The sequence below is a fragment of the Coturnix japonica genome, chromosome 12 (genome assembly GCF_054131305.1).
Source record: "Coturnix japonica strain WE chromosome 12, WE-NBRP24, whole genome shotgun sequence".
NCBI lineage: Eukaryota > Metazoa > Chordata > Aves > Galliformes > Phasianidae > Coturnix > Coturnix japonica.
This window is the reverse complement of record NC_140674.1, coordinates 2,569,033-2,641,121: the sequence shown is the minus strand read 5'-3', so window position 1 is coordinate 2,641,121 and position 72,089 is coordinate 2,569,033. Positions and strand designations below refer to the sequence as shown.

Genomic DNA, 72,089 nt, shown 5'->3' with positions numbered 1-72,089 from the left:
TCGTTGTGGCATCTTATTCTTGCCATCTGAGTGCAGATTTTGCAGAAACTGAACACAGTCCATATTTTGCTAGAAATATTAAACTTATCTCTTTCTTTTGAATGTATTTTTCTGGGAAAAGGAGTGGGGGAGATGCTCAAGTTGTTGTGTAAACCTAATTGAATGGTGTAGAAAGCTCCTTAACAGTGCATCAGTATTACATTAACAGCATTTATTTCATATTTATGTCATTAAAGTGTTGCATTATATTGTAGTTGGTTTAACATGGGTTTTTTGGTTTTGTTAAACTGTTGTGTGAGTGCTAATTGACTAACAGCATTACACACCTTCAAGATATCTTGGCTATTGACTTTAAAAATAAAATGCTTATTTGCAATGTTCTGATCATTTGTAGACCTCTATTTCATATGGAGTTCATGGCGGAAAGGGATTCATCAATAATTCAGGAACCATCCAGTTGGTATGGAAAGTGCAAAGATAGCTATGGAAAGAATATTACTAGAGGGGCCAATAAAAGAGCAGGAACGTCCTGGAAGTATAATCATGTGTATTCTGAAAAGCAGTCAGCACTCAATTTCATATGCAGTGGATGTCATCTTTGCAAATGAAACACTGGAAACTTCCTTAGCAATGAATATAAAAAATATGAAGAATGGCTGTGCAGAAAAAGGAAATTAAAAAGTAACTTTTATACATAGGTGTGACTGTAAGTGTGGAATATCTTTTAATTCTTTTGGGACAGGAAGCCTGATGTGTCATTTATTGGTGGAAGACTGTGCCCTTAGGATTCATTCACTTCAGCCTTCAAAGAGTTATAGGTTATACGGTAAATTATTTTTTCTTGCAAGTTGCAGACAGGCTGCATGAAGACTTGCTCTCTTGGGATTACTGTGGCTGGGGATAGGGAGGAGAAGAAAAGAATGGCTTTTATTTGCAGCTGGCATAGTGCAGTAATGGACCCGAAGTATATCACACCGGAATAGATTTTCAGGGAATTTGCAATGAGGTATAGTGCAGCAAAAAGAAACTGCAGTAGAAGCACAATAGAGTACTCCATCTTATGTTTTCAGGTGTGACCCAAGAGATGATTTTCACAGCACTTTAATGGATGCTTTCTCCATAGCAGGTAATTCAAGGCAGAGAATAGATGTGGAGTTTGCTCCAACCAAACCACTAGTTGAGTGAAATGGAATAGTTTATGTTACGGTGCCACAAACTTATTTTCCCCTGTTCTCTAACCCTATCTCATGCAGCAGATTCTATGATTGTGCTGTGAATGGTGGTTTATGTAATGGCTATGTATCGGGAAGCTCTACTTTTGACAGATGGAGCAGCCCTGCCTCTGTGTTTAGATTGGGGGACAAGAGGCTGGAGAGCATCCCTGTGGAAAGGAGTCAGGGGTTTCTACCTGGTGTAAGTTGAATTGGAGCCAGCAGCGTGCCCTGGAGCCAAAAGGGCCAACCATATCCTGGGGGGCACCAGGCCCTATTTTAATAGTCACTGCTATAGGGCAAGGGAAGGGGTTGTCCTCTCTGCTCTGTGCTGCACAGCCTCACCTCTAGCACTGGGTGCTGTTTGGGTGTCACAATATAGAAAGGACATAAAGCTATTACAGAGGACCCAAGAGAGAGCAACAAAGGTGATGGACAGCCTAGAAGCGAGGTGTGTGAGGAGCGGCTGAGGTCATGAAGGACAAATAGTGTTTAAGGAGCTTTGAGATTGTGACTGCCTGCTCATTTGACAGCAATGACAATTATCTCGTGTAACCTGGCTTGTAGCCTAGTATTACCTTTTATAAGTGCATAGCACAGGCAAGCATTAATTTTAGTACTTGTATTCATGGTAAAATGGATGATGAGAGCTTTCTGGCTTATATATCAGGCATACTAGAGATGGGAAGAAGGAGAAAGACATTAGAACATGGCTACTTCTTAGAAACTGCTTTCTGACAGGGATTGTTAACATCAGAAAGATGAGGTAACTGGCTATTTTTAGATGCCTATAACTTTTAGAGGCAATTTGAAGCAGTAGATATCACCTAGGGCATGTTTTTGTGCTGCCAGAACAGCACCTTGAGATAAGCAGGACTTGTCTCAGTTTAGAATCCTTAATTTCCTTCAGGACAGAGACTGCATAAATTCAGACTTGCACATTACAACCCATGTGTCAAACAGCTTGTGAGATGCTCTCTGAGAAGGAGAACCACCTGGCCATTTAGTTGAGTGGTAAGAAGGGAAGAACTGGCATCAGCTGTACCAACAGCAAGGAGATGCATTCACAGGTGTTCATTCGCTTTCTCTCACCTGCTGGGCCAATAAGAGAAGAAATAAAGGTTAGAACTAACAGAGGAATTAGACTGTGTGAGGAAGTATGTTTAATTTAAAATTAAAAATGATGGGGAGGGAGGGCATCGAGTTAATTGTTAAACTCTGGCTTCTTACTGCCGCTGTGATATCCTAAAACCAGTGTGAAAATGGATTAAGTGGCTGGTAGGAAAGGCTGTATCCCTCTGCTCAGACACTCATTCTCAAGATGTGTGAACATGTGCTTGCTGTAGGTGAGAAATGTGGGGAATAAAATTGTTCCAGATAGTATGGCATCCTCACTGAGCAATGTGACACAGATTGCAGAGGCAGCACTACTAGGTTTCCACCTGGACTGTCACCATTCCATGGGGCCAGATGGGCTGTGAGTGGTCTGGAGCACAAGTCTTATGGGGAGTAGCTGGGGGAACTGGGATGGTTCAGTCTGGAGAGGAGGAGGCTCAGAGGAGACCTCATTGCTCTCTACAACTGCATGAAAGGAGGTTGTGGTGAGATGGGGGTTGGCTTCTCCTGCGTAAGTAACGATGAGAAGGAATGGTCTCAAGGGGAGGTTCAGGCTGGATAATAGGAAAAATTTCTCCTCAGAAAGAGTGGTCAGGCACTGAAGCAGAGTGCCCAGAGAAGTGGTGTGTCACTGCCCATGGAGGTGTGTAAAGGTGTGTAAGGGAAGGATAGATGTAGTTCTCATGGTTGAACTTGTGAAGCTCTTACCTTGTGGCACACAAGGTGCGAATCACTAAGTGTACGTCCCACAGAGTTAGAGTCGGATTAGGGTTTTCAGGCTGCTCCTTTAAATTTTGATCACATCTGCTTTATTTGGGACTAATTTAAATGATCAAAGCAGCACAGATCGATTTTAACAGTAAAGCTATGATTTTGGTATAAACTAGACTTATTCTATAAGAGTTCAGCATCGTAGGACTGATCTGGCTTTGATCACTATGTGACCCAGTCAGATTCCTTTATTCAGGCACCAGAATGAATCTGGCTTGATTGACTTTCTTATATTTAGAGGAGTTTACTTCTAGAAACAAAAGAGTTTATTACTCCTGAGGCAAGCAAACTATTCAAAGCTGTTGAGACATGCTGAATAAGGAAACCATGAGAGCTCTTCATACGTTATTGCTGTCGCTATAGTCCAGATTACATTTTATAAGCCAGAAGCACGTTGCTTTCTCTCCTTAAACTTTTAGGTCTCTTGTCTGAGATAGAATTAAATACATATATATCATCCAGAAATCCCAGCAAAGCAAATCCAGCTCCTGGAAGCCTTTGTATATGGAGCCATAACCAACAGCCTGTGACCCTGAAATATGCACTTCCAAAAAGGTAACTAATGCTTCATTTTCCCAGACCAGCGCAGAGCTTTACATGTCATGTTGTTATCCATTCGTTTCTGTTTCCTTTTTCCTTGGTCAAGGCTTTGTTGGTTTGTTTTTTTTCCCCCTTTCAATATAAATAAAAGAACCAGCAGCAACAAAATGCTGCTAAATGGAAAACACTGGAAAATAATGGCAGGAGTCACAGGATTTGTTTCTGCGGCTATGAGTCACCTTATAACAACCCCAACAGAACTTGAGAGTTAAATATGCTTGAACAGCACTTGGCACTTGTTATATTAATGATAATTGATTCTCAAACACACACAAATCTATACTATGGTACAAGCCTGTGACATCCCAAAATACTTTGCTTGAATTTCAATACTTGAAATACTCTGGGGTCTAAATCAAAATGTAATTATTTTGTTCCTCATAATTCAGCAATCCTGAAGATAATGCTGGCTTGTCTGAGAACCTAATGGCTGTGCAACCATTTGTGTGATGAGCCAGAAAGGTTGTAACAGCCATAGGAAAAGATGGAGACTCCTTGGGCTTGGAGGCTACTAGTTCTGTGCAGGGCAGTGATACCTGCAGTGATGCCTTGGCTTCCTCTGGCTGGGCTGACTTCTAGCCACAGAGCAGGTGTCCCTGGCTTCTGCCAGCAGCTTGTAAGCTGCAGAACTATATTGCTTGCCATGGCCATTGGCATCATATGGCACTGCTAATGACACCAGGTTCTGTCTGGGATGAGGATGGATGATCTGCAGTCAGATCAGCTCTCTGCTTCTCAGGGTCTGTTGGAAATAATTGCATGCACAGGTGAATGTTACCAAGGGTGTGAGAGTGACGCTTGCAAGGTCTGAAGCCTACTTGCTACCTTAATTTGGTTGCCTGTGTCTGCAAATGCTGCTTCTTTGCAGAGGACTGCTGGGCTCACTTCCTTCCAGCCTTGTTCCTCTGTGCTGTATTTATTGCATGCTGTTCACATCTTGTTCTGAGTAGAGAAGTATTGATTTCCTTATGGCCATTCTGTGGTGCTCATTTGGAGAGGAGAGTTTCATAGTGCTAATTGATCCTCTGCTCATCTGTTAGGTGACAGGATGGTGGGTGTCCTCATTCTCCAGATGAAGAGCTGGAATTCAGATGAAGCCAATCCCTAGAAAGCTCACATCTGTTTCCCTAATTTGATGTGGCATTGCTCTGGCTCCCCCAGCTCTGATGCTCACTGCCTGCAGTCCCTGAGCCTGGCTGCAGCTGTGAGCACTTGGGGTTTTGCCTTTGAGACCCTGAGGTCCTGGAATCACAAAAATGAGCAAGGAGATCAGTGTCAATGTGGTTATTGTTGATATGCCTTTATTATTATTGTTGTTGTTGTTGTTGTTGTTGTTATTTATTTATTTTATTATTATTATTATTATTATTATTATTATTATTATTATTATTATTATTATTATTATTATTATTATTATTATTATTATTATTATTATTATTATGGTGACCTGGATTTGCATAGCCTTTTTCTTGCTATGGTGATGATTATTATGCAAGTTTTTCCATGGACTAGAGTAATCCCAGATATGTATACAGACTGGGAGAAGAACACCTTGAGAGCAGCCCTGCTTAGAAGCACTTGGACATCCTCGATGATGGAAAAACTGAACACAAGCCAGCAGTGTGTGCTTGTGGCCCAGAAGGCAAATGGTATCCTGGGCTCCATCAGAAGAGAGGACAGGGAGGGCGTTGTCCTTCTGCTCTGCCCTTGTGAGGCCCCACCTGCAGTACTGCGTCCAGTACCTTTTAAAGGTTTACAAGGTTCTTTTCCATTGACCATCCTGCTGTAAGGCCACAATAGGGAAGAACAGTGAACATAGAGAGTCAAGAAGGAAAAGGAAGAAGAAACCTCGTATTGTGGTCTTTTTCAGCTTTTCTTTCTGTTTCCAGTATATCTGCTCTAAATACTGAGTGGGTTTTTTGTGGTGTTTTGTGCCATTTTGTTTTGTTTTCCTGAAGCCCAGGAGGAAAAGCCCTATGCTTTTTCAGTTGAGATGATCTCCCTGTATGGCACTAGGATTTGAAAGCACTGTCCTTCCATTACCAGCTGGTAGTGAAATGCAAAACAGAGCTCTAGGCAAACTCGTTTCACTTTGCTCTTTTTTTTCCACAGGCGATACTGATGCTGTCAGTAGCAGGAAGGAAGCTGCCATATTATGTTCTCTTCATTTTGTCACTCATGGTAGGATTTATCCTGTAGCTTTAGCAATCTGAACTTGGGTTTCCAGTCACAGTTGTCACTAATGCTCCCTGTATGGGTCCCAACAAGCAGAGAACAGTGTTCAAGAGCTGATTTTCATTTGCTGGAGCAGATGTTTAGATAAAAACCTGGGACAGGGAAAGTTCCAGCTGGATATTAGGAACAGGTGGTCAGGTACTGCAGCAGCCTAACCAGGGAAGTGGTCATGGCACTAAGTTTGCCAGAGCAAAGATCTTTGTTTGAGTAAAGATCTCAGACATGTGGTCTCGCTTGTGGGTAGTCCTGTGTGGAGCCAAGAGTTTAACTCAGTGATCCTTATGGGTCCCATCCAACTTGGGATAGTCTGTAGTTCTCTGAGTTGAAAACACCCTTGGCAAAGATGTCTTTCCCCACTGACTACAGAGGAAGCTGAAACAATAGCATCAGCTTTCTTACAAAAACTTATAACGTGCCTAATTTTAGATGCTTTTTCTTACATTTGGCGACTTACAGGTTGTTCTCAGTGCATCAAGACTCCCTCTGAAACAGCCCTGGTGATGTTCATTAGCACCTCAGGTTACAGAAAGTCAGAATACGAAATGTATTTTCATGCTTTTCTCTGGATGAAGATTCTTCCTCCTTGTTTTGTACTGCAGTGAAGGTACCGCTGTTGGTTTCATCTTGTTTCTCTTCCACCTAATGCTTGACACGTGTGCTTCTGATTTGACATTCTTTTCTCAACTGCACTTTTAGCTAAGTAAAAAATGGAGAATCTCAAAGAAAAAAAAAGAAGGTAAACTTTTATTCCTGTTCTTTCCCAAACTTTGTGAAACTTCTCCAGCTTTGGAAAAGTTTGGGACAAAAGGGAAAAAAAAGCACTACCTTCTTCCATTAACTTACTGGAGCTGGTAAAGCTGTGAAAATGGTGAGGCAATAGAAGGGGATTGGGAAGGAAGATGGGGGCGAGGGGGAATGTGTCAGAACTCCAAATCTCAGTTCTCAAAAACAAGTGGAAATGTCATTCTTTATTTTTGTTCTCCTTTACTGGTTTCCCACTCTTCTCCCTGAAGTAGTTTTTCATAAGAGTTCTTACGAGGAGAAAACAGTGAGAAATGTTTTTTAACCCAGTTGTGACTACTGTCATGTTAACAACAAAACACGGCAGTGAGCGTGTTTGCATGCTGCTGCAGATAAGATGCATGCATTTTTAATGATTTTGGCAGAACTTTGGGTAACTTTCACCTTCCTCTATTGTGTCTTAAGTCCCGTTAGAGTGTGTGTATGTTTCAGAATACAATGACTTAGCAAAACAAAGAAGAAATCCGTTCTTATAAGCAGCCCAGTGGGGAATACTGCTGTGCTTGGTATTATTCATCTCCTGTTTGTGCTTTTCTGCATGTTGGGTACCTTGACAAACAGTTTCCCGGTATGGCAGAAACTGACAGCCTTGACACTTAAAAACAGTTTCTGATTCAGTCTAGCTGGTGTGTTGTGTAGAAATAACTAGAATAGCAGAGTGCATCATAATGCTGGCACTGCAGTGGGATGAGTTCTGTAGTGGAACAGTAACCAACTAGTTTGGAGCATGCACCTGTCAATGGGAACTACATTCATAGAACTGTGTACGGGCAAGCGTTGCAGGTCAAGGGTGAAGTAGCATTTTGGTTTTGTTTATAGGTTGACAGAGCTGGATTCTTGCTTTCCCAAGCACAGGTTTGATATTTGCATCTCATGGAGATGGGGAGGATCAGTTACAGCTTTTCTCTGTCAGTTGGTGGGTCTGCTTGGCCCAGGTACTGTCTAGCATCTTGTCTACAAGATGCAATGTATTCCTACAACATTTCCCCCACTTACAGTCAAATCTCAGCCTCTGTGTATTTTTATATCTCCTTTTTTAGATCCCAGGCTGATTTGCATTCAGTTTTCTTTTTTCCTTCGAGTTCCCAGACACTGAATTTTGCATTTTTTTTAAATCAAAGACATGTGTTTAGAAATTGTGGGAATTCAGTAGCTGAGAGATAGGAACAGTTGTGCTTAACATATTGCTTAAGTTTCAACAGAAGAGAACAATGGTAAGCAATAGGATTTTTAGAATCGTACAATCATAGAGTCACAAGGTTAGAAAGGACCTACAAGATCATCTAGTCCAACCACCCTCACATTACCATTTCTACCACAAGCTACTACACCATATCTCATAGCTCCTTATTTAATATAGAGCCAATGGCTTTCAGGTAATGAGAGCTTAACTCAACATATAACTGTCTTAAGTTCAGGTTTTTCAATCTAGTTTAGTTAGTGTCTACAAGGTCAGATGTAATACAAGGAAACTTCAAGTTATGATTGTATACATTGCATCTGCTGTGTGAATGACTCTGAAAAACAGCATAATCCAATTGGCAGTCAGTTGTGTTATGTCTGTCTTTGTGTTCTCTGAGTGTTTTTTTTTATTACTTTCTTTTTCTCTGTGATCAGGATAAAAATGTATTAATTTAACAAGCCGAGAGCCTAAACATCGTGTTCTTTTGCGATAGTGTGTAGACTATAAGGCTATAATCACCTCCTGTGATTGAGAATTGCTATTCCACTGTTATTCTTCTGCAGAGGGAAGAAAAATATACAGTGTCAATTTTGATTTTTCTCCATACATATTCTGTTTAAATTGCTGTCATTTAATCAGAAGGAGCTTCCTCAGCTCAGAGTCCTGAAGCAGTGTTAGAAGTGAGGCAGGAGGTCAGGGCAGAGCAGGGACCCGCAAATGCTGTCTCCTAAATTGCAAGTGAATGCTGTAATTGCTGCTGAACCATTTTGGATAATGCTGAGAATAATGGTGTCTGGGGATTTGGTTTTTTGGTTGGTTGGCTTTTAGGAGACATGAATTTTTGTGAAATATAACATTTTCATTTCATCCTAATCATCCTAATATAGAACAAGACTGTTTGGTTTTGGAAACTGTGAAAATTCCTCTGGAAGGAGTTGCTTTTATTTCTGTAAGCACACAAGAGAGGTATGAGCATTGTATGTGATGTACTACGGTTTATGGCGATGATGACAATGAGGAGGGAAAGCAGAATCTACTATAGGAAATAATCATAGAATCACGAGGTTGGAAAGGACCTACAAGATCATCTAATCCAACTGTCCTCCCTTTACCATACCTACAGAAAGCCACTAAACCATATCTCCTCGCTCCCTATAGAGCCAATATCATCATGGTTCTGCTAGAAACACCACTTTTTGCAACAATTCCCCACGCATTTGTACCAATCCCCACAATCCTTACTGAGTGCTGTGAGAATAAGCACACTTCAGTGGATTTCTGTTTACTTTGAACAGTGCGTGCTGCTGCTCTGATTCTTTTTGACATCTGCTTGCACTCATATTGATGGGATTTTATAAGCCTTCCTTATAATCAGACATTCTTCTTGTATGTGTCAGTTATATTATGCACTTCTTAATTCTTCATTGGACATCGTGTCTGGCAGAAATCTTGAAAATTTCCTGAATTGTGTCTGTAAAGTATTACAGAATCGTCCTTTTCATTTTACTGAGCAAATGGTCTGCACCCTTCCTTCTTTTGGTAGTATATTTCTATTAGATAACTGCATTTAGTTACGTCAGTTTCTGTTACTTACATCAGATTGTGTTCGGTGGCGAAGTCCTACAAGGACATACTGAAGCAACGTTACCCCCACACATAAAACATCCATTATTCCCTAGCTAGCTTGACTTTAGGACTGAAAGAGACTGCTGTGCTTTAGGAGTATGATGTTTTGCAGCACTTTATGTGTAAAGAATGTGACAGCATGTGTGCATCTATCCTAAACTCCAGAAAGAATGGAAGTCTGCTTACCATAATTGACTAAGTCAGAACAAAATAAACACTTCTGTATATCCAAAGTCAACCCTAAAAGCACAATCCTCTTTTATGAGTAAATTTAAGATCTTCTCCAGAGGAAGTTGCTGGACTGGAATCTCAGAGATTTCAGTAATTTTGTCTTCTAGACTGCATGTGGTTCAGATGATGCTGAAGGAGTCCACCTCCATTTCCACCCCTGGAATGGACAACACCTGTTGCCCGTCATTGTCTGCTGTTTCCAAGATGAGGTTTCTAGAAGCATGTGCCTCTTCCTATTACCATGTCAGTAGCAGCTTTCTCTTTAATGACATAGGGGAGATAGGTCAGTGCTAGATGACAGTGAAGAGGAGAAATTCTTGTCCTTACAAACAGGCCATATTTTGCTGAAATCTGATTCCAATCTCTGATTTTGGCTGTGCACTGAAAAGGCTTCAGAGTGATAAACCCCCACATTTGGCAATAGCAGAGCTGCCAAAGAAGCATCTTTGTCCTCAGACAAATTTTTTCTAAGTCTTGATAATACTTTCCTGCAAAGGATTGCTGTAAATATTTATGAAGTAGGAAATGGGTCATTGCTTAAAGCTCTCCTTGGGCAACAAAAATGACTGCTATCACATTCAGATATATTTAAATTCCTTCTGAACTGTTTGGACGTCTTAGAGAAAATAAAACTGAAGATCACATTATCCACCTGTGTTTTAATAATTCTTCCTCTCCTTTCATTTAAGTCCTCAGAGAAGGTTATGTTCATGGGCAGCTCCCTCATTCACCCTTTGAAAAGGAGCTGGATGGATCTTCCTTCTAGTGATTCAGAGCTTCGTTTGTGAAACAGCAGCCTAATTGCAGGGCTGAGAGCCAGCTGTTGGGTGTTGTAGAAGCAAAGGTTGAACAGTAATGTTTAAAATAAAAAATATTACTAAGCTAGCTTGATGTTTAGAGAGGAAAGGGGGGATGGCTGTTTCCTGTCTGCTTTCTTCCCCTCTGCTGCTTCCATTTCCCTCACTGACACTATCGAGTTGTGCAGCAACCTAATTTTATATCAGATCTTCCATTTCATTCCTTGCCATTATTTAGGATCTAGTTGCTGCTGTATTGTGTATGCTTAACAAATAAAAGCTTTCAGAGAACATCATTCAATTCCCACCTCCTGCTATGGGTTTTCGAAGTGTAATACATCACAGAATCAAAATGACTTTCACTAAAAGTTCATGCTGTTTAAATCACACCAAATGTTATATTGAGCTGTAGCATACATAATTCATGTATCATTAACAGCTTCTACAAGTCTTTGACTGCGTGGCATACCAATGAATCAGAATGTGTGGGTATTTTTGATACCTGCCTTTGCTTAGATTGTATTTAGAAGCAACGACATGTAATTGTACTAACTTGGAAAACCAAACAGGTATGTAATAAATTATGTTTTCTGATTGATGTGGTAAAGTAGGTCTCTTTTCCTGATGTTGAGTAAGCAAGCTTTTTTGAACAGGAAAAGCTCAGTAGATTTCCATGCCACTGTTCTTACTATTATTCATAAAAATAAATTTTCATCCCTCGTAATTTCAGAAGTGTCCTGCCATTACGTCCTTCATTACACGACTATTGAGTCAACAGTGTGGTTTGGTGAGTGCAGCATACCTGAGCAGTTTGAACCCACGGCAAGAGATGCTGGTGCAGTCAGGAAGGTGGCCTTGAAGAGGATTACTGATGTATTAGCTCATTACTTACAACTACGAGTTCTCATGCCAGCTATGGGAATTTGATGGAAGGGGAGGAGGCCAAGGTCTTGCAGAACATGTATTCTTCTGAAGCTCAATTATAAATGTTAATTATAGCTTTTACTAATTGGCAATAAACTAAGTTGGAGATTTTCTGCAAGGCATTTCCTGTTCAGAAATGTGATTACTCTATGAAGTATATTCTATCCTTAGTCATTGATATACCACTTTGTTTAAACAAAACTTAATGGGTTGCAGGTACTCATGTGTGTACTTGCATGTAAGAATAATAATGAATTGCAGTAGCTTATTGTTAACAATATATGACACTTAACTGGTTACTAGGAGGAAGATTTTTTCCCAGATACAGAATTACATTGATCAGCCCTCTGATTCTATGGGAAACAGACCTGAATGGATGACCTCTTAAAATTAAGTGATCTGGACTTTTCAATTAATACATTCTTAACTTACCTTGCACTTGGTTAGTATTAAGTTAGGAAGTAGCCAGTAAAGATTCCTAAGTGCAGCCTATAGCTATACTTAGATATTGTAGGTGAGCGTTCCCTGCTGGTTTTTATGATGCAGCTGTTTGTGACCTCCGTGTTGCACTGTGAGTGATACACAGATCTTCCTGCCGTTCTGATTTCCTGCTTTGGCAGCTATGAAATGAGCAGCCCTGATCTCAGCATTAGCTTACCAGTTGTCTTGTGTTGGTGGCACAGGGCTTATCACCTTGGCTTTCCTCTCAGTATTGTAGTGAGCTTTGTGACAGAACTAAGCTCTGAGAGTGAGCACCCACCTAACCACAGATGCAAGATATGGAGATGTGTAGAGTCAGTCTTAGTGTTGGCAATCCCCTCCTTTTTGACAAAGTTGCACAGAACCACAAAAGGATTTCCAAAGTGGAGATGATCAGTGAATTAGGAAAGGGTATCTATCTCACATGAAACAAATGTTCCGCCTGGCATGTGCAAACTAATAATTATATATCTGTGTGATCCTCTGGGTGTACAATACACCAGTGCAGCAAATCCTGAAGTGGTTCCAGTCTTGAACTCCTCGTTGATTGGCATTTGTGAAATGGCCACTCAGAAGGCAAAAACACATTTGGAACAATAATACGCTGTGAACATTTTTGGTGCTTTCTAATTCAGCAGACGCTTCTGCCAGTTGATTTCTCCCTAAAGCTTTATGCTTTTAAAAGCATCTGGATGAGCAGCACCCCGAAGCGGGAGGCACAGAGCAGCTGTGCTCTATCCTGTCTCCACAGTGCCTTTGCCCTGCTTCCCACTGAGCTGCATTCAATGAGCTACAGCCAATTATATTCAGCCCAGTGAGAAATCCGGGGAAAGGCTTCCAGCTTAGTAAAAATTGTTTTAATTACACATCAGGACCTATCAAGTGCTTTTACCAGGTATCTGTGGCATAAGATGAAAAATGGAGGCTGTTACTATGAAAAATAGTACGGTTTTAAAGTCATTAGCCATTCATGTGACAAGCAGCTGCATAAGCTCTTAATTTGTCTTCTGAAAATAAATTTGAGATTTTATTATATTATTATTATTTTTCTTCTGATTTGTCACTTTTTAAGCAGGAAAAATAAAGCAGTAAGATAAGGGCTAGTCAGATGCCGGTATGGGAAGCTGGGAGAAGTGCATGGATTGTGCCTATAAGCTGTGTTCCAAGTTGTTAGCACTTCTGGTGTGACTTCTGCCTTATCTTGCTAATAAGTGTCCCTCTCAAGCACTCAGCCATTAATTCAGCTTCTGAGGTTCTGACTTTTTGCTGCACAGTACAAGCTGTGGTTAAGCCATGCCTGCTTGAAGCTGTGATGTGGTGCAGCTGCTTTCCGCTCTGCAAAAGAAGCTCCTCTCCTGAGTAAGCAGACAGGTGCCGTGGTAATGGCTTCTTTGCTTAGTTACTGCTCAATGTGAGGTTGTCCACCTAGGTGCCTCATTTCAGAGCTGAAATGACTCTTTAACTGTGGGAAAACAGTGTGCAGACAGTACAGGTGTGTATGAATAACAAAGGTTTTTGCTTTTTTAAGTGTTATCAGCCACTGCCAGTTTAGGTGAACATGAACTAACATGGCATGTTTCTGGTGTAAAATGTCTTTAGTGTGTAGAAAAATAGAATCTATTAATAATCACTGCTAAATTTTCTACAATTTTTCCCTAATAATTATTTAATTTAGTTTTTCTTATGCCTGGACCTATGAAAAACTGTATCTTGAAGATGCAAAGCAGTTTAGTGGTGAGAGAAATGCTGATGTTTCACCTAGCATGCGAGTTCTTTCTGGTTCCTTATTTTTTCCTACAATATCTGCATGTTTGTACACTATGTTTGGGAACGAAGGGCAAAAAATCAAGTCTGTCAGGAGAGGAGTGCAGGTGTTTGGGAAGTGAATGTAAGTGTCCTGTTGGCTTTCCTCAGCTACTTTTCACAGCCCTTCAGGTTGTAGTTTGAACATCAGTGCCAACGCAATCCCCCACAGTGGTCACCTTTCATCTCACAATTGCACTCGTTGGTACCATAACTTGTTAAGGAATAGAAAAGCTATATACCGGATTGGAGCTCTGCTGCTGGCTCTTGAAGAAGCCAAGCCTGCCTGCTTGTCCCCCGGGGAAGGTTGATGGCTGCATACTGGGACTTTCCACTCACAGGTATACTTTGCTCTCTGTGCTTCTCCCCCAGAGCTGTTGTCCCTTGTACAAAGAGAAGACCTTTTCCTTGGCTCAGAGCTGGCATTATTCTATCAGTTGGGTGGTTACCTGGATTGGGAGTCGGTAAAAGCAATTGCTGCTGGGGCTTTATGTGTACATTAGAAATAGAGGTTGCAATCTGCCCTATGGGTCGTGGTGGTTGTTCCCCCAGACTTCTGCCTTTTGCCAGCTTGGTGATGGAACTTTGGGGATTTGGTGGAGCAGGTGTCAATGCACATAGACAAGGAATGGAGTTGAAGGTATAATTCAGGTACAGGCACAGTAGTGATCTGAGAAAATCTTGAATGTCACCAATGCATCCTGGTAAAGTGATAGCTATAAAATGAAAGATTTAAAGGAAGCAATCGTAATGGTTAACAGCAGTATGAAACAGCTTAAACATATTCATAAATTTCAATAACTGCTGAGCAATATACTGGATTCATCTAGGAGAGATTTAATTTGAGAAATGCTAAATAGGAGGTACAGACTGGAAACAGACATTCCTCCTGAAGATGAAGCCTTTTGGTGAGAAATTTACATTGCACTTCAGCTGAAGCGATGCTAAATGTGAGTACAATGTGTTAGAGAAGGAATGATAAAATAAATGGTGGAAAGAGGCTTTTAAATTTGCACATTAAGGAACCAAAGCTTTATTTTGTATTCTCACTTCAGATGATGATCGTGTCTGGATGTATAAATGGCCGTGCATGCTGAAATAAATGAAAATAGCATATGAAAAGAAACAATGGTAATAACTACATAGATTTTTAACAGAATAAATAATGAGTAAAGTCTTATCACAGGGAAATATAAACATATATGCTTGTGAGTGAGTATCCAGAACATACACGTTGTTGAAATACGGAATACAAATGCTTTAGATGAATTTCAAATGTGCTGTGTTTAAAATTAATTGTATTCCAGGACGGAGCCTTTCATGGCAGATAGTTTTAGCAAGATGCATCAGTGCACTAAGATTTTTTGAAATGGTGAATACTTTCTTTGTGTTGCTAATTGCAGCTGTGCAGTCTACAAGTGAAGGATATCCAGCATCTTATTTCCCATTTCAGTCATTTTATTCCTGTTGATAAACAACCTTTATCTTCTTCCCACACACCAGATAGATTTTATGTTATTTTATAAATGAGATTTTTCCATTGTGCTGCAGCATTTTCTTAGCAAGCCAGAGCTTTATTAAAAAGAAATGGAAACATAGAATTTGGAAACTTTATTCTAATTCAAGTGACTTATTTTTCAATGTCCTGGTTCTGCTTGCAGTAATGATTAAATTAATGGAGGTTGTGTGGCTTAAGTGGCAATACTAGTCATTACTGCACCCTGCTCTGATTTAAACCCCGATGCACTCTTATCTCAGCCAGAACTCCAGCCCACCTCAAATGAGCACGGGAACGACCACAGCATTGACTGCACTGCGGTTCTTTTGAGCTGGGAAGCTTGAAGAAAAGCTGAGTATCAAGCTCTGAAGTTCAAATTACTGCTTGGCAGGTATGTGGAAAAGCCCCAAACTTGCCTTCTTGATTTCACATGTTAACACAGTGTGATGGTGAGTACCTCTGGGCAATCAGGTTGGTGTGGGTCGCTGTCCATGATGAAGCAGATATGTTCTGTATGTATCCATCCCCCTGGAAGAAGCAGCACAGCTCTATAGATCGGTGTAAGATCTGGGGTCACAACTGGTAGCCTTGAAACACAAAAGGAACTTTCCCAAAGCAAGAAGTCCATGTCTTCATCATGTGCTCCCCTGTAGGAGGTGAGGGTGCATCTATTTTCTGTATCTGTGCTAAATTTCACTAGCCATTCCCACTGACTGTCCATATCTCCCTGATGCTAAGGCAGTATTTATATAAAGAGAAGACAAAAGCATGCATGCAAGTGTGTACACTTGCAGCAGAGAAACCAGGAGAATAAAGTAAAGAGAATTTTCTTTTCTGTGGCCCCCTAACTGGTGAATATCATGAGTTTTCCTCAACTGAAACAGATTCTCAGTTCTCCACGTATGATTGTTGATGGAAGGTGATAACAAAAACCTGTGTTGAGAGAGTTTGTATAAGAAGAAATACAGCTGCTGGTGGAAAGGTAATTAATCTAATAAGGAACGTGAAGCCAATGTTTCATTCTCAAGATACATTACATTTTTGCACTTCCATTTGTTTTACAAACCACTCAGAATACAAGGCGACTTCTTGAAAGTGCGCGTACTGATTTCCAATAACAGAATGAAGTATTTTATCTGACAAGTTCAGTGGCATGGCTCTGTGAATCCTCCTACATTCCCTGCCAGATACTACATCAATTTTGTTTGACTTCATGCAAATCTGCATGGGGAAGAAGGGCCCTTATCTTTTTCTGTATGCTTACATACTCTATATAACTGTGAATAAATATTCCCAAACATGATGGTGCAGATGTCTCAGCAAAGCATATGGAATTTCACATTGATTTGTGAACTCTATAAAGAATTAATGGGGCTGCTACTTTACTTTCACTTAGTTGGGGAAGTCTCTGTGATGAGACTCCCTTTGCAGGTCCCAGTAGCATCTTTGTTGTAACTTGGGCTATTCCAGTTTCCACTTTCCTCAATCCATTTCTCTCATTTGGGAAGCCACACATACTCATTCAGGATACAGCTCAGAAATTGGTTTCATCTCTGTATGTGTGATACGCTTTATTTATTTCAAAGCACAGCTCTCTAAGAAAGAAAGCAAGCCACACAATTCAGTGCATAATGTGTACACCTACAGTGCTGTAAAACGCTTCATCAAGAAGAGATGGGGAACATTGCTCTTCTCTCCTGTTTATTGTGAAATGAATTGTACTACTTTTGGCAACCTCCACATGCAGATTTGTTATCTTTATGCTCTGCTGAAAATGATTCTGCATTACATACAATTTATACGTGCTGGTGGGTACATCCCTGATAATTTCTGCTGCAGGTTAGGGCACAACCTCAGGACACCTTGATATCCAGAAACAAGTCCAATGTTTAACAAGGTCATGTGCTTCTAAGGAGCTTTTTATTGCCATGTACTTCTTGGGGACTATTTTGGTATATCATTACTCCAGTCACTGCTGGAATAGTTGCAGTAAAATATTTCACAGCACTGTTGCTTGCTTGACACAGACAGTATCTAATGGATGAAATTAAACAAGCAGAAACCTAGTTGGAGCATAGATGGCGATCAAAATTACTGACCTTGTGCTCCTTTGTAAGAAGTCATGACATCTCTATCATGTCAACCATTAGTAGACATGTCTACCATTTCTAATCATGTCTCAGTTTCCAAAGCAACCCATCTCACATAGGCAGCAACGTGATTCTATCACATGCATCACAAAGCCACTTGTGTCACAGTGGATCCACGATCTGTGCTGCCATTGGAAACATCATATGCTACGTGGCTTTTCTCTTCTGGAAGTTGGATGAGGCTGTAAGACTTTATTTTGTAGGAGGTGGGAACTGAAAACAAGCTGAAGCCATGCGGTACTGAACATAGACTAGTCTGGCAGCTGTACTCACTGGGGCCTTGGTAGTGGTGTGCATGTTGTTGGTCTGAGTGTGATGTTCTGCACAGCAGTTTTCTGGCTTCAGGGACTTGGGTTGATGTTGTTTGTATTGCAGAGAGTGGCATTAGCCATTCAGTCCTGTCTGACTGACTACTGACTTCCCAAGTGGCGATACTGCTATGCCCGCACTCAAACAGCTTGTGGTTTCTGAAGCTAGAGCCAAGCTTTTGATGTTCTTTGTCTCAGTAAGTAATAGGAGGAGTGTGTTCTGATACTGAAGTACCCACTGTGCAGGACACTGTTAAAAGGATTTAAGCTGGGTGAGATCCAGGCTGTGTACGGCCTGAAATCTGTGTGTTGGGATGTTTACTTTGCTATCCCCTATGAGTTGGCAGAGAAGAAGGGTGGCACACAGAGATGAAAGGGACGGTCTGACTCTGTTGGGTCTGGCTTCTCCCCTAGCTGCATTTCATTGTCTTTTTTTCTTCCTCTAATCACTTTTGTTCATTTTGATCATTTGTTTTCCCCTGGACCTAGTCCCCTGTGGGAATCTTTATCAGCTCAGTGAACTGCTGCACACATTTCATTAATGCATAAATGAGCAGGCTGAGAGCATCTCATTGATCAGCAGATGCCTCATTATCTGTTGTACCCTTGCTGTGATGCCCTGGGGGGGTAGGGGGACTTTCTACTGTGAGTATATATGCTATTATTTCCCTTTCCTGGTTTTCTTATTGCATGTGCACAAATAATTAAATATCACTATAAGTTAGTATTTTGGTACGATAATCTCTGTTCCTTCTTCTGTGCAGTAATAAATACATTTCACATTCTTGTCCTCATGTTTGAGGCTATGTGAAGACTTATGATTTAGTTCTGGACTCTTCACACAAACAAGCAATGTGTAATGATGAGTGTTTCACCATAACCCTGGAGAAGGTGGCATTCTCTTCTATATGCTGAGGGGTTAGAGGCACAGTGCAGAGTCTTCAGAAGACAACTGTATGCTCATTGCTTCCAGATGAAGGAGAAAGTAAAAAAATAAGAACAGTAGTCATAAAAAGACAACAACAGATAGAAATAACACATCTTTACATTTTGCCAGTTCATGGAATCATCGAATGGCTTGGGTTGAAGGAACCTCATAGTTCATTCAGTTCCAAACCCCTTCTTTGATTATGGTTGCCACCCAATAGATCAGTCTGCCCAAAACCTTATCCAGCCTGACCTCAAACACCTTCAGGGATGGGGCATCCACACTTTCTCTGTGTCATTTCCTTGTGTTTGTTGCCAGACTGAAATACTGGTTGGGAAAGACACATCCAGCTTACCCAAATTTAACCTGAAATCTTCAACTCCAGAGTACTGTTAGAAATTCAACTTACTTCCTGACTCGCTGCTTTGCATGAACTGTGGAGCTGAACGTTAATGAAAAGTCAGCCGTGGGTCTGTGCATAAGTAGCAAAATGAATGCATATGGTACTGCAGTGCATGCTTTTGCTTTGCTAATCTGGTTTGCAGTTCAGATGGTTACAAATGAGAGTTTTCAGTGTGTCAGGTTTACACTGTATAGTATTTTTCTTCTTTCAGCTTTTGTCGTCCATTACAAGGCACTAATCCACAGAGTATGCCACAAATGTGGCCGTGATATTTTTCATAGAATCATGGAAGGTTATAAAAGATCTTTAAGATCATCCAGTCCAACCATCCACCTACCACCAACACTGCCCACTAAAACATGGCCCTCAGCACTACATCTAATCTTAATCACCTCCAGAGATGGTGACTCCACCACCACCCCTGGGCAGCCTGTACCAGTGCTTAACCACTCTTTCTGAGAATAAATTCTTCCTAATACCCAAACTGAACCTTCCTTGGTGCAACTTGAGGCTGTTCCCTCTTGTCATATCTCTGCTATGTAGGAGAAAAGCCATACTCCTGCTTATTCTCAAAGCAGGAGCTAGATTGGAGGCCTTGTATTTCACGTGCTTTTCCAATACACTGTTGAAAACAAGACTATCCAATCAACTGCAACTACTATCTCATCGATACATTTTTTTACAGGAGTAAATGTATGCTTTAAGTGAAGGATTCATTTACGGTTTGAGGAAGTAGAAGTGCCTGTAATTTATAAAGCAATCATAGCTACTATATAAAATACATAATTTATGGAAGAAGACATTTCCTATCAAAGCCTGCCTTATGAAGGGGAAGAACAGAAGTCTCTTCTTAATCAGCAGATGTGCATGGAACCACAGCAAGTATTATGGTATGTTCTGATGGCTCTGTGGCATGCATAGAACTACAGATATCTTCTGCATCGATATATCTGGAGTTCCTGTGATCTATAACCATTATTTGCTGGTGCTTTTGAAGGAAGCATTCAAATGCTGACTCTGGAGTTCGGACAGTGTCTTGTCAGTCTCAAGGGCCCAGTTTGTATCTCTGTAGATACAAGTTGATGAAGAGGCCATGTTGGGTAGCAGCACTCTGTAAGGTGGTGGTTTTCTACTGGGGGGGAATTGGACTCATCCGGGTTGCAGCAGTAAATCATGCTGCTCTGCAATGTGGATGCTGGGCATGCAGCCCATCCCTTCCCACCTCACTCTTCTCATCACCAGCCACAGCCTGCTATTCATGTAATATCTCGTGGTTACACATACATCAGCTTTCTAGGAGCTGTCAAATAAGGTTTCAAAGTGCAGCAATTGTGTACGTTTCACAAGTATGTATTGATTTGTTTTGATTTCAGTTCACTCAGAGGTGATTTTTTCAATAAGCCTGCTGCTGAACAGCCTCTTCGCTTTGTATCATTTATCAATTTATACGTCACTACAATATGTATTTCTTTGACAGAGCCATGCAAATAGAAAGTCATATTTTGAAAGTTTTCCTTGTCGACTAGAATTAAGGTCAGTGAAATGTGCACACCAAAATATTATGCTTTGCTGTTAAGTGTAGTTATTAAGTGAATGATTAGTAGATAATATTCATAAGGTATATTTAAAGAACTTGTTTATCCAGGACTGCATTGAAGGGATATGAAAACTTAGAATGCAGTCCTTTCCTCAGAACTCCAGCCTAAATGGAGAAGGCAGCTGAGAGAAATGAGAAGAAACAAGGCTCAGAAAGCTTTACTTTGGCTTCTGTTTGCATTAAGGATGAGCGCAGTGCTCAGGAAGCCTGTCCCTGGGCTCTGTGTGAGCACACAGTTTCAGTAGGTGGAGAATGGTTTGATAAAAGCATATGACACAGTGGAGTCTAATCTTGAATGTTGTGCAAAGAAAAGCCTTATGACTGATGATTCCTCACATGATCTATCCAGTGTTCTCACACTTAGTTAGGTATGTTGTCATGCGGATGCCTTCTACAAGTAGATCATATTTATTCTTTTTATAGGTTCTTACCTAGCATGCTTTGCAGTAAGTTTGTGAGAGTAGCTTCAAATAAAGGTGACTCTTTTATTTTGAAGACACAGACAGACTGGCTTTAGAAATGAAAGCTCAGCTCAGGCTGATGCCAGGTGTCCAGAATGTTACCAGTTAGAGTGCTATCACAAAAAAAATACGTTTTAAATTAGTGATGTAGTCTGCTGTATCTCTTCTTCCCAGTTTTCATTTCCTGCAGAGTTATGTATCCACAAAACTCGCCCTGGTTATTTGTGGAGTTGAGTTCCAGGATTTGCAGCCATCTGACCTCAGAGTGATAGCAATGAACTTGCTTTTGTGGTTGATGCTTCTACGTATGTGCTGCTGGAGATAGCCTGGGGGTGTTCCTGGCTGAAATGACACACCAGTGTGTGCTTTGTTGCTATTTTAGCATTTCTTCCGTTGAAGTTTTCAGCACACAGGAGAAAAATATTCGGAGAATATACATAGGAATAACTCATCATTGCAATAGTTACATGCATTTGTGATGATGAGCACAGGAGTGTTTTTAAAATGTCGTTTATGTGATACAATGAATTATTAGTATTTAATGTTTTCCTATATTCTGAATAAGCTGTAAAAATCCGTGGTGAGAGAAGTATACAAAACAGAAGGGGGTTTAATCCACAGCAGGAAGGGTATAACATGCCGGACAAAAGAATGGATCAGGATGCAGTAAAACCCTGTTTTATACACCACACTGAATGATCTGTGCTGCTTTTGATCTTCATACAAGATAGGCAGTAAATACAATTCCTGACTTGGTATTATGCCTGTGTTTACAAGCATCTAGTCTGTGAGCCAGGATGTGGATTTATTCCATTCTAACTCTGTACACTGATACACTTAAGAAGAACTGAGAGTGGCTATGCGGTGGGTAGCTTACTCCATTTTGTATACAGAGCAAGTATCTAGCAAGTGTGACAAACTGCACTCATTTACAGGAGCACCTTATTTAGCTTTACTGGTCTGTCACTGACACTGGAAATGGCTGAAGCACAGCAGCCCACATATTGTGCAAACTTGCCTGTTTTGCCAAGAAGCAGTACAGGTGCCTGGAACCAGCTCCCTGCTCACTGTTGGGTGCCTGGCGCTGCAGGGTGATGGTGGGTAGCTCTGAAATCTAAGCAGGCACACAGTGACTGCCCAGCATGGCAGCTCTGAGCTGCTCTTCAGCATGCTGCTTTGAAGGCAGACCTCTAACAGAGCAGCAGCCAGTGCTGTCTATGTGGGACACTTACAGCAGGTGGCTGCTGTCTGGAGTCACACCTGTAATGACCACACATGCTCATTTTCTTGTAGGACTGGCTGTAGATCTATGATCAGTAGCTCATGCGCCTACGCTATGAAGGTCACCTTTAAGGACATCGCGTGTTTCAGGTTAACTCCTAATGAGAACAGCGGAAAAGTATCCATGGTGCCAAGTAGAGGCTCAGGGAGCTGGGATTGTTTAGTCTGAAGGAGGCTCAGGGGAGACCTTATTACACTCTACGACTTCCTGGAGAGAGGTTGTGATGCGGAGGGGCTTCTCCCACGCAACAAACAGGACCTGAGGAAATGGCTGGTAGTTGTACCAGAAGAGGTTTAGATTAGACATAAGAAAGAACTTTTTCTCTCAGAGAGTGGTCAGGTGCTGGAATGGCTGCCCAGGGAGGTGGTGGAGTCACCATCCCTGGCAGTGTTCAAGAGGTGTCTGGATGAGGGGCTATGAGATGTGGTTTAGTGGTTTGCTGTAGCTATGGTAATGGGAGGATGGTTGCATTAGATGGTCTTGTAGGTCCAACCTTGTGATTCTATGAAGAAGAGGCAAGATTTACAGAAGCACGGCTTACATCTTGGCCTTTAGAAAGTCCCCCCCCACCCCATAACTGTTAGTTAATGACTGTGTCAGTAGGAATGTAATTCCAAATGAGCAGCAAATAGTCAAGACTAAGGCAAAAGTTTGTTGCATGTAATCACTGTTTTCAGACAATCCTGCCTCTCAGGCAGAGCCTTTGCATTTATAAGTCAGGAAGGAACATTCAAAAGGTAACATTCATGTAAGTATACCAACGGATGACCTATGTGAAATTTGTACGTGTTTCTTCATTGGCGAAGAAAGATTTGGTGTCTTCTTTTCACTTGAGAATTATCTCCTGCTTCAGAGCTGCCTACTGGACATAATCATCCCTCACATGGCACACAAATTGTAGGTTGTAACCTCGTAGCCAATCCCTGTGTTGAGTGCACAGTATAACTTCAGGTAAAGAGTAAATGTAACTTGTAACTGGTGTTTTAATATGCTTGACAGAGCAGCAGGACACTCTAATTAAAGTGACACAGTGCAGCACGAATGGGACAGACTCCTATAATGAGCAGCTTAAAATGCTGATGATAAGTGCTCATCTATCGCTGTTACAGCATACCAAACAATTGGTGACAAAAACAAGCACTTGTTTTAGCAGCAGGTGCTGTGCCACTGACACAACTGAAGGAAACTTGTGATCTTGTGATTTTATGCTTGAAGGCTTCCTTCTTAGGCACTGCGAACCTGCATCTTTTCTGTGCTTTTCTCATTCAGCCATAAACATTTAAGGCCTGTTACACAACTACAAGCCTCTAAACAAAGCAAGCCTGCTTCTGCCCTTGGAATCCATACATGGCTTTTCCCTTTCTCACCCTGAGCTTGCAGTCACTCACTAGGTCATATGGTTTATCTGTCACAACCAGTGATGAGTGGGTGCTTTGAATGATGAGGTTTTTCTGTCTTTAAAAAGAATCCAAGGGACAGTTGTAGACCTCTGATGGACCTGTGGGTGAGGAGAGAGCTTTGTGAATGATGCCTATGTTCTCAGCCCTCTATTTATTAAAGAGAGTGAGCTGATCATAATTTGCACCGAAGTTTTATTCTTCCAGCTGGCATAACAAACAGAACTCTCACCTATGCTGCTCGCATATATACTAACTCTGTAGTATAAATTTTATATGTATATGTTACAGTGTTATGGTAGAGATAACTGCTCAGGATACTGCTCAGTTAGTTTGTCCTCTCAGAACTGAGCAATGATACATCTCATCTGGTTTCCTAAGCAGTACTCTTTGTAGGAGCAAGGCAAATCCACTGGAATCACTGCCCTGTAATAAGCAGTTGGCACTGTTCTACCTCTCAGGTTTGTGTTGAAAAGTGTCCTTGTTTTCATAGTAGTTTCATGGAACTGGCGCATGAGTGAAGTTCCTTCAGTTGGAAGATAGCATACAACTCCCAATGGCAATGTGAACCAGTGTAGAAGATTTCAACTGGGAGGGCAGGAGCTTATTTTGAGTGAGGTTGTGAAAGAACTGAATTCTATGTGACTGTTTGGGAGGGGGTCAGTTCTGGGAGGTGTTGCTGGTGTGCAGGCCATGGTGGGAGGTGCTGGGAGAGATGCAGAGACTGAAAGCAGCAGTAAGACTCTGACCTTTTATGCCCATCCCTCAGAAGGCTGAGGCTATGGGTCCCATCTGGGAACAAGAGGCCTCCACCTCAGTACCACAGTGCTCCATGAGAGACACCACATCCTGATGTGTGGTGCTCCTCAAGGTGCAACTAAAACTGGGCTTTTCACCTTTCTAAGGGTGAAACTTGGCTTTGGTGTATTAAAAAAATAAAAAAAAAACGTGGTTAAGATCATTAAGATCCCCCATATAATACCTGTCCTACATAATTCCCTGTCTTCAGTGAATGTATTTTCTCGTTTATGGAGCTGAAAATTAGAATAGGCTCTTGAAACATATGCTCTGTATAATACATTTTCTAGCCACGATTAGACTCTGCTCTGTCCCTCCTCTGCCCCACTTCTGCCAAAACCAGCACAGTCTCCTGGTGAGATGACATGAATTTAGCAAAGCTTTCACTTTTTTTGTTCTTTTTATAACCATTAATTACCCTCATTGTCGAAGGAGAGTTTGAATTTGTCAGGGACAACTTCCTCCTGTATTTTCTTGCTATACTTTCCTTGACCAAGTTGGGGTTTTTCAGCATTAGATATTCTTTCCCTCAGGCTGATCTATTTCCTTGTCTTTTCAAAATTACTTTGCTTTCCAAAGGCTTTTCCACAGCCTTTGAAATTTTCTCACTTACTCAAAAAGTCTATTTTGAAAATGTGGGCATGAAGAGGTGATATGTAGTATTTTGATAGCTGTTTGAACTCTGCTATATATGAGTCTCAAAATCTATCAGTTCCTCTCTGCCAGTTTTCTATACCTGTGATCATACCAGTCCTCCAGCAGCATTTTGGGGCAGGCATATTCATCTGCTATTCACTCTTAGGACATCATTACTTTTAGAATCAACTTAACAGCTCTCTAATGCATAGTGTCTTCTCGGTGTATCTTATGGTGTTAAGTACGCAGCAGGGCTAAAATACAGTTTAGGGCTAAAATGTTTTGTGATTTAAATGAATAGCTTTCATTGGGTCTATCGTTCTAAATAATCAAATTGCTTTGCACAACTTCCCCGAATTTATTTTTCACATCTCTTGCACCATCTACCACTTGCTGACCTTTCAGTGAATCACAGCGGAATAAAATACATTGATTAGCATCAGCTTATCATTGCAGCTCTCACACTCCAGTACGGTTTTTCACTGGAAATGAATTCTGTAATCCTTTTTGTTATCTGCAATCCATTTTATATGACATGGAATAGAGTTAGTTTGGTCAGAATATCATGCGGCATTCAGGTACTTGATCAAAATCTGAGATGAGTTGTTTACCATTTTTCAGCTATTTTGGTATGCGTACATTGTGTTGCTTCTTGAAATACAAATGCAATTCTTACTTAATATTTTAAATGTATAATTAAAAGGAGATGGTAAAACTGTATGTAATCTCGTGGTAGTCTTAGAGTTTACTTTGTTTCTGGTATCTTTTACAGCAAAAGAACCTGGTGAGTATCATTAACCAGAATGTTTGTAAAACTGAAAATGTCAAATTCAGATAATATTAAATTTCAATATGATTAACTGATTTTTCTGTCTATAGGAACTAAGGTCTCTGTTTTTTGGGAGGTGGAGTGTAGTTTAGATTATTCACTTCAACATACTTCCTTGAGTGATTAATAGTAACAATAACAGAGTCATGAGTATTCTGTGTCCTTCTAGGTAGCACTTCTTGCAGGCTTTGTGCCTCATCAAGTGTCAGACATATCAGATATAGAGTGCTTTTTGAACTCAGTACCTCAGGCAGCTTGTCTGTGCCACCCTTAAAAACAAAATAGTCAGAAAGACAAATGGGAGTGCATTATATTATACCTATAAAGATAGGTATTAAGCCTCTTTAACCACATCGGGTAGGTAGTCTGACATTCAGATATCCAATAACGTTCAAAATTTGAATAATATTCATAGGATGATGCATAGTCTGAAGTATCACTAAGGGCTGTTTAAGCTTCTCACCCCAACTGTACATTTGATATATCTCAGAAGATATCCAACTTGCAAATTATAAACAGAAAGAGTTTAATTTGCAATGCTTGATGCCTGTTAGTCTTTGTCACAAGAAGAGATTTCTTTGTCCTGCTTTCTCTCTGTTGTCATGAGAACAAGACAACATCATTTATATCCCCAGCATACTCAGTGGCAAAACTATAAACTTTTAATGCACTTATAATCGTATACTTTAACCTTTTTAATATTCAGTATTTCCATGGTTGGCCTTTCACCTTTTCCTTCGTGGGTTATTGAGGCAATAAACAAGGGAGAAGAGAAATAACTGGTGACTCAAGCTGCATAACACTGAAAATGTCACTGACACAGAATTTACAGCTTTCCTTTGGTATGTATGGCACACAGAACTGCTGATGTGGGTGGCTCGGCTCAGACTCAGTGAGTCTCTATGCTGTTGCAGATCAACCCCAAAACTTCATGAGCTGCAGGGATTCTCTGTCCCATTGGGGTCTTATGGCTTTACAGCACCAGTGAGTCCAGCAAACCAGGGTCTGCAGTGTGGCTGTGGAGTGGCAGATACAGGCTAACACCAACTCGCACTTAGTTTGGATATAGGCCTAACTAGCTCCTTGTCTTGGGTGAACTCAGAATGACAGGAGTATGGGTGCAGGTGTTGCAGTGACTTCAGAGCCCCCTGTGTGGTGTGTGGTTGTCTCAAGTCCCACCACATATCCCACTGTGGCTTTCTGAGACTGTACATCATTTCGCACTTGTTGCCAGATAGGACATGTTTAGTTCACCCAGCTTAGAGAAAACAACAAATCCAAAGCAGCCAGGGTTTGTGTGTTTTAATGGAGACAGCTGAGAGAAGAGCAAAGATACAGTAACCAGGACAAAAAGGTTTTAACAACATTGAGTATTTGTAAGAAAGGAAGAGATCTACTGTACTGCATTATCTTTAAATGTGAATAGCTACAGACTGACATAAATCTCCCTAATGACTGTTTGTTTTGCATGAAACATTTGACCTTTTCTGGTGAGCTACCAAATATCACAAGCATTTTTATTTTTAATGCTTTTGGTAAAAGGCATTTGATCCACTCCATTGATGTTTAATTCTTTAGAAGCGTGACAGCGCAGTCATGGAATTGGGAATTTCACCATCTGAATATGGGAGCTTGAAGAAATTTACTGTAGTTTTTGCGCTGTGAGTATTCTGAGTGTTCTGATGGTCTCTCAGCATGATGAGTAACAAACTGATCCTGAAAGATGTTTCCATTTGTTTTGGATTAGCTGAACATTAGCTAATTTTATTTGGAATGGTTCATTGTGGTTGTGTATGCCATACAATACTCCATGCCACTGGCTACACAATGTGTAAAGTATATTAGCTTGTGTTTCATAGCAAATGGCAGGTATGTAACATATTCCTGAGCTCCTGTCGGTGAGCAATGGATAGGAAAGAGCATATATATATATATTTAAAGAAAATTGTGTTACAGGTACTCAGGATGAGTTCTGTGGCCACATCATGCTTCACATAGAAGACAGCTAACGAGATACAGAAATCCCCAAATCTGAACCATCTCTAATCTGGCAAAGGATCCCCGTCCAGCTGACACTGAATGTCTGCAGAACATTACAAACAGCATCTTTAAGAAAGGATATTTAAATTTCCTTCTTCCTGGGTGTCAGCCTCATCAGAAGAAAAACGTAAGTTAACTTTCCTCTGAGCTTTTTGTTCAACTTTTACAGTCTTTTCTATTTTCTTATCTCTCTGTCAGGCTGAAATATGGAACAGTAAACTGTGCAAGAAAAACCCTGTTATTTCTCCAAATCTTTCAGCAGTGCTTGCCATTAAAGCTTTTACCATACTGAAGACCAATGATTTAATATTACTGCAGCTTTCTGTTTCCTCTAGATGTACTTCTTATGGAATAAAAGGAGTACAACAAGTGATGATGAAGCTGCCTGTCGGTACAAGCAGCTCACCTGTTAGCTGAATTTCTCTAAGTAAGGTGGCTTGCTGATCCAGTCTGCAATTGAAGTCCATTGAATGCTCGTCTAAAGCATGTGAATGCTTTGACAAGTATAGGGTCAAAAGTGGTAGAGGTTTGAGGACGTAACTTCAGAAGGCACTCCTGGGCGAGCTCCTCAGAGCCAGGCCAGCCAGAGAGATTGCAGAATGGATGAAACAGATTCTGCCTAGTCACAGCTGTGCAGATTAAAGAGACCCTGTACATACCCCATTCTATATATTCATATACACAGCCCATTCCCAGCTGAAACTAAGACACCAAAGCATTCAGCCAGTAGCCTTTTTCTGAACAATGTGATTTTGAGAACTGCACCATAAATGAAGCACAGAAGTGTCTGCCTACCTTTCTTTTAGGAAGTCAACATTTTGTGAGATACTGATTGACGTGCCTTGCTTTCAGCTGTCAGTGCCAAAGCTGACAGTGTCAAATCAGAGACAAGCTGAATCTGATTTGAAATCTATTAGGAAAGTTCTTAAGACTGATGCTCTCTGGTCTTCATGTGCCTGGCTCTGTTTGGACCCAGACTTGCTTTCTTGCTTTTTTTTCCCATCATATGTAACTAGCTAATATGCTTGGCAGAGGGAGGCTGTGTGCTGCCACAGTTTCCCCTTGGCAGACTCGTGGCACGGCAATGCTGCTAAGCCCCTTCCAGTTGCTGCCACCAGTGCACAGACAGGCCGATGCCAAGCTGTAGATCTTACTCTGTGTCTTCAGACAACTCTGCTTTTCCACACAGACAGGGTCCCAGCCCTGAGGTAGGACATCAACACTCCAGGTCAGTGGCCAAAGGAGGCAGAACACAGTGCAGTGCTCCTTGATATTTTTACTGTTGTTATCACTGTGCTGCTGTGCGAGTCAGGCACATTAAATCTCACATGTCACAGAATCACAGAATCACAGAATTACCCGGGTTGGAAGGGACCTCAAGGATCATGTAGTTCCAACCCCCCTGCCTAGCAGGGCCACCAAACATACACATTTACTAGATCAGGTTGCCCAGGGCCCCGTCCAACCTGGTCTTGAACACCTCCAAGGACGGGGCATCCACAACCTCACTGGGCAGCCTGTTCCAGGACCTAACCACCCTTCTAGTAAAGAACTTACCCCTAACATCCAACCTAAATCTTCCCTCCTTCAACTTAAAACCATTTCCCCTAGTCCTGCTATTATCAGCCCTTTCGAAGAGTTTACTCCCCTCCTGGATGTAAGTTCCCTTCAGGTACTGAAAGGCTGCAATGAGGTCACCCCGCAACCTTCTCTTCTCCAGGCTGAACAAACCCAACTCCCTCAGCCTGTCCTCATAGGGGAGGTGCTCCAGCCCCCTGATCATCTTTGTGGCCCTCCTCTGGACCCTTTCCAAAATTTCCATATCTTTTTTGTACTGAGGGCTCCACACCTGGACACAGTACTCCAGATGGGGCCTCACAAGAGCAGAGTAGAGAGGGACGATCACCTCCCTATCCCTGCTGACCACCCCTCTCCTGATGGAGCCCAGGATCCCATTTGCTTTCTGGGCTGCCAGAGCGCACTGCTGGCTCATGTTAAGTTTCTCATCTATCAGGACCCCTAGGTCTTTTTCAGCTGAGCTGCTCATGTCTGTTGATGGTGAAAATGCATGGAACTCTCAAGTGTAAACTACAAAGCACTGTGTTGGGTTGTCATATATATTTAGTAAAATGTTGGTGATTGCATAAGCTGGGAAATAGTTTTTTTGCCGCAGAAATTGCTAAATTTTGTTATTATACTGCATTTTGTTCTTGAATGGGAATATATTTACTGTCAGACTTTCTATACAGTTTGCATTGCATTTAATGGCAACCAGATCCTGCTGAAATGCCTTTCTGAACTACAGACGCAGGTTTCTTATTAACCTGGCAAAGTGCCTTCTCTGGTAGATCTTTGTGATCTGCTCTTAAAGGATTCATAAAACCTTCAAGAATTGCCTCGCTGTGCTTTGTGTTCTCAGGCTCTTAGTAGCATTTGTATATAAAGGCTAGTATTGCTTAAGTCCTTGTAGTAAGGAAATGAAAGGAGAGGCCTCCCCTGGCTGTGAGCCTTTGAAGGACTGTTGAACGTCTGTCACCTAGCCTAACAAATTCATCTGTGGAGCTGACTCCACTTGTTTTCTTTGCACATCTGCACCAAGGTGTTGTGTGACTTTCACTGCTCTGTGGCTTTCCCTGCTTGCCCACTGTCCATCTCTCTGGCCTGCCAACTTCCAGAGGCTTGAATCATCCATTCACGTAAAGTGCCAAGCACAGCAGACATTCTGTTGTGGGAATTAAGATATGTATTCCAGGGGACTTCTGTTAAATTACAGGGTAATTGTTTCTTCCAGGTGTCCTCTTTACCAAAGGCATGAAGTCACTATGAGCAGTTGCCCTGGGATGAGATGGAATATTCACAACCAGAGATAGGTTAAGATTGTGGGGTGACGTTATTGCAGGGTAACTTGCTAAGTGATATAATAGCTCATCATTTCATAATTCTGTTCACATTTTATATCATGTTAACCAACAAGGTATTGTATGAAATCTTCATCTTGTTGAAATCAGCAGTGAAAGTAGTGGCATGGCCAGGGAACGAGGTTCAAACTGTCATTGCAAACGCTTCAGAGCTTAGCTGCTTTCATGGCATGTTGTGCATTTACAGAATAAGTGCCAAGAAGAGGTACTTGGAAATGATATATGCTCCAAAAAATCTACCAAGTCTCTGTATTCTCAGTTATGCCATTAAGGTGTGAGGAGTATTCACTGTCTGAGGTTTGCATCTAGTTCCTGATGAGTACATCGGGGTTGCAAAAAGAATGAGGTCCAGTGAGAAAAAAATCAAAATGAATTTGTCAGAAATGCATGTTTGAAAATAGATGTCTCAATATACATGGTTTTGAAACAGCAGTCACGGCAGAGGAGGGGCTGAGTCGTTGGTTGGTTAGGACCTTGCAAGCAACATCAAACCTCGTGGGGTTTAACAGAGCTCTAAGTGTAAATTAAGGCAGTATGTGTTTTGGAGGGAGCATGTATGGATAATAGAAAATGTCAGCTGAGGGAGAGCCAGCCATTGGGTAGCAGCCGTAATTTGCAGCTAGAAGGGGAAATTAAAACACATGTGGTTCCACTTCTTTGTCATTTGAAGTTTTTAATAATGTTATTAATTCACTTCATATTAAGCGGTCACCAACGATGAGGTGAGTGACTAGAGATTAAATTAGTTGGCTATTCTTTCTGTCCATAAAACCTGGTTAACGCTAAGCACCAAGCCCAAAAGATATTAAAGGAACTACAGCTCCTTCATTCTGCGCAATATCACTTTAAGATAAAGTTAATCTAAGCCATGATGTGCATCTACAGGTTTTACAAGAGGCTATAAATTTCAGGAAATTAATTTCCCCATAATAGCATGTTTAAGCTGGCCTTTTTGAACTGACATTTTTTAGGTTAATTGCTACTGATTTTTTTTCTTTCTCAGAAGTCTTTGCTCACGTTCATTCTCCTGAAAGGGAGAAGGCAGTTTCTTATACCATCAAACTGAGACTACTGTCAATGACTTATATCAGGAAATACCCTCTGTTACATAGCATAAAGACATGTGGGAGTTCTGTTTTCATGCTGGTTAGTTGATTCCTGTGTCCATTAAAGAGTTGGTAGTTGGTTTGTTTTGTAGAACAGATGGACAAATCTTGTGGTAGAGTGAACCAAACACATTGGTGTTGGACAGCTTTCTAAGAGTTGCAGGTCTGGCTTAAAAATCCAAATTCAATTAAGTTAGGTTAGACTGCAGATCCCAAAGGTGCTTTTGGAAGGCCTCAGTTTGTTTTCTCTCTTGATACTTAGTCTTTGTGTGTTTTTTGAAGTTCTTATTTGCTTTCCAAAACTTGAAACAAATATTAAATCCCTTATTAAGCCAGTGGTGTCATGAAGTTGTCTCTGACTCTTCTATAAACACGCACAATTCTAATTATCAGTATAGATCGGATCTGTCACCTCAGATGCTATTTACATCTTAAGTCAAGAGCACTTCAAGTCTACTTCAGCAGCAGTTGCTTTTTGCTGATTAATGTTTACTTGCATGGTCTTGTCAGTTAGTACTTGAGACCCAGAAGGCACTGAAACACAGTTCAGTTTTTGTCATCGCAAACAATAATTCGCTGTTCTGAAGTTATTGCAGCAATTTTAAAGGAAAAAAAGCCCCACAATTTGCATTGATCAAGCAGTGACCTTATATATGCTTCCCAACAGAGTTTTTGCACATCTTAAGAATGGTGTTTCAGTGAGAGGACTGTGATCTTCCCTACCATACAGCTTTCAGTTTAGAGGCTTCACTCTGCCATTTGAAGCAAACATCTTTCCATCTTTTGAAAAGAACTGAAAAAAAGAATTTCAAGCATAGGACGTGGCTATACCAGTTTAGGCTCAGCCCACAGGATTCAAGAGCATAAGGGGAAAGACTTACACAGCTCACAGACCTTTCTTTCCTAGCAAACATCTTTCTGATTCCATTGTCATTAAAGCAAATTCTGTTTTGTACGTCCACATGGAATGGATTCACTGCAAAAGTTCCACAGGTAAAATGTTCTTCTTGTACAGTCAAATATATATGAAGGTAGAAGTTTTGTGTCCTCACTGCTCTTTCACCATTACTTCCAGTTATTTAGTGAATTGAGATATCTCGGGTGTTTTCTGGGTCAATCTGGGTCAGTCAGATCCTCTGACTGCTGATAGAGTTTGAAGCAGTATTTTATGTGGTTTGACTTTGTTGGTATTTCCTCCATCCTCCCACCAAAGGAGCTACTTTCTCTTCATTAAAACAAGGGTTTATGACCTCTCCACCCAACTCTTGGTAAAGCATGTGGTGTTTTAGTGACTAGCTGGGGTTTGCTGGTACTTCTGCATAACAAAGGGCACATTCAGCAGGAAAGACTGGACTTTTAACCCAGTGGAAGAGTGGTCTTCTGGGTCCAAAGAAAGCATAAGAAAGCATAAGAAAATGAGAATCAGGCTGGGGCAAGGCAGCAATTGTTTGTATTTCCTCTCTTATTTATTTGTTTATTTTGTCGCTAAGTAAAAAAGGAAAACAGCCGAGAGCCACAGTCAATTTCCTTTCCTACTGTCCCCACGAGGGTAGCTTGTGAGATTGGAAGAATGAAAATGAAATTACCTCCTCATGCTTTGGATGAGTTGGATACCAAGGGATGCTTGAATAAAGTTCTAATCAACAGCCAGTTTTTTGTGTGCAGTTAGGGGAGGAGGGGAAGAAAAGAGCATAAGATAATTATAAAGTCAGTCTCTGGCATGACAATTACTGTCAGAGGGAAGTCTAAGAACAGCCTACTCCTTTGAGGCACTGCAAGATGGTGCCGTCAAGGTGTACTGACTCCTGCCCTCATTTTTGTGTCTAGATATGAGCAGGTGGCAAAGAGTACATCTTGTGTGTGCTTTCAGCTTAAGAAACCTGGGAGGCTCGTGTCACCCTTTATTTTACAATGAACATCCAACCTTCCCTGCTGAATATCTGTCTCTCCTTTTTGCCCTTTCTTTGTATTTGCCTGAATATATACCTGTCAAGTTTAAGACTGCATCTGTTGTTCTTAACTGTGTAATAAAAATCTTTGCATGTTTAAAACTGGAGTGCCTAGAATGTAACACTGAGACATGACTGCCTCTATGACTGGGTATAAACCAAGTATTCAGGAGTCTGTGTTTGCTCTTAGGTGCAATCACCTTCATCTCTTGGCTTTTAAGAAACAGGGGTCACTGATGTTGTGAATAAATAAGCTGAAAGTTGCCCCTAGTTTGGATAGTGTTGTCAAAAGATGGCAGAAGTGTTGATCCAAATGGTTTAAATATCAACAAGGAAGGTGTTCCAGGCTCAGAAGTCATCAGACCTTTACAAGCAGGTTAGTGTAGTTAATTTAGGTAACCAAGCTGATGTCTTCTTGCAGTTTCTCTCAAGATTCTTCTGGAAAGTCCCACTAAAACTATCTGTTAAACATGCATGTAATAAATACCCATTCCTTCTTGCTGTCCCTGCAGTAGGATGGATACTCTCCACTTAACTGTGCCAGACCTTGAGAGATCCCGCTATGCTCTTGATCAGAAAACATAGCAAAACAAGGAATTTCAATAAAAGAAAAACAATAAAACATGCCAAGGAATAATTCTTTATTTTCTACAAAATAGCATAAAGTGAATGAGGGGTCTGGCACACATTAGGAAAAGGGTGACACTATTAATCTCTTTCAATCTGACCCACACCAGGACGCCAATCAAAGTTAATAAGCTGAGCATATATTAAAAGGACAATATATAACACATCTGCTTTAGTGGCATCTCTTCTCTTGCTTTTGACTGCACCTCTAGATAACATAGAAATGATAAATGAGGCACTTAGATTAAAAGCCACATGGGCTATCATTAACTGAATTCAAATCAGAAAGACTAGCATTGCTTGTCGTGGAAATGGACTTACGGCAAATGTGACAGTCCTCACCCAAGCATTTCAATTTACCACAGAAAGTTTATTTTAGTAAGTAAGTATTCAAACAGCATTTACAGTATCTCAGTTCCTCCCATGGCTGCCAGTCTGGAAGGCATTGATCAATGTATCTGCCTTGCTATATGCTTGGTGGCTGAGTGTCAAGCTTTTTTCAGAAGAAAGTAAACACTAGAGCCTACTTGTTGACATGGAAGCAAAACAGTCAATACTTTCTGTGGGCTTTTGGTTTTTGGGTTGTTTTATGTTGTTTTGAAGCTGGAATTCTACAGCCATAAAAATGAGGAGCATTATGTACAAAAAAGATGTCAAGCAAGTGGTCCTAAGGACTGTATTTTTTTCAAGATGGGAGCATAAAGTCTATTTCTTCTGCTGCTTTTATTTAGTCCAAGACAGGCTGAAGAAGAGAGATTCTGCCATATTTAGTTGTTGGGAGCTGATATGATGTTGGGAAAGGCAAAAATAAGTATTTACTCTTTGGAATTTATAGCCTCAATAAACACAAAACAGAAGAGGGGCTGATAAAATCTTGTAAGTCATTCTATGTTGTTTGTGAGTTGTTTTGTTTCGCTGTTTTTCTCATGCACAAGTAAGTCATGGGTTTTTTTATTAAAAAGGGGGAAAAAAGGCAATTTTCAGTTTTCTTTTTCCCCCTTTTAGTTTTCCTTCTTTAACAACTCTTCAAAGATATTTGGATTTTCAGTTGTTCAGGAAGTCCAGAGAGGCCCCAGATAGTTGTTGTCAGTGACTATTTCCTCAGGATTCGTTGCTGTACCTTTAAAGCTGAGGAGAACTTTCTGCAGGGGCCCATGTATGCCATATAAATTATGTAGCATAGCCTGAGATCCTTTATTAAACTTGAGCTGGAGATCTAAAATTAGGAATTAATGGTTCCTCAGTGTTTGGATTGTTATATATCTTTCTAAGGGCAGATGTTGTATGGCTGGATTCATCCCATGCCTTCTGCCCTCGGCCATGTTACCATAGGCCATTCTGGGGGAGATGTCTCCAAAGGAGACTGACGTTGCAGGGATACTGCCTGGGCAACATGTAGCTGAGTAGCAGATGCCATTTGTACTGCTGTGTGAGAGGAGTGTGCTATAAACAGCAGAATGGAAACACTGCAGTATCAAGCAGTGAGCTGTACCCAGTATACACTGGTTCCAGCATATCCAAATTGCATTGAGCAAGACTTCATGGTGTGAATGGGTGGAAGCTCTTCACCTTTATTGTGCTGGCATAGGGTCTGTCCTGTGAGATGTGCTGCTGGCCAATTGTTGAGGAAGGGCTGGGTTTCACTGGGGAGGCACTGAGCCTCCTGCATTTATTAGGAGACAGTCAAGGCATTGCTTCGCCTCTGAAATCACAGAGCTTTGCTGACAGGCACTCAGAGCTAAGGAAATGACAAGCTTGGGTCAGAGAGATTCAGCCTTGGGGGGTCACCAGCAGGAAAAAAACTATCTGAAGGGAGTTTTCTGGGGGCATGGCCTTAGTGTGTATTATACCCAGTGACCTTCATGAGGCATTACACCTTGAACAGCAAGCTGGTCTCGGGTACAACAAGTTAGAGACTTCTGTGCTGCATTGTAGAGTGAGCCTGTATGCAGAGTCAAGTCAGATGCATGCCTCAATTTTTAATGGCAAGAAGCATATAAGGGAATTGTTCTTTGCATTTCCAGCATTATAATATGAAAGCACAGGAAGGATCGTGGTATTTAAACACCCTTTACTGCATACCATTAACTGAGGATTAAAGGAGCTGTAAGACTGGCAGTAATGAGAGATTTCATAAAAGCCGTATGGTTTTCCTCTTCATCTTGTCAGTAAAAATAACCAAGACTTGCTAGGGCTTACTGGTGGTATCTGTTACCATGGAGACTGGGGTCCAAGTTATTTTTAGGGCACAAGAACGTGGTGTTTGTGGACCCATGTCAGACCTTTCTCCTGTAAAGCAAACATGATGTGTAGGACAGAAGTGTCTGTGCTGCAAGGAGCAGGAATGTTGATCGCACCAGAGGTCACCGGGAGCTCCATTGGGAAGCAAAGCAGAGCAGTCACTCCTGATGGAGTGCCTCAGAACATTGTAATTAGTGATGTCTGAGGAAAGGCAGCACTTAATGGAAGGAAAACTTGAAAGAAGACTATAGCTGAACAGATCATACTAAACAGCATGCAGAATTAGCTAAAAGTAATGGGAAACCATAGTCATGTCTCGGTGTGACCTTCAGAATCTGTGTGCCACATTTTAGCAGGTCTGCAGGCACCTCATAAAATTAAAGCCCCTTGAATAGGATTTTGAGCATCAACTGTTTGTATGGAGAGAACATTGTGAGCCATGTTCCCATCTTGTAACCTCTTAAGCTTGAGTACACCTGCTTGTCCAGCTGAGCTGTGTTACATGTGTCCCAGTCATATGTGATGCAATTTTTGCTGCTAGGACTTCTTTCTAACCACAGTAACCTTAACTTGAACCTACTCTCTCTTCTGGCAATAGGAAATTTTCTTCTTGACATCTAGTATCTAGCTGAAGAAATGAAGAATAATGTCAGCATTGTGCAGCTTTCAACTCTATTGGCTTCAAAGGGATATGTTCTGCTCTCAGGTATGTGTGACATTCTGCTTGGTTTTCTAGAGCAGCTTCAGCTATCTCAGCATGTGGGTTCAGCCTGGTCCAGAGGAGCAGGCATGCATTCAAATCTAACTTCTTATAATTCAGTTTTAAGCTGCCTCATCAAAAGTGACCAACTCTGATATTGCCATTTGCAAGATGATGAAATGGAACGATGTATTCTAATGAGACTGTTCATTTAAAGGGAGTGGAGTTGAGTTTCAGTTTGCAGTCACAAGTACAGTTTTTGGAAGTCTATGCAGGGAGATCAAGGAGAACATCTGTTTTTGAAAATGGTGATTTAAATTTCAAAGAAACTATTTACATTTTAATGACCCTGTTCTCTGCAAGTTCCTGAGGTCTGATACTTCTGATTTAGCAAAATGATCTCTGGACCCACGTTCTGTATTTGTCATTCATTACAATAACAGCCTTAATGACATTAGCTTCTATTAATGTGGATGCATGTAATGTGCTAATTGCACGGAGGAATTCCATTGTCATTTAGCAATGAATAATCATAGCATTTCTTTAAAGTCCAGGATTTCACCCGCAGACGTGGAGAACAGCATCTGAAATAGCTCCTAAAGGATCAAACTGAAAAGTATCATTTACTTCTTTTCATCAGGAATAGCTCTCTTGTATTTTCAGCTTCTTTGCCAATGTAACTTGCAAGAAGGCCATCTGATACAGTGTTCTATTTAAAATTTGGGCTTCTTAGTGACCTGGTTATGTTTAAATGCTTTCTTACTGTTGAGTGTTAATTAGTATCACAATATTTAATAAGTCTGCTCAGTATGCAAGTGTTGTTGTGTTGTTCCTGACTTCTCAGAGGACTTAGAGTTGCTGTGGTTTGTTTGTGTGTATCCAGGTGAGAATGGCTCCAGCCTGTGACTTGCTCTGGGACAACAGTTGCCAAAGGCTTCCAGTGGTGAGCTCTTACTCCGTGATCATATTTTTCCATGACTTGGACCATTGAGAGGGAGAATCTTTCAGTGTGAGGTGCTTGCTGACTGTCTGGGGAAGTGGGAGCAGAGCTTGTTTCTATGCACAGAGCCAGAAAAGCTCCACCATCGTTAAGAGTGAAGCTGAGAGTCAAAACGTTCAGCCCTACTAAAACTCTGGTGCCTTTTCCTTCGAGGAGGCCTTGTGCCCTGACTCTCTGTGTCAGGAAATTGAAATTTGTTGGGGGTTAATCATTGGGTCAGAGGCGTGCTGTTTAATTTCCTCCTGAAAGTTAAATTATCTGATCCCTTTTGGGGATTTCTTTGATCAGTGAGGCTTGTGATGTGCCAACCAGGTAACAAAGCTTTTGTTAGCCCCGGTCCATCCCTTCTCCCAAACACACCACACAACCCAGGAGGCAATGAGTGGACGATCATCTTTGACTCCTGAGTTTTTCTCTGGAGCAAACCTGTATAATCCCCATGAAGGACTCCCTCTTTCTTCCCTGCAAAGATCATCCTTGCTTCTGCCTTCTAATACAGTATTCTCCCTCCTCAAATTCAGTCCTTTGGCATCCTCATGGGCTTAGCACTGACATCTTTTCCTTCAGAACATTGTAAATGGCTCTCATTGGGAGTTTTATACATCGTGACAAGTTTAAAACTTAACCTGAAGTTTTCAAACGTGCTTACAGAATGTGGGGGTTCTCATCTCCAGCCAGAAACCTTCAGGAGGTTTTCAAAATGTCAGGCTGGATTCTTAGGAAATGCCAATGTGCAAAGACAAATTGCATGTCTGAGAAAAGGCCAGAACAGAGATCTGTGAAACCTCTTTATATAGTCCAGTGGCTTAAAGGATTTATGTATGGTTAGTTTTAAAATTAAGATTGCCAGCTTGGCAGTCAGTCTCCAGTGGGCAGTTGTTTATCACAACATTACCTGAAATTTTGTCGACAGATCATCACAGTTGCCTTTTTCTATTTAAGAAATTCATGCCTGGAGCATCTGATGTGAAGTGTATTGGAAAAGATATGTGCAGTGCATCTGTCTGTAGTAAGACAGTTACTAGTCTGTGCTGTCAATCTAATCACCTTCTGAAGCCATGAGGAAAAAAAAAGCAAAAGAAACTAAAACAGGTAGTTCCAGAGAAGCACCGATGTTTGGGAGATGCGCAAATGCTGCATTTATAGGAACCCCAGTGGTTAAGCAATTAGGCAGATATAGATCCCATTTTATAAAGGCAGAGACTCAGAAAAAAGCACAGTATATGTTTAATCATTTATTTACACTGTTCTATTTATTCACTGCAGGATCTGCGGAAGTGAAAAAGGCTGTTTTTCTCTTGGTGTAGCAAGTGATGAGCACATTTACGTCTTAAGGAGAAAGAGCAGAACCTAGCTGGTCCCCCACAGAATTCTTTTCAAACTCAATGAAGAACTCCTTCCAGCCCTGGTGCATTTTATGTCCTGCCCTGGGAGAGTTCATGGGTTGTCCAGAATCACTCATACGTAGCCTTTGAGGAAAACAGATAGCAAGACAGTTCCAGTGCATCTTGCATCAGTGCTGTTTCCCTGGCCTCTCTAACAGCAATGTTGACCTAAGCCTTATGGGTGAGATGCAAGCAAAATCGAGCTGCCAGGATAGAAGCCACTTCAGATGTCATGCCAGTGGTTTCATTTGCACAACTGCAATACCAAAGAGTATTGCTCCTCTTACAGGCAGCAAATGAGATGGGCCTCAAGTTCAAGCCATGTGGCAAATATAAATAAACTGAAAAATGTTATTTCTATCTGTATTCATTATATAATTTTGAACAAAGAAGTACTCTTTGTGCCTGACATGCTGGCAGTGCTGGCAATATGCTGTGATTACTGCAGTAAATAGCACCATCTAGGGATCAGGATGCTTTTTAAGTTGTCTTTCTAAACTGTGTGTGGTAAGAGTGGCTTCAGTGTCAGCTCTAAGATGGGCACATGTTGTGCCACACATTTTTGTGTTTACACATGTACATAGAAACTGAAGGAAACATTATATGTGTCCCCCTTGGCAGTGCAAAGCCTAAATGAATGTGTGAATGAACTTCATTTGTACTTAAAAACACAAAGCTTGTAGGTATACGCTACAAGGTAGGTATGATTCTCCTCCAGCTTCTGTTAGACTAGTTCAGCTTGTCTACTTATGCCCATGAATACATCAGATTTAAGGAGAAACCTTGCACATGCAGATTAAAGTAACCACGAGAACTTGCCATATTCACCCTGTATGAATTTATAGACTAAACTGAGAAGGACTCATAAACTGCAAGTATTTTATCCATGAAGCAGCTGCCCCGCAGACCCACCTGGCTGTGATGGAGCTATTTGCACTGGTAAATATTAAAGTTTGACTGTATTAGTTAAATGATCTACATACAATTTGCATTGATGAATTCTTTACTATACTTATGTAAACAGCATCCATCTTCTACGTTCTTATTATGTATGCATCTGAAACTTAGTGCAGCCAGTCTTGCTATTTGTTTGAGTGCTTTTTGTGGGGAGAGCAATGACAGTTACTGCACTTGAATGCGATGCCTTTGGTTATTTTCTTTGAAGCTCCTTCTCTTGAAGAAATAATGATGGGTCAATTTTCCATAACATTCTAGCTGGCTATGACAGCCTTCTGTTTCAATCAGTGGAGGAACTGTGGCTGAGCTGAGATGCCAAGTGAAATGTTGCATTTTGCTTTTTCCATTCTATCTTATCAGTGACTTATGATGTTAAAGAAAAATCTACCATTAAATGTGAACGATCATTTTTAAGGTTTTGCATTTCTATTAAGACACCAGTTTGCTACTAATGTGTTTGCTACAATGTGTGTAATTGACTACTAATGTGTTAAGTACTATACTTTATATGTCCATATTTTTGCATGACCTGTCAGTATCAGTGGCACAGTAAGAGATATACTGGTGCTTTGCAAATAATAGGAACATTTCTTGCATGACTTGATCACAGAGCAATGATTCTTAATATTTTATATTTACCACACGTTAGAAGCATTGTTTCTTAATGTTAGGTTTCTTCCTGTTCCTAGGTGGTAAGCAAGTCATGATCCTGTTCTAAATGATGCTTCAAGAGACCTTTCTGCTGCTGAGTTCCAGGGTTTCCAAGGGCACAGTCATTTAAATAAAAGAAAGTTCTGCTTCAGTTTTTGGAGATCAGCAGCTTGACTGTTCTCACTGCCTGCCAGCCGACTGGTTGCTTACTGTCTTTAGGTGAGTTAATGTTCACCTGTTTGCTTAGAACAAGCTTGTCTCCAATCCTTGTATCAAATCTTGTCTAACAAGCACTGTCTAATTTGACAAAACAAATACAGCCAAACTTTTTATGAGTTCGATTGCAGTGTTGCCTCCTGAGGTTACCAGCCTCTTTACTCAAGGGTAAAACAGTAATTAGAGAATTGCTGGGAAAAAATAAAAAATAAAAAAAACCCTTACCTTCCTTGGATATTCTTATAAGTGTAAGGAACTCTGAGCACTGATGGTAACCTGTATGATTGAAGTACAGCTCCTCTGGAGTCACACCATTCTGTAGCAGGGTGGAATGACCCCTCAGGAAGCTCCCCTTATCTCTTTCAGGAAAGTCAAGGAACAGATTTCATCAGTTCTCCTTTCTAGAATGAATCTGTGCCCACAAAGCTTTTCAGAGCTGCTCTGTGGGTCAGACTCTGGGGGTAAAATGTCTTCTCTCAGCTTTTAGGAGTGGTTTGATACTGGGACTGGGAAGCTGAGTTTTATGCTCAAATGAAGGAAATGCAATGCTTGGTTCATTAATAACATGAATTGTGAAGAGAGAAAAGGGTACAGGGGAGTGAGAGCTCAGAGTATTACAAAGACCTCATTGGAAACATTGGAACACAGGATGTTGCAGTAGAGGCTATATAGAGCAAGGCAGCTGAAGAAGTGTGGGGATGAAGTTAGGGCAGAGATGTGCAATGTCACCACTGCTGTGGATGTGAGTGGGGAGGTGATCTGCCACTTCCTACAATATGGAGACGGGAACATGTCACTGACACAGCAATATGAACATGCTTGAAACAAACAAGAAAGAGGTGATTTTTTCACACATCTCATAATTATAATTGCAGAATGTTGCCAGAGGCTATTGTGGAGGCTGGAAATGGATTTAGAAAACAAACTGACAGGTTCAGGGGGAGAGTTTCTGTCAGTAACAAGAAGCCTGAGGGTCCAGATTCAGCTTCTAGAAATCCTTCCAACAGGACTGTGCATCAGGCAAATAAACATTCTATAGCTCTACTTAAGGAAAGAGTAAGTAAAAATTTGTAATTAACCCTGAAATTAAAATACAAGGTTAGATAAGTCTGTAGTTGGACCCTGAGCATCTCTTCTTACATTTGCTGCATGATTTGTATTTCTGCCCCAGGTTTTCAGCAGGAAACATAGCTTAACTTGCTATGTTTATTTCTATTTGGTTTGAATTTCCAATGGCATTCCCTAAAATAACTGTACAATAATTTAAGTTATCCCATTAAACATATTTTCAGTGGTTTCAAAGGTATTTTATGGTATTTCTTCCTCTTGAAAGCTGAGTGTAGGAGAATGGGCATCCCTAATCTATCAATTGCTGTGGCTGTCTGAAGCTCATTCTCAGTTATTATGCACTGGAAGGGATTACTGTGTTTTAACATGCCAGAGCACTCGGAGCATGGTAGGCTTGTCTTATTTGTATCACAGGCTATTCCTGCTTCAGACACAATGGAAATTCAAGGGTTGCTTGCCGAAATATTTTGTTTTTGCTGTCTGCACACAATGTTTTAACAGTTTCTTGTGCATTTCCTCACGAAAGAGACAGGGCTAACTACAGGTGATTTCAGATCTGCTATTCATCACTGTTCTGCTAAAAGGGGCTGCAGTGCGGCAGAGTAGCTCCTATTGATTGAAATCATGAGGCCTTGGGGTGATCCTTGTGCAGGGTGTAATGGTGAGTTAGAGATGTATACTCCTAAGAGAAGAGATTGCTTCTTCAGAGACCCCTCACTGATGCTGGAATATAAAGGCCATTCTTTACCCCTAATCAACACAGTTTCATTAGTCTGATGTGGATCTTCTTAGGAACTGTAGCTCTGATTTGGCTATTAAAGGTAAAACTAAATAATTGACCTCAAAAATCTTTCTAGATCTGCTCAGATAAGAGTGAGAATTTCCTACCTGTTTTTGTGGCTCAGGATGGAGCCTGATCATGAAACAATTCCCCTGGTCTCTCAGAGATGTGACAGCTGGCTATGAGATCCCCTTCCATCATCACATCTCTTCTGTAGGAGCACATTAACAGCTGTAATTTCAAAGCATTATGCAGAGATTCAACCATGTGATTTGTGCTAATAACAGCAGGAAATGCACAGCTAAATCTCTACAAACCCCTTTAAGAACTTGCCTTTTGCTATCTCAGGGTTATCTTTTGAAAAATAACACTTATTTTTAAGTGTTCAAATTATTTTCTTTAAATTATTTCTGCATCATCAAGAAAAGGGTAAGCCTGCTCTTTTTGTATGGCTCTGCTGGCTGAACAGTACTTGTGAAATAACGTTTACAGCAGTGCCAATTTTACAACTTGAATCCATGCATTAGCTAGATGTTCTTGGCTGAATGTGTCTTAATGTAGTCATTTACAGGCTGCAGAAAATAGATAATTGAGAAATGAAAATGAAAGATTGCTGTACATTCTGTGTGTATGTAAGCAAAATTGGAAAGGTGGCTTTACAGACACTTTTCAAACCCTCATATGAAATGCAGAGAGGGGCTGCAGAAGAACCTCCCGCAGTTAATGTTTTGTATTGGTTAGGGTTTGTAAGTAATTCCTGTTTACATGTTCCAGTATGGCTTTAACTGGGAAATGCAGTAGGGAAGAAGTACAGGGAGGAAGAGTGAGGAGGAGTATTGGGTTTGTTTAGAAGGATTACTGAGGGAAAAGATATGAGCAGTTGTAAGAGGTTGGGCCAACGTGTGCCTCACCTGGTGGTTTATTCCTGGGACTGAAAGTGGTGTTTCTGTGTTTTATAATCCACTTCATGTCAGGGTTTTTTTGTTTATATGTTAGTTATGACTTCCTAAAAGCTTTGTGGTATCTGCACTGTCCTGCAGAAGGGAATTCCTTATTTGACAGCAGGGAGAGGAAGTGTGGAAGCTTTGTTTAGCTTTAAGTTCTCCTTTGCTAATTTAATCTTATTACTTAATGGTTCTAAGAGCTGATGTGATACAGGTCCTTGATCATGTGCATAAAGTTAAGATTGGTTTTTTGCCATGCATATGACTACACATTTCCTTATATGTAATTTAGTTTCTGGGGTTTTTTTCTTATTTTTCTTCAGCCTTGGAAGGTCCTTTTGCAACATTCGGCCTTTATCTTGAATATTCCAGATAGCTTTAAAGCTTTACCATTATCCACTTATTTTTCCAAATCACTTGAATACCCTGAACACTACATACCTAAGGCTGACAGCACGCTGTATCCATCCTGAAGAGAACCAGGAAGTTAAAAGTGATGGATACCAAATTGCTGATGTCACCAAGAAGGACTGAGTGAATTAATTCAATTCAGGATAGCAAATGTAGGTGGAGTCAGGATACCTGTGACAGAAGAGGCCTTGAGGGAGACAGAAACTCTGATGTTTGGGTAGGGGTAGCCTAGCGAAGGGCTCAAGAGAGATCCTGTGGCTCTGCTGCTCTCTTCTAAATGCCAACACATACCAGGCAGGTCCCTCATCTTGAGTAGGCTGGTTCTCAGACAAGAAGCTGCAATCTTAATGAGGTCAAGGATGTGTTGAAGCAGTGGTGATGATGTCCATTTCCTGTTTACAGTATTAAGTCTGTTTTCAAGGTAACAAATGTATATTTTCTTTTGCTTGGAGGATTTCTATTACCCCTAGACAGGAGACAGGATCATTGGGAAAGTGTCTCTTCAGAGGTGTAAGCCCTGCCTGTGTTGAAGGTGGGCACCAGATTCTTTGCACATTAGGCTTTGTGTGTTTACCACAGTCTTCATCTTTAAGCACTAGTAACAGAAAAATATATGTTCATATGCAGCAGATCTTCTTCAATTCCCTTTTGCACTTTTTATCAAAGTCAAAATGAATTTTCCTGTAAACTTCAAATGCAGGACGCTATCGTGTCACACATATTGTCCATTGATTAAGTGTTAGTGTGCATGTTAGACAGTTTTGTTTTAAGTCAAGAATTACCTGAAATGCACAGCTAAAAATGCATCCCTTCTCAGGGTTATTGACAAAGTACGTTACAGTAATAAGAGTCTCTGCTCCTAAATTTAGCAATAGAGGCTTGTTACTAATTTCAGCGATCAGTGTAATCTGCAGGGAGCTATTCATAGATTGATAGGATCATAGAATAGCTTGGGTTGGAAGGGATCTCCTCATAATTCATTAGCACTAATAGATACCCTCACACCTTCTTTTTCACCTGGTCCTGAACACCTTTAGGAATGGTGCATCTACAGCTTTCCTGGCCAACCTGTGCTGTTGACTCCTTACTTTCTGAGTCAAGAATTTTCTTCTAATATCTAACCTAAATCTGTCCTCCTTGAGTTTAAAGCCATTTCCCCTTGTCAGCTGTGTAGAAAGTGAGTCCCTCTCCTATTTATAAGCTCTATTTAAGTACTGAAAGGCACTGGGTCTAAATCAGGTGGTTGAGTGAGTCAACTTAATGTGGTTGTTCTTCCTGGGTCTTAGGTTACCCACACCCTCTCCTTTTTCCAGCTCCAGAACCTTGTATCTGGTATATAGGGGCACATTGAGAGAAAGACGTAGACAATTCCTTCTGCTCCAAGCACAGACAAGGGTCCGAGTTCCCTTGTCTCACATGTTACTGTGATCTGCCTCCTCAGGGTTGGAAACTAGATTAGTTTCTTCCTTTTTGCAAGGACTTAAGGCAGGGCTGCCGCTCAGCCCACCACACTATGCAATACTACTCATCTCAGTATGAAAGAGCAACTTGTGATGCACCATAGGATCAATAAAGGAAGAAAATGCTTTCCAGGGCACCCGCGGGGTCCTTGCTCCACAAGAGCTGTGCCAAAGCCCCTCTCTGAGTCAGTGGTGAGAAAGGAAACTGTCATGCTATGGTACTAAGATAAACTACTCAGAAAGAACTAGGTGGGGAAGTGCATATTGACAATGGATGCTTTCACTTGGAACTTTATTTTTCCTCAGTTTTAACTGATAGTTTGGAGTTGTTTGATTGCCATCCTAATGATAAATTTCCTTCCCACCTTCTGAATCAGGACAATGCCAGATATTCCTTTGATTTCCTGAAAAGCTCATTCCTTCCTTACTTTGTAAGTGGGAATGTCTTCTAGAATGTTGTGGCAGGGCAGGTGGAGGGAACAGGCTGCTGCTAAGGAAGCAACAGGACCACTGCAAGGGATTAATCACCAGGAATCAGCTGGGCATGACACTGCTAGGCGTTCTGCACCAGCTGCACAGTTGCATAAGGATCTGAAAGTCTCAGTAGCTGTAGTGGTTATAAGGTAATGAACCTTGTGCTGGGATCTCAAAACAGTATTTTTCACCTTGTTAAGTGTTTTCATCTATGTTCATGCTAATTATTAGTGTCTGCAAGAGACATCAGCTGCTGGTAGGCATAGGTCAGAGTGGTGTTTTTCAGTAGCTAACTGACAATCTCTAACGTTTGAGGTCTGATTTCTAAAGAGAAATATGCAAGCTTTGCAACAGTGAGCAAATGTAACTGCCTCTTTGCTTCTACCTCATTGAATCAAGGCAAGGAGGGGCATCTGTTCAAACAGAATTTGTTCATAAATCCTTTGTATTGATAGCTGATGGAATAGCAGGGATATGTTGATGGCCATTTGTGGGAAAGCTTTGTGGCTTCATCTGCTTTTGTTCTGGAGAGCTCCTGAGTGCGTTATTGGAAATGTGACCATTTGAAGGACCCCCTCTAGAAATGTAATTTTTGTGAGAGACTGAGGAAAGCAAGAGCCAGGTAATCCTATTTGGTGTATTTCAGACAACACAAACAATGCATTGCAAGATACCACAGCATGATTCGTGTTGTATTACTTATTCATTAGTTAGGATTTAGAAATGATGAGGAGCTGTGCCCTGGCATCAGTCCATTTCTGTCATTCCTGGGATCTGGATTTACATTCTTCTGTCAGTCAGGATAAAACTACCATAACTTGGATGCACGGATTTCAATCTTGATGAACAGCAGTACTGTGCCCTCCTGCAGCTTGCTATTGGAAAGGACAGCTGGGAGCAGAAAACTTCAGGTTGCATCAATTACTTTTGAAGGCAGGGTGGTGTGTAACTTCCTCTTGGGAATCCACAGGGAAAAGAGATAAAGTGCAATAGTGTTTGGGCTTGCTACCCTTTGATTTTTCAGGTGGATTTTTCATTGTTTTTTTCTTGGCAGCTGTTTACAATCTCTATTGCTGTATGGTGCTGTAGCTAGGCCTCTGGTTAGGGATCTAAGTATCACAGAATGGCCCGGGTTGGAAGGGACCTCAAGGATCATTAGTTCCAACCCCCCTGCCTAGCAGGGACACCAAACATATGCCTTTACTAGATCAGGTTGCCCAGGGCCCCATCCAACCTGGTCTTGAACACCTTTGAGGACGGGGCATCCACAACCTCACTGGGCAGCCTGTTCCAGGGTCTCACCACTCTCCTAGTGAAGAACTTCCCCCTAACATCCAACCTAAATCTTCCCTCTTTTAACTTAAAACCATTTCCCCTCGTCCTGCTATTATCAGCCCTTTCCAAGAGTTTACTCCCCTCCTGGGAGTAAGTTCCCTTCAGGTATTGAAAGGCTGCAATGAGGTCACCCCGCAACCTTCTCTTCTCCAGGCTGAACAAACCCAACTCCCTCAGCCTGTCCTCATAGGGGAGGTGCTCCAGCCCCCTGATCATCTTCGTGGCCCTCCTCTGGACCCTTTCCAAAATCTCCATGTCTTTTTTGTACTGAGGGCTCCACACCTGGACACAGTACAACAGATGGGCCTCACAAGAGCCGAGTAGAGAGGGACAATCACCTCCCTATCCCTGCTGACCACCCCTCTTCCTGATGGAGCCCAGGATCCCATTTGCTTTCCGGGCTGCCAGAGCGCACTGCTGGCTCATGTTGAGTCTCTCGTCCATCAGGACCCCCAGGTCTTTCTCTGCCGAGCTGCTCTCAAGGACCACTCCTCCCAGCCTGTACAGGTGCCTGGGGTTCTTCTGGCCCAAGTGCAAAACCTTGCACTTTGCCGTGTTGAACCTCATTAGGTTCACCCGAGCCCAGCTTTCCAGCCTGTCAAGGTCCCTCTGAATGGCATCCGTTCCCTCCACCGTATCAACTGCACCACTCAGCTTGGTGTCGTCAGCAAACTTGCTGAGGGTGCACTCCATTCCCTCATCGATGTCATTAATAAAGATGTTAAAGAGCACCGGTCCCATCACAGACCCTTGAGGGACACCTGGAAGAGGCATTAATAGTGCTCAGACAGGTAGTAATGTATGTGCATATTTCACAAAAGAATTGGTGTGGGTTTTCACCCAACCCAAGTTCCACCTACTGCAGGTATGGATGGTGCTGCCCTGCAGACATAGGGCTGTTTCAGAGCAGGTGTAGTTCTTGCAATGCTGTTAGTCTTTCAAAAGTCAGAGCTAATAAAAACTGTGGGATATTGAAAGTCATCTTAATTGTGGGTGTCCCACACATAACTGACTAATGCAGTTTTCAGTGAAAAAATGCCTTGCAAAACATGAGGTTATAATATATATTATATGCTTGTACATGATATTTATGATAACCAACTCTACTGGCCGATTATATTCCTGTGATCAAAGTATTGTTTTTCACGTGTGCTCTCTACCTAAAGACTTACCTGAAGAAGGCTGTTGTGTTTGTTTTTCCGTGAGGCTGATGTTAAGCTGGTGGGTACAGCATGATTAACTGACCTGAATCATGTTGGAGACCAGGCTGTGAACCACAGACTCCTAAGTACTCTTCACTGACTACAGATCTGTGTTCTGCCTCCATAAGAAATGCGAGACAGGCTGCAGAGTGATACTACAGGTACAGTTTTTGTCCTGCTGCAGAATGATGGGGTGCTCAGCAAGGACACTTTTGGTCATCACAAACTAAAAACTTCAATTACAGCACCCTGTTACAGATATATAATGCACTTATTCTCAAACTTCTTGTTATCCTGCAGGATTTTCAATCGCTAAATTCAAAAGATCCATGCATATTATTTTTAAATGCAGAGTCAGAATACTCAAGTATCCTAAGCTGTTGATTTAACACCCTCTGGCTATTGAAGTTTGAACTCGGGTTACTTAATGCTTATGATCTCCTATCAAACTATTTTAATGTACTTTTTATGCCCACCCTTCTTTCTTCCCTCTCCTTCTACCAGTGCAGCAGAAGGTTGTTAGCACATTATCGTTAAAAATGGTGAGCAATTGCACTGTAAAAAAGCAGTTCAACATGAAATACTGTACAGCAAAATACTTTTTATCCATTCTTCCTATGGAGAAGTTTGTGCTTTTAAATAATAAAGGCAAAAATAAAACTTTTTAAACCATGCCTAGATGTCAGTAAGGCTGGTTTGGTAGAATAATTAGTTCTGTCACATTTGGGAGTAATTTGGTCTAAATTTCAGAGCCTGTTTTCATCTTGATGCACAGTTAAATTCCTGATAATCTTGAAGAGATCTTGATACCCCTGGGGACTGAAGCCCTTAAAACAGATAAGGGCATCCTTCATTCTTAGCATGGGAAAACAGTCAAATTGCAGTGTGTTTTTGTTTTCTATGGCTTCAAGCAGCACTTCTGCACTGAATAATTCCATGTGGAGATGTCTGGGTGGAATGTGGATGTCAGAATATCTTTTCCCACTCCTTTAGAGATTTCTTAGTGAAACTTGGAATAGGAGAGTTGGTAGTTTTTTTTAATACTTGTGGAGCAGAATCTCAACTGTGAGAAATCCCTTCCGTGCCCTTTCCCACCGCTCAGCAATGTGAGGTTACAAATCCCTGATGCAGTCCTTTTCAGTGGAGGAGGAGGGAAGGAGGATTCTCTTCCTCCCTTGTTGCATCACAGGACAGGTTCTTTTCACTTGATGTCCTGTGCAAATTACCTTGGTTGGCGAATTGTGGGGGTGGCACTCTGAACTTCCCTAGATGTTTTTTCTGTTCTTCCTGCTACTCTTAGTTCTGTGTCAGCAGCTGCTCAAGCCTAGAAGCTGGTCAGGAGCCCACAGGTTCATTTACCCCGGAGGTGCAGTACTAGCTAGCTCAGTAGCCTCTCTTCTTGATTTACATTACTGTGGGGTTTCCTGGCTCTTGGAAACCCATGAGTCATCTCTGTTCACTTCCTTTGCATCTATTGAGCTAGGGAATACTGGGTGTCTGCGCAGGACTTTCTGGACCATCTGTCTGGAGTATTTATCCAGCATCAGTTTGAGGGGGGTTTTACCCTCTACTTAGCCTGACAAAGCAGGAATCCAAATGTGGTGTTTCATGACATAAATCTGTGACACTCTTGATTTTCAATCAAGTTTCTCTGGTTTCCTGACATGAAACAGGAAAATTTTAAGCTGTCACTGTTGTGCTGCTTAGCCAAAATCAGTGTTTAAAGTTAAATGACAACCTGTTGATGAGAAATTTGAAATTTAAATTCAACAGTGAACCATATCCTTTTACACTTCAGCATATGCCTTCTGCTATTTTGAGTGGCTTGCACTCTACTGACAGGTTGCCTATAGATCCCAACTAATAAGTACTTCACACTGAGCATGGCCTTTGTAACCATAATGCATCATGCTGCTATCTTTGGCACAAAGCATTTCACTCAGAGCACTTTGAATATTGCAGCTGACCTTCTTGAAAGCAAGGGTTAAGCCAAGATATTCTGCGAGATGAAGAAACTTGTTTCCAAGAAAAGCTTCTGAATAAAATGTACAGAGAAATTATTGAGTGGGAAACAGTTGAGGAAGTTAAATGCTGATGGGTGTGTTTAATACACTTTTCTTGGAGGTGGATTCCACTAATAGTTCCCCTCACACCCACAGCTGACTGAGGGGATTTCATTTCCTGGGGAGGCGGTGGGAGAAGATGGGTGTGCTCCCTTGTTGAGCACTCTTTGCCCCTTTCTCTGACAGAGCTGTCACTGTGTAGTTGCTCTGAGTTTCACTGAGTGACAGGGTAACATATCAGGGGAGGCACAGCTTCTCTAGATCGCTGTTCTTTGCTGATCCTCCTACCATTTCACTGCTGTTGTGTTTATTTACTGAGAATTTCATGAAATCGTTTGTGTAACTTTCTCCTGTGACCATGGATTCTTCTACTAAAGCCCATCATTTCTGTTTCTATACGGTCACCATCTCACAGAAGCTTTGCAGTGAGAAGTTAGTGTGGACTTCACTGCTGTTTTTGTCTGTGGTAAAAGCAACTGAGCAGCTTACTGTGAGATGCAGCAAGAGGTTGAACAGAAGACAGGGACTTGACGACACCTCTAACCTCCCCCGTGATGTTCTCTGTACCATCTATCTGCTGGAGTAGAGGACTTAGAAAGTGCCAAAATGTCATCTAGAAAGGAAACAGTAGGTATCAGATGCATTTTCAGGCCCAGCAATATGGCAGTACCTTTTCTGTCAACGTATCTTCATGTGTTTGACTACAGCAAAGATAATGCAATATAAAGCCCAGTATTTTGCAAGGTGTGTGCTTTCATTGGGAAGCTTTGTTACTGGACACATTCTGCAGTAGTTTTGCTTTATGTATAAATATATATGCACATATTAACTGTTCTTCAGAGGACTAAGGCAGCCATGCTGGTTTTCTGATGTATTTTATGAGAGGGGAAAAATATGCCATAAAGTGAAGCTGAACTGCCATGAACTGTTTTATTCCCCCAGAGTAGCAGTGTTAGAACTCCCTGTTTCACGAGAGGAATTAGCCACTTTGGGAGACCACTGTGTTGGGGAATATCAGTCGTGCTCCTAAGCAGGATTACAACACTAATGACTACCAGAAAGGTATTGTTTCAGTGTTGCTTGTGACTTTAGAATTGACTAAGTTGGATTTGTGTTATTTTGGGACCTCGTGTATAATGCCGATGGTTATCTCTGTGCAGACACTTGTGGGAGGTGCTTTTAGTGGTGTTCTTTTCTCTTTTCTCATTGTGAGCAGAGAGCTGAGAAGAGACTTTTGACAGGAAGAGCTACACAGTTCTGCTCTTAACCAGTTGTTTACTGTGGGCAAATGGTGATGATACCAATCTCTTTTGCATTGCTTTTCATCAGTTCTTCAAGCACTTAACAGGGAAGATAAATCTGCCATCACTGAACAGAGACATGGCACTGAGGCCCCAGTGGCTTGCTGAATATGTTGTAGTGGTACCAGGAGGGCTGGATGCAGATCTGTTCTGCTCAAGAGCCCTGTGCACTGGAGGTGACTTACAACCAGCACAGGTTTCTAAGATTGTTCGTAAGTGTCTAAGGATGATAATCCTTTTGACTACATGAAGAATTCATTTTAAGAGCAGCTTATGAATGAACCTAACTCTGAGGCTCAGAGTTACTCCATCTGCTCAAGGAAGAGATCTGTTCATTGTCAGAATGTGGGATTTGGCTGGCAGACTTCCCAGCTAAGGAATGAAGCTGATAGCTGGGTGAAGCACATTTGTGAGTGTTCAGCCCCAAGGAAACAGCTGTAGCAAAGGTGTGAATTTGTGCATTACAATCCTTTGTCTTTCCTGCTTGATTCATGCAAAACTGACTTTTCTTGGGATTCTCTTCTGTGTGCTTTGCATGACTGCTTTGGGCTACTGGATACCTCTGCTGGAATACACTTTGCACAGGGCCATATATCCAAAGAAACCACACCAATTAATCTTTGCCACAAAGGCTAATCACATGGTTTACATGCTAGCACTATCTAACCTGTGTTTTGACAGGAGCACTTGACAGAGCATTTCTACCTAGGACCTAAAAGTGCTGTTTTCAGCATTTAAAAGCTACGAGGAATAAGCTGGTGCTTTTCCCATTTAGAAAAGCAAATCGATTTCAAATTTCACTCTGCTTACAGTGATGGCTGAGATAGACAGCTCAGAGAGGATGCAGTGCAAGGTTCTTTTATACTAACCTGTCAGGCTGTATCCTCAGGACTCTGCTAATAAATTGTCCAGAGAATTATAGGTGAGATTATGTAAGACACTTCAAAAAGGATCACATGGATCTGTCAACCAGCAGGGACAAGGACAATTGGATGATATGAAGCTGTTTCTATGTTATCCTAATAATGAGCTTATTCTGTGGGCTCTGCTGTCTTTAGACCAACCACGAGGATCTGTTTTATTCATGACTGCCATGGCTGCGGTGATTATCTGTGAGTATAACCCTGATATATTTGTGGTTTGGAATGGGGTCTTTGAAAACAGACTTGGGTCTGTCTTCCCCCATACCCATGCCAAAGGTATGCCGACATTTTATAAAGGAGCTGGACTGGACACAGGCATCTGACCAGAGTACTGAAGAAAGAGCGGTTTTGACTGCCTTGGAGGTTCCAAAATGAGATAGAATGGATGCCACTGTTGTGAGATGAGATCTTTCTTCTTCACCTGTTTGTTTGCTTGTTTAAACTTCTGCAGTGGAGTATTTATTTCTGATGGAAACTGTATGACTTCCTGCTCTGGGGGTAGCATGAGTTGCATGCTCAGCTCTTCTAGCTCTTGGACCCTTTCATAACCTTAACATGGTAAATTTTGCTCTCTGTCCTTCACATGAAGCACCTGAAGCACCAGAGTAACATTTCTGAAATGCAAAACGTTCCCAACATCTGCTGTGTTCACTGGGACTCTTTGCTGGGTATTGTTTTGAAGTTTTCTGCAGCATCTAAGTCAATCCATCTCTATTAAACTATTGTTCTGTTCTAAACAGCCTTGTGTTTCCTCAGCCATGTGTCTCTATCTCAAATATTTCCTTTCCATAAATGTCTCTGATGTACCTTTGACTGCTATATATTATTCACGCCATGCGCTGTAAATGCTGTGCTGTTCTCTCTCCTTCAGGTCTTCAGTAGCCAAAATAAGTGTCTGAAAATGTTAGAGCGGTGATCTTCCAGGAGGCTTCACAATTTTCTTTTCTTTTCCAGCTGAGATTCACAATATTGAATGAATAATGCCTGGTATGACAACTCTGACAACTGCATTCACTGTCTGTGGCCTTGGGTTGTTCTTTCTCTGGACCTTTGGATGTTACCTCTGCTCTAAGTGCTCTGCCCTTTGGAGCCGTTGACAGCCACAGTGTTTGCTGGTAGCTCTCAGAGCTGTGTTTAAGCATCAGCCCTCTCGAAGGTACAGTGCTAATGCACTCGGTAATAATTGCTGAGCCCTTCCCCTAAACGACTACAGCAGAGCTACTGTTATTATAAGCACTTATAGCAAAACTAGAGGTATGACTGTCTGCCTGCTTGAAGCAAGAACTCTTCTCACTGGGCTCAGAAAAAGGCACTTTAAAACCAGCAGAAATACTATGAGTGTTGATGCCAACTGCATAGCCTCCATCTGGCAGTCTTTGCCTCCTGCTTTGGGAAGAGATGTCTGCTTTTCACTCTGTGGTTTTAGTATGGTACAGAGCCATGCTGCCAGCTCAACCTTTTCCAGTTTATTTCTAGCTTCAGAGGGCTGGGGAAGGAAAGTTCCCCAAGAGTTTGCCTGTCTGTTTTATATGACAGAAGTTCAGCTGTGAGTCAAAGTACAAACATTAACTTCGGTCCTTGCTATGGAAAAGACAGTATAACTGACAATTACTGCATCACATTGTATGACAGCAGTAATTTCTTACTGCAAACAATTTGGTGCAACTGTAGGCTTTTTATTAGACTTACGTTGTTCTGACCAGAGAATACTTTTGTCATTCATTTACAATGAATATCCTACAGTTAACTGTTTTATTAAATATAAATTGCTTGGCATTCACTTCCTGTTCATCCAGGGTCTCAACTTTCAGCCTATTCTAGAGGGCAGATTTTATAAAGAAGCAAGAACATGTGCTCTAATTGTGTGTATGGGTAGGTTGCTGGCATTCCCAGTATCAGAAATGAAGGTTTGGGCCCAAATCACTGTTGTTCACCTTTACGTGATCTGGCCTGTTGTTACAGCGTGCCCTGGCTGCCCACAGGGACACCTTCTGTGTCTCTGTAGGTTTTCTCAGGGTGGGCTTAGGAAGAAGGAGAAGCAATAGGGAAGGCCAACTGCCATAAAAACTGAACTGTGCAGATAGCTCAGCCATTTAGACATTGAACAGGCACCAGCAGGGCAGCATGCTGGCAAATTCAGTTTGACAAAGTGAATTGAGCAATTTTTCTGCTGAAGCTGTTTTCTTGGCACTCAGAAGAAATGGCTGGTCATTTCCAGGTTATGATTTACCAAGAGCAGAGAGGAAAACTGATAAGCAGGTATCTTCAGTACCAGAAGCATAGCATGAGATATTTTGGGATTGAACTGAGAGACACGGAGCTGTTGGAGTACATCCAGAGGAGGGCCACAAAAATGATCCCAGGGATGGAACTCCTCTCCTACAGGACAGGCTGAGAGAGAGTTTGTGCTGTTCTGAACAACTGATGTGTTGCTGACGTTAAAGGTATTTGGTAAAGTGCTAATTAGATTTGGGGATTAGAATCATTTCTCAGTTTAAATGAGAAAATAGGATCTGTGAGAGAAATGAAATTTGCTTGTTTAAACACTAAGAGCAAACCTAATGGAAATACACACACACACAAATAACAAATAAACAACAACAAAACCCCCCAAACCTAGAATAAATTATGTTTTGTGTATATTGTCTATAGAAACATTTAAAGATTTAGCAAAAAAAAGCAATTATTGATGTTAAATATGTTTCAACAGTTAGATAGTATGGATGTGAAATCGATGTGTGTCACTGAGGACAGGTGAGGCACATTGTTTAGGAATGGCGTTAGATGGCTGAACTTGTGATGGAGCACAGGAGGAAACATACTGTGCCCATTCAACTCAGTTTTCTCCCATTATTTGTTATATATGACTTTGTTTTGGAAAGCTGCAAATGGCTTTAGTATTTTGACTCCTAAATAGAGAGCAAAAAGTGTGAGAACTGAACAGAAGTATTGTCTGAAAGGTTGTGAAAGCTGAAATATGTGGGGACAGCAATTAATAGATTCTCCCCCATTATCTGATAGGAAAGAATTATCAAGTACACAATTGACCTGGTAGCCAAACCCCTGAAAGGCCTGTCTGTTTTAGGAGAAAGAACAAAACTGCTAAGCTTCAATAGAGCAGAAGGACTTCAAGAGAAGGGATTCTGGCAAGCAGCTTTGCTGTGAAGTCAGTGGGAGAGATGGGCAAGGGAGGATGGAAGCTGGCCTCTGTGGTTGGAAGGAGCGCTAAGGAAGGCAGTGATGAGTTAAAGCCCAAGGTGCCTTAGGGGCAAAGGGTGGCCCTCGCCACCTGGAGGGCTGCTTGTTCCCCGTGCCTTGTGGGTCTACTTTGTTACTGCTCTGTGATCTAACTTCCAAGAGCATGAAACACCAAGCAGGAAGATTCAAATTATGCATGCAAAATGCAAGCACACCATGAGCTATCTGCATGCAGGACCTGTGTGCTCTGAAAAGCTTGTCTGTACTTGTACAAACAGATGTGGGGTTTTGTCTGATCCAGGAGGATCAAGCAAGTGAGCTGCATGCAGGTAGTTGGGAATGAGAGAGAGCAGGCGCAGCCTCACACCTGAGGCTTTAGTTTGCACCTGTATTGATGCTGTAGGCCACAAAGGGCAACCTTGTTTTTCTAGCTTGCATTGGTATATTACTCTGTGTGATATCGTGTTTTATTTCCTTGTCAATGCTGAAGATCAAATCTTATCTCTGCAGCGTTTCCCTTCCTGGGGTGTGGGTGTGTGTTCTGGGAGCTGCTATGTAAGACGTGCAGCTCTCAGGGGTGGGAGGGAGGCAGGCAGCCACAGACAGTGGTTGTGGAGCTGGAGCGCTACACCAGCGAGGTGACAGAGGGTTACTGCAGCAAGCCTTGTGCTGAGTTGGAGTCATGCACTTATTTCTAAGTGCACAGGAGTCCCAGGGAAGCAATGAACTTCTTAATCCAAAGCAGATGCTCTGTGCTAGGTAAGTCTCCTGTACCAAAACAAATCAAAACCAAACCAAGCCTTCATATAGGTTGGCAGTGATGGCTTAATAACTGCTTGCTGGATCCCCTCCCCTCGTGACGTGTTTTCATTCACCCATTACTCTATTAAGGTGCCATTGTTGACATGTACTGGGTACGTTGGATGTTTAAGGCAGAAGTGTTGTGAATAGATGGGTTGGATTCTGGATGGGAGATCAACATCTGTAAACTGCTTTGATAAATTCCGTAGGTCAGTGTAATATGTCTTATTTTAACTGCACCATTCTGATTGTAATTTTAATGTGTAACTTATCTCGTGGAGAATAAGGAAATGCAAGGAAGCGCTTAAAGACTTTCCATAATTCAACAAATTATAAACTATTTATAAATCACAAATGCAGCCAGAGTTACTTGTTCTCCCTGATTACATAAACTTTGAATTAACTTAATTAATGAAATGCTTATCCCAAACAATTGATCTTAGGAAGGAAGACAGTCTATCAATTGTATCTTAAAAAAGAAAAAGGATAGAAAGAAATAAATGAATAGTGATGTGACTTCAAGCCCATTTTTTATTTATGGAATTTATCTAACAGGTTTGTTTCCCTTCTGTCTGCCAAAACCAGACCTGCTCCCACAGGGCACCATTCCATGGCAGGGCTCCCAGTGAGTCCCGGTGCATGGCCTGTAAGTGTGCCCTGTGCTGCATGTTTTATTTCCTCGAGTGTTGAAGTTAAGCATTGATTAAAAGAAAATAGGCTTGGCTTGTACAAGCATTGACCTAATGAGGGGCAAGCTGGGGGTCCTTGGCTGGCTCACCTTGCACTGACCCTCACAGCGACTTGGGCACTTCATCACGTTATCCTGAAACTCCCTGAAAGTCACAGAAACTTTCTCATTACTCTTTTATCTCCAATGTCTTTTTGAAGTGTATTACGCTATCCTTCTGATGTTGGTGTTATTTTTTAAGTGCAAAAACAGCCGAGCTGATGCCAGTTATCAGGAAGCACCAGGTACAGAAATCTGAAGGATTGCCAGCTCTGATTTTAACTTGCATCCAAAAGTCTTTGGAAGAGTTTTGAATGCTGGACTCTAAGAAGCATTTAAAATGCAAATGTCTAAAAAAAAGAAGCTATGAGTAGTTGGCTACACTATATGAGAGGGCATCCTGTCTCCAAAGTACTGGAGGATCGAATGTCTTCAAGTTAAAGTGGGTGATGCAGTACAGTGTGCCCGCAGAAGGGCAAAGATTTCCTGGTACACGGTTTTGGAGTGGCACTGGGGCAAACAAGCCACCTGCCCACCAGTCAGGAAAGCACTAAGGAAGGTGTGCTCTGAGCTATATGTGTCCCTCTGGCATCTTCACCACTCTTCCAGCAGAAGTCTTTTTGCAAAGCCACAGACACAGCCAACAATGTGTGTTTACCAAGAGCTGAGCACCCAATCTGTAATAATGACCATCCTCTTTCATTCTTTTTTTTATGAATGAGTGATTTTTACACAATTGAGTTTGATATTAGGATGTATTCTTCTAACTGATCTTTTCAGCTGTATCAGCATTAAGATTGCATAACCTGGTAGTGAGCTGTTAATGTAGATCCCAGCAGAGAGGACAGCATAAAGCACACTAGAAACAAGCTGGACAGGGAGCCTGCTTTCCCTTGTGCATGTTGCCAAGTGTTTTTTACAGCTTTTTTTATAAGGAAACAACCTGTGCCATTCAGGGCCCATAGAAAGGGCCACAAGCACTGCAGTAGTCCATTAGGATGTTCATGTTGAAAGCTGTAAAGAAATCTTTCACTCTTGAACATACAGTTTTTGGTTGGTCACCAGTGTCTATCTTCTGCAAGTCCACCTTGGTACATTGAGATGCCAGAGCAAAGCTTTGTACAGAGCCTTGTGCTGCACAGTGATACAGTCCCAGTCCTCCCATCCCCAATCTGCATCTGCAGTCATGAGGCCCTACCTGCAGTGGAACCATCTGGGCCTGCAGAGATTAATCACTGCTGCTTTTGGCTGCCTAATCAGCTCATTGGCTTTGCTCCACATGGGATGCAGGTTGGAGACTGGAGGACGTTAGATCAGATGAAGGGCATGGCTGTATCCTATGAGTTAGAGCTGGGTTCCCAACCTTACTCTTCTGCCATCTGTAGAGAGGTACAGAAGTGAGTCCACCTCATTCCTTTACACTTCCCTTATTCCATTGCTTTGTGTTACCAACAGCATCTCCTAATCTGTGCAGCTCCTTCGAAGCGTGTTTGTCTTTGTTTCATTCCAGAGTAAAACTGCACGCTGTGGTGCTGCTCTTATCCAAGAGCAAAGAGCTCTGCTGATGCATCCTGCAGCACAGAGGAAAGCCCTTCAGCACCCCGTTCTTTTCTATAGAAACCTACAGAAATCCCTTCATTTTGTCTTTAATTCTTCATTGCACTTTTTCTTTGGAGTCTTTTTCACAGAATTTATTTTTACGTCCTTCCCAGCACAGAACTGGCATTCTGAGAGGAATACAGCTTCACTACTTGTTTACAGTATAACCATTGGCAGATTAAAAACTGATGGTAATCAAAGCATGAAATCATTGTAGAAGCATATGCGACATAACGGCATATTACTTTGTTCAGTGTCAAGCTGATGGCGCACATTGTAAGAAAGCTGTGATTTAAATTTTACACCATGGACTGCTGAGATATTGCGATCTTGAAGCATATACATGAGGAAGGAAGCATCAACCTACAGCCTTTCAAAATCAAAAACGTTTTGGTCTTTAAGCTGCATCCTATTGGGGAATCTAGTATGGGTATCTTAAGAAACACAGATAGAGCCATGCAAAAAGTGTGTGCAAGAAGTGTGAAGTGTGCACTTGCCTCCTTTGAGCTGGCTGTCCTGTCCTGTGGATTTGCAGGTGAAGCAACACTTCTCTTTCAACTCTGGAGTGTTAAGTAGCTAATGTGTAAACACCTTTTTTCCCAGAGCTGGTGCCCGTTTTGATATCACCGCACTGACCTTTCTCTATTGCATGTAGATTGGAACTGATTTGAGTTCTAGGAGTTTGGATGGAATTGCATAATTTTAAAGATACATTATCATAGAATCATAGAATGATTTGGGTTGGAAGGGATCTTTCAGGTCACCTGGTTCCAACCCCCTGCTATAGGCAGGGACACCTCCCATAGCCTAGGTTGCTCACAGCCCCATTATGCCAGAAATGATTCTCAGTTTTGAAGAAGTAAGAGTGAATTTGAGAAAGAGAAAAATAAATGAAAGAGTAAGAGCAGTGAATAATACTTACTTACAGTCAGTTTCTTATTCATGGTAATTCCTGCACATTAGTACATTACCTGCTCGGCAGCATTTCCAGATTGAACTTGATTAGTCTATGGCTGTTCTTTTATATAACTTAAGCCAACTGTTTCTGTCCACATACACATTCTCCTTTTACACATACGCATCACGCACATTAAGTGATTTTGATATTTAAGTCCAACACAGCAGATCAGGCTGCAGACATAGTCTAGGCGGTGGTCTCCTTATTCATTTTTTTGTAGGTAGGATACCTAACTAACATGAGCATTCAGAGCCCAGTGGCAATGAGCTCCACATTGAAAAACACTTTAAGAATAAGTAGGTTAGGTGGATAAATGGACAATGAATGTTACAATATTTATGTGGCACGTGAAGTCAGTTTATTCAGAGTGGTGGGAAGTTGTATTGCTGTGCACAAGGTATATTTGTGAATTACTGTGGTGAGTGGTGGCAGGTTCTCTGAATGAGAGATTGCATGGCATTCTCTCTCCTGTTGGCTAGTTACAGGGGTCTTCTCATCAGCAGAGAGAAACAAGGCAGCACAGACTGTGTAACGCATTGGAGACCTCCAGTGTCAGGAGGCAGAGCTAGAAATGTAGTTAATAATTGTCTTGTTTAAATTCAGTTGCTGTATTTGGAAAATTACCCATGTATCTCAAGGGATGAAATGATGTTATTTCAAATGTTTTCTAAGCTCTCATGGAACCTCCTTTTCTTGTTTTATGATAATTCACAGAATCTGATATGGTGGCAGCTTGGCTGTATGTATGTGCTCGCATTTAATGCAGTTGTTTAGAGGTAAGGCTGGGAGGACCCCAGGAATAACCTACAGTTCTGTAAGACTAAATTCAGAATTGCATGTAAAACCATGCCTAAACTTTGCACATATATATTAGCAGATACTTTTTTCCAAGGTAGCATGGCTAGCACTAACCACACTGCTGACACCAAGACATGGCTTAGGGTTGGTGTTCTCCTTTCTACATTAGGCTGGACATTAAATGCAGTGATTGCTGAGTCTTCTCTTTCCCTGACGTATCCTGTGCTTGAGATGGCAATTAGAATTTAAAGTTTGGGGCTCCTGTGTGGAATGTTGGTGTGGTTTCATCAGACTGATGTCACTTGAAAACGTAAGATTGGATGTGGGCTTTGTGGTTTTATGAGGGGTTGGTTTGGTGGGATTTTATTTGGTCATTTAACCCTATAAAGGCAAGGGCTGTATCTCTCTCCAGGTCACCTGGATGCAGTGGCTGAACAACTGCAGCACAGGCCAGCACACATCGGAGTGGAAGTGGTACAAACTGGGATGTACACCAAGCTTTTATCAGCTGAGATATTCTTTGTTGTCATTGTTGTAAAAATACTGTGTGGCTATAGCAACTCCAAACCTAAACCTTTCTCCATATGGAGTTCTTAGAAGTGCTTAGCAAAGCCAAGATGTTAGTATTGTATCAGAAAGGAAGGTTCATGTGTGATACTAAATCTAGAATTGTCAAACTTAAAAGCAGTAAGTAAATGGTATTGTATAAATAATTCAGTAGGCTGCCAGATTTCACAGAATTGAAATACTTTTTATACCAACTCTTAAACTGTCTCATCGGCATGCAAACCAGACTTAAAATACAGTGCATCAAATATAATAACCCTTGTACTTGCCTGACAAATGGAAATCTTCGGATGGATCCTCTACAAATGTTTTTTTTTTCAGGAAAGAACCCAATGACCATCTTGTCAGTGCTGAGGTTTTTATGAGCTGTGTGTCCTGTAACCCAGAGTGTCAGGTCAGTGATTTCAGCACAGTGTTTGCGTTACGGTTTGTTTTTAAATAAACAAAAATAAGCTGCTTATATTGGTTTCTAAGGGGCCTCAACAAAGAGATTTGGTAGTCAGGATTTAGAAACTTCCTTCTTTTTTCGAGTGGTCTTAAGTAATGTGAATTACACCATCAAGGCTTAAAAACAGAAATCACATTATTCCTTCGCAGTTGCAGGCAGTACATTTCATCACCCTCCTGACACCTGCCTTAAGTGCTGTTTTAAACTCTTAAAAATCGTGCTATTTGTAGTCAACAGGCAAGAACTTTGGGGTTCTCTAGCAATAGGTTGAAAGACATGAGAGCAGGATACGTAGCAAGTAGAGCTGCTTATTTTTGAAGGTTGCGGGGTTTTTTTCCACCTCTCTATTTCTTTGAATATTTTTTCCTCCACGTGGGATTGTGTTATACTGTCCAGATGGTGCACTGGCTTTATTTTTAAGGCTTGGTCTTTCTAATACTTGCTGATCTCTTGAAAGGGCACAGTTTACTGCAAGCTGTGCCCAGCATGGCTGCTGGGAGGGTGGGCTCTCACCTTTCTTGTGTGTAGTTATATGAGCTTAGCACTTCGGAGGGTTTTAATGGAGTGGGCTGTTATCCTTTTGAACTTAAAGCTAAAAGATTATAAAGCTATTTTAAAAAATTCTTATAAAAGTTGTCTTAATGTCTGCAGGCTGCTGATTGTACCAGGCTTGGGCACATCAGTTAACTTGTGCTTAGTGCTCCTGTTAGCTCAGAGATGTGTATCTTGTGTGCTTGTCTAGTTTAGGATTCAGTTCCATCACAGAAGCTTGCATTAGGAATTCACGATTTTCTTAATTAAAACCCTCTGTAATGAGCCCTTAAGTGCAAAGGTTGCTGAGATAAATAAGGAGTGCCTGCTCTGTTTACAAAGAAATGGTTCTTTCTGAGGAACCTGCACCTGAGCTGACAGTACAGATTTCTTATTCTTTTTCACCTTTTTCCTGGCAGTTTACATAACCAGCTCCCCACTTCCCTAACACATCTTTGACTTCTTTCTCTTTTACTACCCTTACGTGTGTTACAATTCATGATCCATGCCTAGTGTGTGGCACATCCTCTTTTTTGGAGCAAAGAAGGTGCCTGACATTGGGAGGAAGAAATGTGTTGCTGGTATGGGGAGAACATGCAGAGCACAGCTGCTTGCTCTATGCATGGTGCATAAACTCAGAGTCTGGCCAGAAATCCCCACATCCCCATCAGCCCAAACTGCCCATACGCGTGATAAAAGCATAGGAAGGGAAGAGAATATGTTCTGCTGAAATAAGTGACTAGCAGTGTACTGCAGCACTCCTAAAAATGAACCATGATTACAATACATGAAATAGCACAGGAAAAAGAAAGTTGTTGTCTGTCTCTTACTCAGCTAAGGAGGTTGTGGCTATCCTGGTTGATTTCAGCAAGCCTGTTTGTGATAGAAGGGAGAAGAGAGGTGCATCTTGCATCCTTTCTGTTTCTGCATGATGGCTGTCCTCCTGCTCTGTGTATATCCCTGGTTCTTCCTCCCTTAGCACAGAAGCCAGAGCAGCTGGAGCATGTCCTGGGGGACACAACAGTGCAAAGGGAGTAGGGAAGGCATCTGCCCATGCCTGGGATGGAAGAGGCAATGGATCAGAAGGCAAACAGCAATGCTTGGCCTCACAGAACAATTTCCTGCTTGCTCCCAGGTTGCAACAATATTGCTCTGTCCTTTCCCCAGGGTTCTGCTTCAAATTAATGGTTGAAGTAAACCTTGCGTGTTTTGGAAATATGCCATAAGAGCGCAAAGAAGGTGAATCAGTTTCATGCGTACACCAAAGAAAAGTCAAATGAATAATGAAGGCAATTTTAATTATGGTTAAAAATAAGCAAGTAAACGTGGCTTGAAAAATCCTTGATATCAACAGAAAGTAGTGCATGCTGCAGAACACAACAGCAGATCTTTTGTTGCCTCCAAGTTACAGAGTGGAGCAAAACTGTGTTCATGGCAGAGATGATGATGGGCTGCTGACAGTGAAGCCATTGGAAACAAATCCCATTGAGCACACTTTGGGGTTGTCCATACATAGCCTTGCCTCTGTATGGGAACTTCTGGGCTCTGTACATTATGAGCAGCAGTTCTGTGCTGGGCTTGCATGAGGTGAGGTAGGTTATGGTTTTGTGGCCATGGGATCCCAGCAAAGATCCAGGGGGTGGTAATATGAAAATGATGAATAAGAAAAGATTTTCAAGAAGTGGTAACAGTACATTCACAAACTGGGCTTGCGCACAGTTTGTCCCATCTTTACAGCATGCAGAACTTCTCATGCAATGGGACAAAACATCAAGTGTTGGTAAAGTCGTGTTCTGTTACTATTGCAAAGCCTGGAGTACACAGTTCTGCATTTGAATGCAATGACAACTGAACATCTGAAAGCACAATAGTAGGAATGCCACCTGCAAGCACCCTGTCACCAGCTCTGTGGGACTGCGGGACCTCTGGTCCTGACACAGGATCTCTGATGAGCGACACTGTTCACTTCAAGGCAAGATCAGGATCCTTGTTCTGGGTATGTCTGTCCTTGGTCTGCATCCACCAGGTGAGGGTTGCAGGTTTCAGCAAGCACATAATGCTGGCTTTGTTTTCCAGGCAGTGGTGTAGTAAGGTGTGCTGCTCAGAGGCATCACAGCGAGATGCTTCAGTCCATGGTCATTGCTGTGCTCTCATGGGACGTTCCCAATGATGAGCTGCTGCTTATTGCTTCTGAAATGGGGATCATTATTGCCATAGCAACAGGAAATGTATTATCTACCCAAGGCCACAGTGTGCATTGGCATATCAGATGGTTGGGAAATGTTGTGTCTCATCACAACTACGCCCTAACATGATGTAAGAGGTAATTTCTGGTCCCTGTTATTGATTCTTTGATACATGACAGACCTTTCCAGCCTGTTGTTGTGTAAGGACTCAGTCAGTATCTAGATGCCAAGGTGTAATCATAGAGTCACAGGATCACCAAGGTTGGAAAAGACCTCCAAGATCATCCAGCATATTTGTTTAATATTGGCAAAGTAAATTGCTTCCCTAGTTCCTCTGCTCTTAACTTGCTGTGTTAGATTTAAACCAGAGGGTTAAAAGGAGAAACAATAAAATCTGTGGAGATTTCTACAGTTCCATAAATCATGAGAGCGAAACGAGTGGGTTTGAATGAGATCCAAGCAAGCAACAGCTTTCTGGTAATGTATAATGCCATTACCTGTGAACTCAGAGCTTAATTTTATTTCTCCTAAGCATTCTGTCTGGGCAGGCAGCAGTTTTGAATTACTATCTGTGGAGCAATTCTGGATTTTCTGGTGTTGAAATCATTTTTCCTTCCTACTGCAGCAAGTTCACTGCATCCTACCTAGGACTGCAGCTCTTCTGCCTTCAAAGCACCATCAGACAGGAGCATAGAGTAGAACCCACGGCCCACATGTTCCCTTCACTTAGAGTCTCTGAGCATGGTCTATGCTGGTTATTTGCTGAGAGCAGGGATCCTGGCATCCCTTGGCCATGAGGGGATGGTTAGACTGGGAGATGAGAGAGCAGAATCCTGCCTTGGGCTGTCTAGGGGTGGTTAAGTATCAAAGAGCAGCATTTATTTATTTAGTTTTCCATTTTGCCTTTCATCCTGTATTTCATTAAATGATGATACCTGAGTGTGAACAAATTAAAAACATTTTTAAAGCTGGGGAAGGAATTAACTAATGACCACTTCTGTCTTCTAGCATAAAATGACAATTTGCATCTCACAGTAAGCTGACTGTACTTACCTCTCTAATCTCTGTGGGGCAAAGTTTTCATTCTAAATTAAATGCAACTCAAAATGCCACAATAAAAAGGACATTGCAGGTGTTGCAGAATTCTTTATTGCTTTGGCAGAACTCACCAAATGAATCTGTTGCTCATCATCCTTAAAATCTTTCTCTAGATGTGAGAGTAATAAGCAATCCTGAAGGAGATATTGTGTTGTTCATTAGTATTGCATTAATTTTGGATACTGTGGAGGGAGAGCAAGCAGGATAGTATGCTCTGTTTTAGTCTCTGTGATCAGGATTAGTTTTTGAGGCAGAAATGATTTATGCTGAGAAGGGTCTCAGTTATGGCAGAGTAAGCAGATCTCTTTTCTGTTGTTCTTTTTTGGTCTATTTATAGGAGTTGTTTACAACGGGGAGAGAATGAAGATATAAAATTGTGTCAGTGGTCTCATAAATCCTTGTAGCCTTAAATGAAAGCTTCTGTCTTGCTCAGTTGTAAATACTGATTCTTCAGAACGTTGTACATTTGCACTTTCTGTCTCCTCTAAATGCATCTGGGCACCTGCTGCTTCTTCAGGTTTAATTTTCATGTTTAAAGTTTGGCTGTCTTGACCTCCAAATGTTTTTTTTTCTTGCAGTATGTAGTGTACACATGAATGAAGCACAGTCCCAGAATGCTGTGTGCCCAACCAAAATCCAGTGAATAGACCCCTCTCACTGAGTTTAGCCTTTGGAGAAGGTCTACTTGGTAGAAACTGCAAGACATTTATTGTTTGGCTTGCCGTACAGTGAGTTAAGCTGATAAATGAACTTACTGACTTCTCAAATCTGTTATTACTATAGAAAATTGTATGCTAGAGCTCTTTGCTCCTTTCCTTTCTGAAATAGGAGTAAAATGGTTTTATTATTACAACATATAATATTATTTTATTACTTCTTTATGGTAAAAGTACCTTAACGCTGTTGTCAGCGTGGTGTCATTCAGATGGTAGAATGAGAGTGGAGAAACTTTGTGTAATAGTGAATGAGCAAGTTGGCTCATGTGCACTAGATCTTGCCAGGGCAATCAATAAGACATAGAAATAATAGCTACCAAGTGGGAAAAAGATCAAACAAAGCAACACTTCTATCTGTTCTATCAGTTCCGGTAGTACAACTGTAAAGTACTCTCTGAAGAGAACTTGAAGGATAAAATCCTTGACTCAAGTAGGTACTAAAATTTGTGGATTAAATAGAGATATGGGGTTTATAGCATATTGGTTATAGTTACTGCCACATTTCCCCTCCAGTATTAACTTGACACACAGCACTGCTCAGATCTCTGACCATCACAGCTACAAGTGCAAGCTGAAATATTCGGAATTGGAAGACACATACATGGAATAACTGATTATTCTTGAATTATTTTGTAATAAAATTGAGGCTTTCTCAGAACCCTTTGACTACAACCATCCAACCAATTCCCAGTCCACTGAATAGTTCACACTTCAAATCCACATCTTCCCAATTTAGAGGCATGAATGTGATGTGGAATCATATCAATGGCCTTGCAGAAATCCGGGCAGATGGCATCTTCCTTTGTCTTCTGATGCCATCACACTATCATAAAAAGCCACCAGACCGGTCAGGCACAATCAACTCTTGATGAAGCCACGCTGACCATCACAGATCACACTGTCTTGCATGTGCCTTAATATAGCTTCCAGGAGGGTGTGGGAAATTGACTTGGCAACTACATCAGCCAGTTCCTTCAGGATCCTGGGATGCGCATTATCCAGCCCCATAGCCTTGTACATATTCAGTCTCATCAAGTGTTCTTGAACTTGCTCTTTTCTGCAGTGGAAGGGATTTTACTCTTCCAACCTCAGCCTAGAGGTTCAGGGACATTAAAGATTTGGGAAGCCTGACTGCCAGTGAAGACTGAGGCAAAGAACTCACTGAATACCAAAGCCTTCTTCAGTCTGTTGCAAACAGATCTTCCTTCTTACTTATCAGAGGGAGTACACTACCCATGACCCATCTCTTTTGACCAAGGTACCTACAGAACCTCATCTTGTTATTTTTCATATTCCCCACCAGGTTTGGTTCTATCCATTGGCTTTCCTCATCCAATCTCTACCCATCCAACCTCCCTGTATTCCTTCCAGGCCACACATCCCTGCTTCCACTGCCTGTACATTTTCTTCTTAGCCATCAGTTTAACCAGCAGGTCCTTGCTCAGCCATGCTGGTTTCCTGCCTTCTCTGATTTCTTATGCTGGGGAATGGAGAACATTTATGCTCTCAGTAAGATAACCCTAAAGAGCTGCCATCTCTGTTCCTTTCCTTTGTCCCTTAGGACAGTTTCCCAGGGGATCTCATCTGATAATTCCTTTAACAGGCAGGTTCAGGGTCCTCACTCTGCTCTTTACCAGGCCCATATTCCTCGAGATCACAAACTCAGTTTATCAAATTGTATGAATCACTACTTATTTTTCCTGTGTATTTATTTTGTGTACTTAGGAAAAAAAAAACAAAAACAGCCAAGCCATAAGAAGTATCATTCAAAGGCTTCCAGTACAGACAGGTCTGTGACTCCATTCAAACATGGCTGATTTGGACTGCTTGAGCTTGGCCGAGGATTCATTCATGGGCATCCTCAATCAATCATTAAGGTGAGTTGATAGAAATTAGTGGTACCATTAGGATCCTTGCAGCAGCATTTAGGTTGCATGCCTAACAATTATTATCATACAGCACTTTAATTCTCCACTCATGTCTGTCTATTGATGGCTATTAAGTAATTTCTAGGAATGTGAAATTAGTCAAAGGAGTGGTGGTTTGAGCTGGCACTGCTGTCTGCCTGTGGTTGGATAGTACTGAGGTTCAATAGTGATGAATGGGTTGGAAAATGAATGACAGTATTTTGCCCTTGGTGCTCTGAAGAGATAGGAGAAAAAAAAAAAGATGTGGAAAGCAGGTGTGTGCACTTTGCTGCTCAGAAGCACCCAAAAAGTACTAGTAAAAAGATTCTAATCTTTCAGACAGGAAACTATGTGAAAAGCATTCCTAAGAACTCCCATAGTGTAAGGTCCTGCTTTTGCTCTGTTCTCACGGTTAAGTGAAGAGTGATTGACAGGTTTGTGGTGGTGGTATTTCAATGAGCCATTTAACACTCATATCCTTTTACTGCTTCCCCCAGGAGATGAGACTCGGGTTAGACCTACAGTGCCTTGCATCCCCTCTGTACCTGTTTATGTCCTCCTAGGGACTGAGGATCACTTGCTGCAAAATCCATTTGACACTCAGATATCAAACCAGACGTTTCTGAGTGGTCACCAGTAGGTGGTGCAAATTCAGAATGATATCATCTGATAGTGTTAAAATCTCACTAGTAAACTTGTATGGCTTGTTTTGAAGGACAGGTTAGGTATCCCATTGTCCTTTTCTGGATTTCAAATCTATTTAATTTATTATCCTTATGGCATTACTAGGCCCCATTTGCTCATATGAATCTATGGAAGTTTCTTAGTCCACTGTTGTTCTAAGTCTGTGCATTCAAGTTTCACAGTATAAAATTCCACTTAAATGGCTTTTCCTAAAGCATCTTGAATATACAAAACGGTGTGGTTCCTATTATCCTTTCTTTACTGTAATTTATTGGATATGGTGGGCTGAGGAGTACTTTTAGATGCACTGAAGTCACTGCAGTGCCCGTTGTTCAGACGCATCTTCTGTGTAAATGACAGCTATGTATGGCTAACTACCTTTGCTCACTTCATAACCAAGAGGGTTTATTACATCTGCCAGGTGCAACGATGTGGTATAGAGAACATGTGTAATGAAATGTGGCCATCAGAACCCTTTCCAGACCAAAGCTGTGTTTCATATTCCCATTCCATACGCTGTGACTCTTTTCCAGATGGCCATGCAATGGTTGCTGTGCAGTTTGGGAAGGCTGTGGGGAACCAACTCGTAACAGGGTGGTTAAATAGCAGATAGACCACGTTACATAATTACTTGGCTGTTTCTGTGAACAGAGCGATTTTTTTAATTAAAATTTACATTTCCTAACTTATCATTTTGACTCAATTGCTCCTTATCCTCAATGGACGCTCTGAGTACAGATAATTTTAATTAAAAAGCCAACAGATACCTTACATGAAAAATATGAAGGGGTGATATTGTATTCCTTTTTAAACATAATAATTGCTATGCTAATATTTTGTAATGCAACGAGAGCTGGTACCAGGCAGTTCTAAACTATTCTCTGTGGAGAAAAGGGAAGACTTTTGATGAGAGCAAAATCTGTTACTGCTTCTAAAGTCTGAGATCTGAACTCACTGAGAAAAATTCCTATTGGCTTCAAAGGCTTTGGATGAGACCCACACGCATAAATTTAGCAAAGCACGTGAAGAACATGATTAACCTTCAGTGTGTGCTCATGTCTCTCTCCTCAACAAAGCACAGAAGCACTTGCCTAAATTGAGTAAGTGATGAGCTGCCTGAAGTGCTTGCTGAGGAAGGACTAAAGAACGGCTGTGCTCAGCTGAAGTTACCTGCCTGATGCTCTCTCCATGTTGGCACCCACAGGTGAATATTTTGTGCACAATCCCTAATGACAGCTTCTCCTGTCAGTCTTGATTGGGTTGTGGCATTTGGGCACTTGCTTAGAGCTTAAAACATTTCCTAGTTAAGAAATGTTTATAATTACAAGGGGACAAATGTAATTTCCTCTTGCTTTTTAAAGAATCAGTATTCCTTTGGAGTTCTGGAAATGGTTCTATGATTGCAAAGGCCAAAAAGCATGACAGCTTTCACCTGAAGAGCCCTACCAGCTCACGGTGACACAACCTGAATTAAGTGAACAAGACAGCTCTGTTCAGGAAGCATCCCACTTCCATCCCATTTATATCAAGTATGTTTATGCAGACAGCACTTTGCCAGTGGTGTTTGAGATGGGCTTAGATATCAAAATCAGGTTGATGCAGAGCTGCATCATTTCACCTGTTCTGTAACTGAGCAAACAGGAGGATGATCCTGCAGCTCCATGCAGAATTGTTCAAGCATTCCCTTGCCTTCTATCTCTTCCCCTCTTGTAATGTGTGCAGTTGTATCCATGTGTGCTGCCTCTGCACAGTTCCCCACCACCCTGCAGCACCGAACTAACTGCCACAAGTGGCAAGGCACATGTGCTGTTTGCTGCAGGAGAAGGCAGCCAAGCAGCATACAGTATGTTCACGCATTCTGGGTATCCTCTCCAGCACTCTATTTGCATTTGCCTGCTGCAGACAGAATTTGCATCTGTTCCAGAGGTACCACGCTGAGTATAAAGTATTCAACAGACAGATGTTTGTAAAAATTAGCTGATTTGGACTGCTCTCCATTAGGCACACAGCAGGCGAGGTAGCTAACACTGATGTTCAATAGCTCACTAAGCTTG

The 72,089-nt window shown here is 41.5% G+C and overlaps 1 long non-coding RNA gene across 1 annotated transcript; it reads left to right on the top strand.

Annotated features, from left to right (window-relative positions):
• The first annotated feature begins 15,540 nt into the window (after positions 1-15,540).
• On the top strand, positions 15,541-62,860 carry LOC107317841 (uncharacterized). The gene is made up of 7 exons (XR_014933506.1): positions 15,541-15,667; positions 28,022-28,232; positions 37,545-37,652; positions 38,530-38,589; positions 39,913-40,970; positions 41,678-41,858; positions 62,787-62,860. It is a non-coding gene; the product is annotated as an uncharacterized LOC107317841 (long non-coding RNA).
• The last annotated feature ends 9,229 nt before the right edge of the window (positions 62,861-72,089 follow it).